The 56,301-nt window shown below is 43.8% G+C and overlaps 8 protein-coding genes and 1 long non-coding RNA gene across 10 annotated transcripts; 6 read left to right on the top strand and 3 right to left on the bottom strand.

Moving 5' to 3' along the window:
* LOC8061437 lies at positions 6,792 to 7,809 on the top strand. Its single transcript, XM_002465883.2, has 2 exons — positions 6,792 to 7,439; positions 7,594 to 7,809. Exons 1-2 carry the CDS (start codon positions 6,792 to 6,794, stop codon positions 7,807 to 7,809), a joined length of 864 nt encoding a protein of 287 aa, XP_002465928.1.
* LOC8085687 (NADH dehydrogenase [ubiquinone] 1 beta subcomplex subunit 7) lies at positions 11,753 to 15,822 on the top strand. Its single transcript, XM_002465884.2, has 2 exons — positions 11,753 to 12,285; positions 15,446 to 15,822. Exon 1 carries the CDS (start codon positions 11,929 to 11,931, stop codon positions 12,253 to 12,255), a length of 327 nt encoding a protein of 108 aa, XP_002465929.1. The 5' UTR covers positions 11,753 to 11,928; the 3' UTR covers positions 12,256 to 12,285; positions 15,446 to 15,822.
* LOC8085688 (formin-like protein 8) lies at positions 22,875 to 28,122 on the top strand. The gene is made up of 6 exons (XM_002465885.2): positions 22,875 to 23,245; positions 23,426 to 23,502; positions 23,609 to 23,645; positions 24,316 to 24,514; positions 25,622 to 26,087; positions 27,580 to 28,122. Exons 1-6 carry the CDS (start codon positions 23,095 to 23,097, stop codon positions 27,868 to 27,870), a joined length of 1,221 nt encoding a protein of 406 aa, XP_002465930.2. The 5' UTR covers positions 22,875 to 23,094; the 3' UTR covers positions 27,871 to 28,122.
* On the bottom strand, positions 29,961 to 31,435 carry LOC8085689. The gene is made up of 2 exons (XM_002468538.2): positions 30,629 to 31,435; positions 29,961 to 30,493 (listed from the first exon to the last, which is right to left on the bottom strand). Exons 1-2 carry the CDS (start codon positions 30,906 to 30,908, stop codon positions 30,255 to 30,257), a joined length of 519 nt encoding a protein of 172 aa, XP_002468583.1. The 5' UTR covers positions 30,909 to 31,435; the 3' UTR covers positions 29,961 to 30,254.
* Positions 31,985 to 36,527, top strand: LOC8061438 (plasma membrane ATPase). The gene is made up of 11 exons (XM_002465886.2): positions 31,985 to 32,078; positions 32,247 to 32,366; positions 32,935 to 34,059; positions 34,195 to 34,299; positions 34,393 to 34,537; positions 34,639 to 35,042; positions 35,130 to 35,162; positions 35,260 to 35,341; positions 35,456 to 35,616; positions 35,739 to 35,912; positions 36,016 to 36,527. Exons 1-11 carry the CDS (start codon positions 32,022 to 32,024, stop codon positions 36,487 to 36,489), a joined length of 2,880 nt encoding a protein of 959 aa, XP_002465931.1. The 5' UTR covers positions 31,985 to 32,021; the 3' UTR covers positions 36,490 to 36,527.
* LOC110431777 (3beta-hydroxysteroid-dehydrogenase/decarboxylase-like) lies at positions 39,110 to 44,199 on the bottom strand. 2 transcript variants are annotated; one of them, XM_021451340.1, is made up of 9 exons: positions 43,885 to 44,199; positions 43,727 to 43,816; positions 43,211 to 43,344; positions 41,838 to 41,996; positions 41,350 to 41,472; positions 41,194 to 41,273; positions 40,196 to 40,403; positions 40,018 to 40,088; positions 39,110 to 39,420 (listed from the first exon to the last, which is right to left on the bottom strand). In XM_021451340.1, exons 1-8 carry the CDS (start codon positions 44,156 to 44,158, stop codon positions 40,023 to 40,025), a joined length of 1,134 nt encoding a protein of 377 aa, XP_021307015.1. In that variant the 5' UTR covers positions 44,159 to 44,199; the 3' UTR covers positions 39,110 to 39,420; positions 40,018 to 40,022. The 2 variants fall into 2 exon arrangements, with proteins under 2 accessions (XP_021307015.1, XP_021307018.1); XM_021451343.1 differs by lacking the exon at positions 40,018 to 40,088.
* LOC110432799 lies at positions 46,994 to 50,802 on the top strand. Its single transcript, XM_021453633.1, has 4 exons — positions 46,994 to 47,012; positions 47,751 to 47,899; positions 49,969 to 50,198; positions 50,341 to 50,802. The coding sequence occupies exons 1-4, from the start codon at positions 46,994 to 46,996 to the stop codon at positions 50,435 to 50,437; spliced, it is 495 nt and encodes a 164-aa protein (XP_021309308.1). The 3' UTR covers positions 50,438 to 50,802.
* Positions 52,676 to 55,268, top strand: LOC8085690 (uncharacterized protein At4g15970). The gene is made up of 4 exons (XM_002465887.2): positions 52,676 to 53,412; positions 54,061 to 54,426; positions 54,538 to 55,013; positions 55,141 to 55,268. The coding sequence occupies exons 1-4, from the start codon at positions 53,140 to 53,142 to the stop codon at positions 55,166 to 55,168; spliced, it is 1,143 nt and encodes a 380-aa protein (XP_002465932.1). The 5' UTR covers positions 52,676 to 53,139; the 3' UTR covers positions 55,169 to 55,268.
* LOC110434656 lies at positions 55,292 to 56,030 on the bottom strand. Its single transcript, XR_002452274.1, has 2 exons — positions 55,766 to 56,030; positions 55,292 to 55,669 (listed from the first exon to the last, which is right to left on the bottom strand). It is a non-coding gene; the product is annotated as an uncharacterized LOC110434656 (long non-coding RNA).

The raw sequence follows: 56,301 nt of genomic DNA on the forward strand, positions 1-56,301 counted from the left end.
AGCAAACTAAATACAATAGTTGTTGGACTCCCTTTTCTCTCCCAAAATAGTCAAATATAGAATATATAGGTCTTTTCTTGAAGTTGCTCTAAGTAAAGCCATTTATCTAGATGACTCCTTGGAGTTATTTTTATCCAACTTATCCTCTGACTGTTTGATTTTATCCAATTTGCCCCATAATTAGATTTGTCATTTCTGTTCCTATGACAGTTGAGTTTGAACTTAAAATCATGAGGTGATAGGAGACATCATAAATCATGTTAAGAAATAAATTATGATTTGTGGACCAATTCATTTTAAATTGTATTAAATAATTTTTACATGAAAATAAATTTATGTGAGTTGATATTTTAGATAAACTTTATACAGCACTTTGACTAACACACATGACGACATATCTATAGTGTTACCCGATGAGGGTGCTGGTCTGATCTGATCTAGTAGGTCGACAAGCATGGCCAAATAAAGCACCCTAGCTATGGTTTCCTCCTGTCCAACAAACACGCTCTTTATTCGTGCAATGGAAGCTGCACGTAAGTATCTTGATGCTAGTGTTTCTCTTAAAAGGGCTGGGGTATCTATCTTACAAGTGCTAAAAGAGGCGAAGCAGGCGACCGGGTCAACTCTGGAACTTGGCAACCAATTTCACCCAACTCTGTCTGCACTTGCATGTATAGAAAGGCAGGCACCTTCGTTCTCCTGGGCTCCTCTGGCTGACGACCGGACTTGCAACTGCAACGCACTAGAACTAGATATTGACAAATCCGAGCCAAGACTGCCTGCAAGCAAGCTGATGAAAATGTAGAGTAAACAGCGAGGTACCAATACCATTCGCCTGACCATCAGCTATCACCACTGTAATGACGCGTAGTGATCGAACTGAAGATCCCCTGAACATCACCATGGATCTGTCATCTCTGCAACTTGACACGGATAGTACAGACTGAATCTTATTTTTTGCGAAGAGTCAGACTGAATCCAACAACTGACCTGCATGGTGTCAGTCTGTCATGACGCGTACTCTCCCTTTGTCAAGATAACAATTGGTAAATAAACAATCAAGCTCCAAATTGCCCGATTATTTCCTTGCAGCAGCGGGTGCTCGATCGTTGGCGCCGTTCTGAGCTGAAACCTCAAGCCTGCCATGAATTGCACGGAGCTTTCGGACCCTCCAGAGTCCAGACCAGACAACTGTGGTCGCGAGCCGAAGCCAGCGCCGAGTCCACGCCGCAACGACCAACGACCCTAGCACTAGCAGGCAAGCTAGCACACACCCGTGCCCCTGCTCCGGTGAGCCCTGCCTGCCTCTCGTGCCTCCCCGGTCACCAGTTAGTCAGTCCCCGCGGTCCGAGCAATTTACACGGGGGCTGAAGAAGCTGAACTGAATGTCTGAATGGCTGACGCGACCCTCCCTCACTGCCACTGGCGTGGATCGGCCAGGAGTCCAAGTCTGCTGTGTTGGGTCGGTCAGGGTCAGGGTCAGGGTCAGGGTCAGGGTCGTCAACCAACCGATGGAATGAAAACGATCATGGCTTCGGGACAGAGCCACCGAGGGGAGGGACGAGGCGACTGGGGCGGGCGCTAGCTAGTGGTCGCTGCAATATTGAGCTGGAAGACCTGAACTGGCTTTGGAGGCCGTTTGGTCTTTGCTGAACGATCGATCAGCTTGGGCATGACTACTGACTAGTGGCATCGTGAGAATGAGATGAGATCGACGGCCTGGTTTCGTAGAGGGTGATTACGAGTGCGTGTGCAGCGTTTGGAATTCTCTGGCGACCTTCAACCGGTGCACTTTGCATGGAAATGTCCGTCCGGTCACCTATGAGTTGTCTTTACGGTTTTCTCGGCATGATGAGTAGTACGTATTTTCGTCGCCACATTCCTTGCAATTTCTCGCGCATTGCGATCTTGGTTGAAAACTACCTTATGCTAACTCTTTGGATTGTGAAATGTTTTGACTGAATATTGTAGTCATTCCATCTCTCTTGGAAAAAGTCTAGACATTTCAAGTTTAGCTAAATTTATATAATAAAATTATACGATACTCACTGAGTATTGTTGATCCTTCCTTAATTGTATTTTTATGATATTACCTATTTGATGTTATAAATTTTTGTATCTCTCTCTATAATTTTGATCAAACTTAAGATGTTTTAATACTTTAAAAAAGGTTGAAATGACTTATAATTTGGAAGGAAGATAGTAGTTCATGTCTTCGTTATTTGAACAATTACTGGATTGCTTTAGTGATGTCTTGACCACTAGTGTTTTTGGCTTTTGCTGATCACTTATGACCTGTGGTTTACTTTGAACATGAGCAGACAAAAAGACTAGGCACAAGTGCCTTCAACATGTTTAGCCTCGTCTTTCTCTCTCTCATAGTGCCATGTCTCAACCATAGGGGCTTAAGCCCCATTCCAAAATCCATATTGCTTGTTTGTTCATAGGTCTATGCTAATGCTGATTTCCTACCCTCGACATCGTTTGAATGGAAAATGTTAATCTAGTCACGTATTATTTTTACAATAATTCTTTAGTAGTACCTAGATTTATGATTATCGTGGTCTTGCCTTTGTCATCATTGTGATAAAGTGTGGGCTGTAATATTCATCTGTTGGTGCCATTGAGAAGAAGACACAACCGTCTATCTAGATGAGGCAGCTCGCGTTGGCCTTCCGGTGCTTGGGGCTGTCACTTGGCTAGAGCGGGTCTGGGCCAACTCTGCAAACGAACTGGACACGATACAGAAGAAGACACACGGGTCAGTGGGGGCGATGTCTAGATGAGGCAATTTATATATACTTCATTTGTTGTCATTTTATTTGTTGTCATTTCAACTTTTGTCATTTTTTACAATTAATATATTTTTTACGTATTGTTGGTGGTAGAGGGCTTGTGCCCCCCTACCACTCCACTGATGTTTGTGGATTATTGTTATGTTTGCTCATGATATAAGATTAATATTACCTATTAGGATTCTTGTTTTATCAAAACTTTAGATTTTAATCAACGATATCTAAACATAATGTATAGTTTTATAAAAATATTATATGACCATCATGGTGCTTGTGCTTCATTTGTAAGCTCGTTGACTTTCTAGTGCGTGATGTTTGTGCTTTGTTTAGAAGTTGAGTGACCTGACAAATGGGAATTAAAATGTCTCAATAAATTTCGACTATGGTATTTCATTTGTAAACATCTTGCAATTTCCCAAGCATTTCATTACTGCTTGAGTGCTACGTTATCCTACGGTATACGTTCAGAATTAATTTGACCTAATTTTAGTAAGTAGGTGGAGGTCTTCTTTACTTGAATAGTTGTTGAACTGCTTTCTCTGTGTGCCCTTCGAAACACGGGAAGTTTATTATTGAAATTCATGGTGAACTTCACATGAAATTCGTAGTAGTGGTCTGATTAGTGACTCGGTGATGCCTTGTTCATTATTGGTTAAAGCGATATCAGTGGTGACCCATAAATTATGGGTGATGCCGCTTCTCCTTTGTTGATAGCAAAATAAAGTTGATTTGATATCCATAGCTGTGGATGGTCCTACTAGCTTTTATCCGTTGCAAAATAAAGTACTTTATAAGTTTACTATTCGATGACTCTTGTCAAAAATATTATAATTTGATTACCAATATATATCTAAAACCATGACGTCCGACAAGATGATGTTTCTATCACCTTTCTAAGAAAATAACATACCGGCCCTGAATAACATAACTTTTGCACATATATTTTAATTAAAATTTATTTGGAATCTAGAGAACATGTGAATATTTGAATTTGAATGGATTCACATTTGTGGTACGACCGTACGAGGAAGTACTCACCAACGATCGATCGATCATAGAGCTAGCTATGATTATATTTATCAACGAGGGAAACATTGCTCCCTCCTGCTCCTTCAAAAAAAAAAAAAAGCTCCTGCCTTTGCGATTCAGTTGCAACATTATATCGTAAGAATATAGCCTTGTTTACTTTCACCCAAATCACAAAAAATTCAAGAATTATCGTTACATCGAATCTTGCGGCACATGTAAGGAGCATTAAATATAAATAAAACAATAATTATTAATTACACAGTTTACATATAATTTATGAGACGAATTTTTTGAGCCTAGAAGTCCATATTTAGACAATAATTAATCAAATACAAACAAAAATACTATAATATTCAAAAACTTTTCATCCATTCAACTAAAGAAAGCCTATATTCTGCAAACAAAAAGATGGAGTTATCATTGTACGGCTCCTAGCTCACCGATAGTGCTCGGAAGTAGTACGGCTTCAATGAGCATGCATGTCGATATTTGGAAGGCAGGCCGGGCATGGCTGCGCGCGATGGTGCGCGAATGAGCTGAGCTCTCGTGTAAATCTCTGAAGCAGCGCCCGGTCAGCTCATGCAGCTAGCACACCTGCAGGCTGCAGCTACAGGAGGGTGCATGGATGCGTACGTGACGATTGGCATTGCCACTTTGCCAGCTCGCATCTCACGCGTGCCCTCGTGCACCGGCTGTTCCGGGCGGGGAACATGCATGCCATTGCCGATGCTGACGACTCCGCCTGGAAATATGAGCTCGGCTCGCCAAGACCCCGAGAGCGTGGCAGATCGAGCACAGGCATGTGGATCGTCGTCCGTTCATGCACAGTAGTTCACACGCTGCCCGGGACATACATAATATGCTTAAAAGTTATTATTAATAACCCTGACGCGATGTCTCGTGTGTCATGTGCGCTCACGTCTGCATGCGCCGGCCGATTAATCTAGTACTCCTATCCATTCATTCATTAGCAACTGCTAACTACTACGGAGTATCCGACTAGTCGTCGACGCACCCATCTGTGCCGCGTGCGCGTCCTTGTTTACAACAGTCTAACCGCTGCGCCGCTATCATATCCGCTGTGCCTAACCAGCATATAAATGGTTTCATCATTATCCAAACAAACCATATGCTTCACGCACAACAAGTCAAGAACCTACATGAGCTCACAACGCAACAGAAAAAAAAAAAAACCCGTGTAATATCACCCCTCTGTGTACTTACTAAGCTCTCGTATGCACAGCACAGAGATGACACCATGACAGCGCCACTTACCGCTCTGCTCTCGCCAACCGGTGACGAGCTCAAGTACCACCGGTCGACGGAGAAGTACAACCGGGTAATGCTGCGGCTGCGCGGGCTTTTGTTGCGACGCACGGGCCGGAGATTCCGCTGGCAGCCGGAGGAATCATGGCCAGCAGCAACTGCCAAAGGGCAGCGCTCGTTAATTGGTTCGCGTCGATCGATAGGGTCCCGGATGTTATTGTTAATTAGTGAGAGCAAATGGCCAAAGATTAGCTAAGCCTCGTCCTTTCGACCACGCATATGGCCTTGCACATTCATACTGGCCGTGGCCCCCATGTGTGCGTAACTGTGGACGCTCGGGCAGTGTAAACGCACGGTGACGGCGGGAGTGGTCCATGGTGTTCAGACCGTGACCAGACCAGGGGTGGTGTTCAGTGACGTTCAGACGGATAGGATACTTGTGTGTTGTTTTTGTTCCGCAGCATCAGCATCAGCATCAGCATCGGGGACATGGGACAGCGGGCTAGCGCATCGGTTTCTCTAGCCAGCTGCCAGCCACAGTACTTGACCCGATCAATCTGGAAGGCAAACCGGTCAGCCGTCAGCAACTTGCCCCGGCCCGCTGTAGTAGTAGTCTCTGGACCGGCGGCAGTCTCTGGTCCGGTGGTCTCCGCCCATGTTTCCATGCATCATTCGCCGCACGAACAAGCGAGCATGGCGGCTGGTCCGCCCGTGGCCCGGCGGCGTGCGCGCGCACGGGCTCTCGCAGTCTCACATCGCACGTCGCCGTCGGGTCTGTGCGCTGTGGCCCCCCGCCAACTCAGGAGAGGTTGTTGCCGTGACACGCACGAGCGAGGAACGCGACGCGGGCAGATATTTTTGGCTCTTTTGTGGAAGGAACGAGGAGGAGCCCAGGCAGGTACAGAGGAAGTGGGCCGGGCCGTTTCCTCCGGACGGGCTGTGTTGCTGGGCTGCTTGTATCCGACTGAAGGGGCCATTCTATCCTATCCAAAAGGCCGAAAACTGTGTGGGCTTCGTTCGTTTTCATTCACGGGCACTGCACACGCATTCCACATTGGAATTCCACTGGAGCCCAGCCCAACTACGATGGATCGATCGGGCTCTTTCGGACATCCGGTCCAGCAGGTCCAACCAACCTCAATTTCCAATACAACGGGAGCAAGACACGCTCATCGACGCTTTTACGGACACCCACACGTGACACGTCGTCCCATTGGCACGAGAGTTTTACTGCTCTGGACAGTGTACCGTGGAGAGCGTGGTGTAGTGTACTCCAGGTTGTTCAGCAAGGAAGCAATGAACACCAGCAAAGGCTGCGCAGCCGAGCATGCACGCACGCACGCGCGGCGTCCGGGTGAGACAAGGGAGGAGGAGGCGACACGTGGTGGCGGGTACACGAGTTGAGGACGAGGTGGGGTCCGTGGGAGCTACGAAAGGGGAAGAGGCTTAACCGCCCCGGAGAATCCAAGACAACCGGGGGGGGGGGGGGGGGGGGATTAAACTTGCGGTCTTGCGCCTGTGTTTCCACTCCAGCCCGCCGCCGCCGCCGCCTCCTCTTCCTCCTCCCCTTGACTCTCGCTCGGTCTTTGCATTGCCAGGGCGGTTGAGCTTCGGAGCCATTCATTCGCGCAGCAGCGAGACACAAGCAAGCACGCAGGCAGCGAGAGCAAAGCAACCACCCTCGCCCGCCCGCCACGACCCATGGCGCTCAGCTTCCACCCGACAACCGCCTCGCTGTTCGGCCACCACCGGCTCCCCGCCCCGAACGCCGCGGCGGACATGAGCTTCCTCCAGGACGACGACGACGACGTCCACTCCGAGGTCACCGACGCGCTGCTCGGCTTCGTGTACGACCCGCTCGACGCCTCCAACGCCGCGCTCGACGACCTCCTCAGCCTGCCCCCGCCCAGCGACGCCACCGCCGCCGCCTTCCTCGCTCCGCGCGACGGCGCCACCGGGGCCGATCAGAACTCCGGCAAGAGGCAGCGCATTGGCGGTGGCAACCAGCAGGTGCCTCTGATGAACGACGAGTACGTCCTGCATCTGCCACTGCCGCCCCCGCCCGTGGTCCCGGTCCTGACGACGCAGGTTCCCGAGCCCCTCGTGTTCGTGCGCGGCGCGGACTCCAACAAGAACGCCGGCGGCGGCGCGTGCCAGTCCGTTCAGAAGTCGGCGGCGAGGCAGCGCCGGAAGCGGATCAGCGAGAAGACGGCCGAGCTGGCGCGGCTCATCCCCGGGGCGCACAAGCTCAACACCGCTGAGATGCTGGAGGAGGCCGCTCGCCACGTGAAGCTCCTGCAGGCACAGGTCGGCGTGCTCGCCCTCATGCGCGCCGCCGGCTCAAGCGAGGTGCGTAAAAGCTGGTTGGCAACTGCCGCGGACGCATTTCATTGCAAATTCTCAATGTCGATCGGTGTCCCCATGTTTTTTTTTTCTGGATCATGATGTCCCCATGTTTTCAAGGCACCTTTGTGTTTCGTGTAACTGAATCTCATGCATGCAGATGAAGGAGGAGAAGATGCCGTCGGCCATGGCGCAGGAGCGAATGCACGCGCTGCTGGCGTGCGGCGGCGTGCAGGAGCTGCTGACCGCTGAGGGCAAGTGCCTGGTGCCGACGAGTCTGGTGGACGCCGTGGCCAAGGACGCCGACGTCAAGGCCAACCCGGTGGTGCGCAGGGACCTCGGCCGGTTCGTGGCGTCGCTGCAGGCGGGCCAGTGAGACGACGGCGGCGTCGAGTCGACCGGTCTCGGCAAGGCCGCCGCCTGCATCCGCGCGCGCGATCGATGGCCGGCTGTCCCTTTTTGACAACGCCGGCCGTGCCAGCGCTGCTGCTGCTGTTGTGTGTGTTCCTGACCCCTGACCCTGACCTGACGACGACGACGACGACGTCTGTCTATAGCTGATCCGTAAGTAGTAGATCGAGTAGTACGTGCTGGCATCATGTTTAATTTTGGTGCATTTGATTGTCTTGTTATTATGTTAACGAACGCCGGTATTTATGTTTATGAAGGCGCATTACCCCCATTGATTAGTTAGTTAATTTTGGCTGCAAATTTGCATTATTGCAGGCCCATCTTATATAGGGATAGAACATCATCACCGTAGTTGTAGACTGGTAGTTGTTGTTCTTAGCATTATATATTTTCAGTTCTCAGTAGGACATTTCGGTGACTTCTCGTTGCAGATTGTTCTTTGAATGAATTCATCAATGATAAAAATAAAGTTTTGCATGGTATATATCGTCTCATTCTCGATGTGGATTGAAATGTTAGCTTGTTCTCTTGGCTGAAAGCTATGTCCGAAAGTATTGTCCATTGGTTTGTTGTAATTCTATTGATTTTGTTGTAAGAGCTGCTGAATGATTGATAAATTTTAGTAGATAATCTCAACCGAATATGCTGATGTGTTTGAAATGATGAAAAATGAACGTACCATGTCCACGGACCACGGTCCAGCAATTCGTTCCTCTCGTGATTAGAGTTGCAGTTAAACATGGCATTGTCCCATAATCGCTTGGCTTAGCCGACGCCACGGCCACGCCACGATGCCATGCAATGCAACCGCTTCACACGACAAGAACACGATCCTCGGCCATGCACGGACGTGACCTGGTCTCACGCTGGCTGACTTCGCTGGGAAACCGTCGCCACCGTGCATTGGGCCGAAATCTTGGGAGGCCAGATTGGGCTGTGGGCTAAGAGCAACTCCAAGAGTTCACCAAAAAATTGCCCTCCCAAAACAATATGTTGGGGCTCTGCAAAATATTTCTTTTCTCAAAATCAACTCCTCCTACAGCAGTTCCCCAATATTTTCCAGTTCTACCACATCGCAATTAGTAGGATGGAGTCAGAATAGTTGGATCGGTGGCACCTACATTTCCTTGGTTGACAACAAACTATATCATCAAGTTAGCTAGGTTTGGCCTTTGTTTTTTTTCATGCAAATATTTAAGCCACACATACGGCTTGTTTAGTTTCGAAAAGTGAAAAGTTTTCGATACTGTAGCACTTTCGTTTGTTTGTGACAAATATTATCCAATCATAGATTAACTAGGATCAAAAGATTCGTCTCGTGATTTACAGCTAAACTATGTAATTAGTTTTTATTTTTGTTTATATTTAATGTCTCATGCATGTGCCACAAGATTCGATGTGACGGAAAATCTTGAAAACTTTTTGGTTTTCAGGGTGAACTAAACAAGGCCATAGCAATAAAATATTGGCAGCTGGTGATATTTCCTTGTTTTTTTATTTGCATCGTCGTTGCCGGCAGCAATCACTGGCCGAGGAGTGCCACGTATCGCTGTCCTCACAAGAGACCCACACAGAGTAGCCTGCCAGTAAATTTGCATGCACGGGAGAGGATTGGGGAGCTTCAGCGTGTTGCAGATATGAGGGCCGCGGGGGAGAAATTTGGGGGAGCGGTAATTTTGGGAGAAACAAAGGGGAGCTGTTGGAGACAAAATTTACACCTCAGATTCTAAAATTTTGTTTTGGAGCTGTGGTTGGGCATCTCTTGGAGTTGCTCTAAGAAACCACTCGAAAACGACACCGCCGCCACCGCGTGCACCCCAATTTTTTCTTGCCTAAACTTGAAGAACTTGAATATATAACCATATCTCTATATACACCTATAAATATATAATACTTAAATATATACTTGGTTCTTCCACCTCTCATATTTTACTTCTTATATAGCACCCTTTCATACCTCTCTATACCTCTATGCAGTGGTGGAGTCAGGATTTTTGTTTGGGGTATGCCGAACAAAAAAATTTCATATATGAACTGGCAAAATTTATTTAGCAATTTGATAGAATTTCATAAAAAATGTCTAACAATTCGGTACACAACTATTAAGGCCTTGTTTAGTTGCAAAAAAATGCTAAATGGATACTGTAGTGTTTTCGTTTGTATTTGATAAATATTGTTCAATTATAGACTAACTAGGGTCAAAAGATTCGTCTCTCAGATTACAGGTAAACTGTGTAATTAGTTATTTTTTATCTATATTTAATGCTCCATGCATGTGCCGCAAGATTCGATGTGATGGACAATTTTAAAAAAAATTGTAAATTTTTTGGAAGTAAACAAAGCCTAAATGGTATAAGTCGTGCGTCCATCGTGCATTTGGAAGGAGCGGCCGAGAGCGGGTTCGAGACGAAAGGGAGTGGAGTTTTTTTTGTCGAGGCCTTGTTTAGTTCTGAAAAGATTTTAAATTTAGCTACCGTAGTATTTTCATTTTATTGGATAATTAGTATCCAATTATGAATTAATTAGGCTTAAAATATTTATCTCACGATTTACAACCAAACTATACAATTAGTTTTTGTTTTCGTCTGCATGTGTCTAAAGATTCGATGTAATAGGTGAAAAATTGTTAGGTGAAATTTTACATATATATTTTTTAGGCTGGATCTAGGGTATGCCATGCCATATCCGTGCCACCCACCGGATCCGCCCATGTTTCTATGTTCCATACTTATAAGATGTGTTCATATATATTAGAACAATATATATGTCTATCCATGACATGATGTTTGATTTCAAGATACATATTGGAACGTATGTTGCGATTATTGCATAAATCTCGAAGACACAAGTTATTCAAATTAACACACAACAAGATATATGTTCTTTCGCAATACTCGGACATGTTTGTCTGTGTTTTCTCATGTAGGTTACACGAGAGCTTCCAACATACTGATCTGTTTTCTATTTTTTTTTCACATGAAACTCACTAATTTATTGTCTTGACTTGATTTCTTATTGTCACATCTTATCTAATTGCACAGTTTATCTTGTTTAGTTCGCAAATTTTTGCGAACTAAACAAGGTTATGACCACTGCCATATGACAGAACCACAAGACAAGTACAGTACGTGTCTAAAAAATACAATGTCCTGAAGACCTCAACTTCAGGGTAAATAAAAAAGGGTGGCTTCGGTTTTAGTTGATTTTTCTATTAAATCTAAAAGTTCTAAAGGATGTTAGAGTAAATGGTACTTATTGTTCGAAGTTGTTAGTTATTTTTGCTTTATTGTAGTTTTTTTTCTCGTGACTTAGTTTATAAGAAAACATATATCAATATATATATCTACAACATGAAATAAGATTCATTAGATATTTACTAGATATTATATATTTTAATATAAACTCGATCAAAGGTAGTCACTTAGATATGTTTGATTTAGAATAAAGTCAAAATGACTTGTATAATTAAAAATAGGAGTATTCTTAGCATGCAATAATGCTAATTAGAAGGTAGCTTGGCTATTAAATTACTCCAATGAAAAGCTAGCCTTGTGAGTCATGATTTTTTTTCTCCTATACAAACTGTCCTAATAATAATAATAATAATAATAATAATAATAATAATAATAATAATAATAATAATAATAATAATAATAATAATAATAATAATAATAACAACAACAACAACAACAACAACAACAACAACAACAACAACAACAACAACAACAACAACAACAACAATAGTAGTAGTAGTAATAATAATAATAATAATGATAATAATAATAATAATAATAATAATAATAATAATAATAATAATAAATAAAAATAAATAAATGAAAACGGAAAAAATGTCCGTCCGGCACTTTTTGTTGTTGTTGCAGAAACCCGTTTGCCGCGTCTCCGCCGTTCCAGTCTTCCAGGACACAATCAAGGGCCAAAAGCCACCACAGGCCCCAACACAGCCCATACCCAAGCCCCCCCAGATCCAGTCACCACTGCCCGTCCACAAGCCACACCAACCCGCCTCACCCCATTCATCGACGGGACGACCTCGCCGGCGAGAGAGAGAGAGAGAGAGTGACAGATGGAGGCGGCGGCAGCGGCGGCCGGCGTGGAGCTCGGCTCCTCGAAGCCCCAGATCGCGACGCAGGCGGAGATGGCGGAGGCCCGGGTGCCCCTCGCCTACCGCGACCAGTGCGCGCACCTCCTCATCCCGCTCAACAAGTGCCGCGTCGCCGAGTTCTACCTCCCCTGGAAGTGCGAACCCGAGCGCCACGCCTACGAGAAGTGCCAGTACGAGCTCGTCATGGAGCGGATGCTCCAGATGCAGAAGATCCGCGAGGCGCAGGAGACCAAGGTCAAGGGCGGCGCCTCCATTGGCCTCATCCCGGCCACCGCCAAGCTCTCCTGATCCGGCCCCGGCCCGATCCGCTTGATTTAGGTGAGCTCCGACTCCGCCGCGCCGTTTCGAATTTCTTTTCTTCGGGATTTAGCTCGGCTGCTGTGACTGAGTTTGTGATTTGGATGTGAAGGCCACATACTGTCTCGGGTCCTTAGGGATTCCGATTGCGTGAGTGGCGATTCGTGCGCCCTTTTGTGGGAAGCGACATTGGGCGGGTGATCCGTCAGCTATGGCGTGGACATTAGGTTAATTTGTAGACATTCCAGACTAAGCTCCTGACTGAATGGTTAGGGTTTTCAGGAGCTGTTGTAGTCGAGTAACACATGCAGAGCTAATATAGGTAGGGTGAAGTGGTGAACACAGAAATGTGACTCTTGATTCCTGGGAGCATGATGCTAGCTTGTTGCGAATATTAAGAATTTGTGACATGAAAATCAAGCCACTGATATACATGGACATCTCAGATCAGTCCAGATGTTTTTGCTGCCCAGTGCTAGCTGCAGTTCCAACCATTATGCTCTCGTGTATTCCATAGGTTCATATATTTTGAGTTGTGATGTTCATGTATCATGAGTACACAACATGACAACAGTGCTAAAATGTTCAGATATCAGTCTGCTTGTAGGAAGCTCAATGGAACCTCATGATATCTGCCCTGCGACCTGAAATTTTAGGGCTTCCAAACCACCTCAAATTGGTTACAGATTTTAGATTACTGTTTGGTGATATTAGAACCAGAACACTATTCTGGCTCGTAGCTCCTCAAGTTACTGGAATAAACAGTGGTTTAGGCGTTTAGCAAGGCCTAGATTTATGTTTATTGAAACAATTTTGAAATCGGAAGCTTTGTGCAATTAAAGCAGACAATGTACAGAGTTAGCAATTTAGTTTAGCTACGCAGGCATGTCACTCCAAAGTCCAAACACATCATTGCAGTCAAGCATCAAATTTAATCAAACCCTGTACCGTAAACATGTCATAGCTTACCTATGCCAATAAGCAGAATATTTTTCAACTGTATCTATAGGTTGCTGCTAGCAATGTTGAATTCGGAGGAACTTGCCAAGTTTCATTTTATAACACATGGAGGTGTCATATTGGTTAAATGAAATGGAGTTGCCGTTTCATAATCACAGATATTTTTTATGGTAGCACCACTTAGCACTATTGCAGTACATTCCAAAATGTTAGGTCTTTTTGTGGGTGGGGGTAATATACTTGTCTTCAGGGGGATGCCACATGAAGAAACAAATGCGCTCCTTTTAGCTTCATCGTTAGAGATTTTCCAGCCCCTTTGAGTTGAACTCTTCGACACTCTGCTTGTACGTTATAGCATTTGATCTTAAATACTCCATGACAAAACCCTGTTCTTTCAATTTAATCTGGTTCTTGTGAGTTCATTTTATAGCAGGAAATTGCAATACCAAACTGATCATTGAATGCAATATACCGTCATGGGTGGACCCAGCCTTAGGACACATAGGCCTAGGCCTACCCTAAAATTTAGACCCTATTAGTACTAGGTAGATTTGAAGGTCCAAACTAAAAAGCTACGTAGGCCTAGGCCTACCCTAAAATTTAGACCAAATTATTAGTACCAGGTAGATTTTAGAGGTCCAAACTAAAGAGGTTCAACTTCCGTCTTCAGACCATCCCTCCGCTCGCCTGATCCTTGCTTGGGGTCAGCTTCTGCTGGGTTCAAATTATATATACCATATTAAATATGAGATATTTTTGCTAGGCATACTCTGTGTCCGCTACCGCATCCACTGTTCCTATGTTAGTAACTTAAATTTATTAGCCTAGGGGTTAGCCTGCTACAGGTGGGTCTGTTCATCTGTTTCCCATTGGGCTTGCCTTGATTATCTTGCAATTGTTCCTCTAGTAGTATAGATGGGGAACCACTTAATGAAGTGAAGACGGTAACCATGTAGTGGAAATTGAGATTTTACTTTTAAGCTTTTGGGCATTGTATTCGATCACAGATATTTCCACTGAAAAGGATAACAGCTGGTTGAACTTTACAATGGGGTTTGCAGTTACAAGCATAATATGGCCTGCTAGGTGGACAAGTGTCGGTAAATTTTATTTCCATCTGTGACACCTAATTATTAGTTCTATTTATTTACTATATTAGCTTTCCTTGTGTTGCTTATGGCTGGATACAAACTCAGCGTGATGTTAGTAACTGATCTTGTTAACACCAGCAATCGTTGTGGAAACCAGGAGACGGGGAATAGGAACTGTGTTTTTGTGAACAATAGGTGCTGTCAGCCTGCAGTTTTACTGTGTGCATGTAATGCATGATGGTTTGAAACACATCGGATGTGATATTTAAGGAATCTTTTGTATCTGATCTGGATCGTATGGTCACAACCTTCCCACTGTAAACCATGTCTTGTTAGCTTTTCTGCAGTCTTGTCTGATAATTCCATTTGCAGCCTGTGACAACCGACAACATGAAACAAACGACATAATAATAATGACAGTAGTATCCTACACCTAGTCTCTTTTGGCTGGTCAATGTCCATTTGTTTTTGTTTTGTTACTACTGCCTTCCCTTTTATGAAATTCATCTTCAGAGTTATATTATGAGTTTATGACCCCCCACCCCCAAACCGAACCCCACCTCGGTGAAACTTGGCAGGTAATATATATATGTTTTCGTAGCTGCCACTGTATGATGAAGCCGTCACATGGCTTTAGGCTGTTCACGCAACCTAGTCTGGGTTAGGAGTAATGGTGTTGATGTGCATCGTAGCTGAAGGTCAATCTGTTGGTTTTGAGCTGCAATTTGAGTCGGCATAGATGCTTTTCTTGTTATTATTTTGGAACTGAAACCATAGTCGTCATAGCTTTGATGGTATGGACCCTTTGGTTTGCTTGTCTCCCATGTGAATGCATCACTCGCCTAGCCCATAGGGCCATGTCAGATGATTCTGGGAATAAAAATCTTCTCATCATCCTATTAGGTGGCCGGCTTGGTTATTCTATGCATTATTTGTTTTGGCCTGAAGCAGCGTCGGAACATAACACTGTTTTACCATGTTAGCTGTGGGACAGTTTTGCTATGTCTTTGTTTCCCCCATGGCAGTAGCGCCTGTCTAGAAACTCATGTCGATTTTGCCTTTCTTTTCCCCTGTAGCTCATGTTTATTGTTCAGCCCTATTAACCAGCTGGCTTCGTTTTGGATGCGCAGGTCTGCCGGCTATCGTGCAGAGGCATTGTGCTGTGCAAGGATCCTGAATGTTTGTTGTGTGAACAAACATGTGTTTGAATTTGGCATAAAGTTAACTGTTGTCTTCTTCCCTTCCCCCTCTCTCCCTGATGGGCATCTTCAAGTTTCAATTTGATGATGGAATAAGGAAACATTCTTGTCCTATAACCGAAGACTGAATAGCGCCTTCAAGTTTTGAATACAATCCTTGGTGTAGACTGACTCACCTCTGTTTGGTTGTTTGGTTGGGTTACTGCGTAGTAAAACCAACTACTGTGGCATGGTAATTGCAGCAGTTTGTGCCTGGCATGCCGTCGTTGTGCGGTACTGTTGTGTTAGTGCATCGATATGCATGCGTCTGGACCTGAGTCCCCTTGTTAATTATGGTCGCGTTTTACCAATCGATCGTTTGGGTGTGTTTATATTTTATTGTACCCCTTGATCTGACTGCATTTGCACGACCAGTGGCCAGGGTTACTCTGTGACCAGTGGCCGCTATGGTGTGTAGCATGTTTGACCTATAGCTCTGCAAGCCTGCAATGCAAGGGGACCGTGCTTGAGAGCATCTCTGACTTTGTAGCTTGGCTCTGTAGCAGGGTTACCCAGCGCCGGGCCACCGGCACCCGGCAGGAACCCGATTCCATGCTCCTCAAACGGTACATTCAGTTCAGTGCAACCCACAGTTACGTACTAGATGTGTCGAATCTGGGTGCCGAAATTGACATCGGATCCCTTTGGTAGTTTTGTCGTCCGTCCTGTAGTCCTGTTCATTCATCCCAGCTGATGTTGTTGTGCACATTGGTCGCACCCCTGTTGTATCCTGCAGGGAGCGCGCTGGGCCGATGGCTGGTGGACTGGCCGAACAGCGACGAGAGCCCCGAACGGGACGGTGGGTGAGCCGGCTGCGCAGCAGCGCAATGAGGACGGCGCGCTGCCCGTGCCGATGAGGCAGGCCGGTGCAGGAGGTGGACTACGGGCAGGGGGTCCGTGCGCCGCGCGTGGCTGGCATGCATGCGCGCGGCTGCTTTTTCCTTGTTACAGGTGGCCAGTTACGCTAGGATGCAGGGCAGCAATGCATGTGCAACGTTCGTGGCCCGCCCTAGAGTAGCCGTGTGTAGTAGCGGCACCGTGGGCTTTGCTGCATGCACTGGGCGAGTGGGAATAGGTGCTACGGCGGCCGTGCGGGGGGGGGGGGGGGGGGGGGGGGGCGCAGGGGAAGAATGATGATGGGCACGGAGAAAACATGCATGGGTCCTCCTTACCTGCTGAGCCCCTGGAGTACTACTATTACATTCCGTCCAGTGGCTCCATCAGGCCAGGCAGGCAGCTGTCGTACTCGCCTAAACGGCTAAACCCTAGCCAGACAGGTCCACCGTGCGACGAAACTTGGGGGAGACAGAATCATGGTCGTGGGGCGCGGACCACGGCATGGCTTGGCAGCCCAGACTGCGTTGCGTTGGTATCCATTCCTCTCGCCGGCTGCTGCGCTGCGCTCAGGGCCGGCCTCCGCGCGCGCGCCGCCCGCCCGTGCCATCATGCTCCTGCCCGGTGTCCGCTCAGCTGGGGGAAAAAAATAGAGACGTGCCCACAAGACACTGCGAGAACTATCTACCGTGGATTCAGGACACGTGTCCGCGTGCGTACGGTACTGGTACCGTGTTGCGCAGCGTCTTCTCCTTTCAAGCGCCATTGCATGTTCCCCGTTAGTCAAAATATAATGCTCTCTTAAATCTTAATTCGATCTCGCTTTACTGCAACTTTACATGAACGAACATGCACGATTATTTGTTATGTTATTGCGGCTTTTGGGTCCAACGAACTTTGACCCTCGATCGAATAATCCTTGCATTGGTCTCTCCTAACGACGACAGCGACGGTACAACGGCCATGCCGCCAGAAAGGGCTGGCAGTCAACGTTATGATTATACTGGGGTCGTCTGGGGGCAGAGACAAGGAAAACATTCGTCCACTTTGACGAATCATCACTGTTCTTCCTTTTTATCCTCATGCAAGAAAACTCATACGGAGCTAGGAAGGTAGATTGAGAGAATTAAGTGGAACAACTGTTATTGCCTCCTTGCAAGTCTTCCATTTGGTAACTGCTATACGCACGTACCTTATGTGAAAACAAGGTACCTAGTAGTAATTATAAGTTGATTACGAGACCATTTAGATCTCATACAGCTGACAATTAGCTGTTATTTTTTTTTAAAAAAAATTATGTTTGATCCATAGCTAAAATAAACCAGCTAATATCTAATCTATCATCCACATTAGTACCCGCCTTTGCATTGTGACGACCAGGGGCTGATCTAGAGGGTTCATCGGTCCGTCGACCTGACTAAATTTGTGATTCCTATAGTAAATTGCTGACCATGCTCAAGAAAACTTATATCATGTAATAATTGTTTTTGAAGGACCAGGAGGGGCAAGGAGACCCTACTGGAATATAGTAAGAGCAAATAATAATAAAAGTATAATACAAATAAACGAAGTAAGCAAAGAATAAGGAACTAAGTTAAGGGACTATATATAAGAAAGGGGGAAAAAAGAAAAGGAACAGGGGAAGCCAAGCAACAAGGGCCTCCAACTTAGGCCCTGTTTGGTTCCACCAACTAAATTTTAGCTAGCTAAACTTTAGTCACTTTAGTAGCTAAAGTTCCAAACACATTGACTAAAAGGAGCTAAAATAGTTTAGTTTCATTAGTCACCTAAGAGTAGCTAAAATAATTTTAGCTAGCTAAAATTTAGCAAGGGGAACCAAACAGGCCCGGCTTATCTATTCTTGAATTTTGGGGAAACATTTCTCTTTCGCTCTGCATAGCATCACCTCTAGCTCATTTTTGAAAATGGCCTTGAAAACCTTGCACTGGAGGAGGGATTTGCCTGAAGATGAGGTTATTCCTGCTTATCCAAATGGCCCAACAAAGGAGACGATAATCCCCAATTCCCCATGAAGAACTTCTGATTTATTTGAGCTCTTTTAAGCCATTCCAGATTTCGGAGAGGAGGAAATCATGTAATGAACTTGATCGAGTTCGATGGCTGCAATGATGTTTTCTCCTTTTCGTTCGGCTAGGTTCGCCACGCGGAGTGATGCTACTGCCTAGTGCCTACTGCACAAGCAACGGCGCCCGTTAATCGGCATGCATGCCGATCGATCTGCTGGTGTCCAGTGTCCAGTGTCCAGTGCAGGCAGGCCAGCATGAGCACAGCGCGCGAGAGGTGAAGCCCGGCAGCGGCAGCGGCAGCGGCACGGACGCTGGATCAGCATCCTCATGTGTTCCTTCCAAACGCGCATACACACGCACACAGGAGGAACGTACGTACAGGAAGCAGACTGGGAAGGGCGGGCCGGAGCGGAGCAGCACTGCACAAGGCATGGCAATGGCATGCAGCGACTAGTATAGCTCAAGTGCCCAGGAGACCGGCAGAGACATCATTGCATACAAGGCGAAAACAAGCGGATCATACGGCTCATCATGCCCTCCCAGCCTTGTTGGCAGCCCCCGGCCCCCCAGCGCCCCTGCGTGCATGATCCTTTACGCATGCCCTGAATTTGCATGTCCGTGTGCGGCGTGCGTGCGTGCATCCACGTCTTGTCAACGCTTTCGGCACTGTACGTACGTGTCTTTTGGCAGGGTGATGGATGTAAAAATATTGCCTTGCAAAGTGGAACATCCCTGCTGTGCCAATCAAAAGATCAAGAACAAGGTCTAGGGATTCATGATCTAAACATCACCCTTTTCAGTAAATGGCTCTTCAAGTTTCTCGCGGAGGATGATTTTTTTTTTTTTGGGTCCAGTCTTACGAAGCTGGAGCAGGAGTTTATTCGCTTTAAATCCTTCATTATTAAAGATAGATCCGAGATGAGCTTCTGGAAGGATAAACAGTTGAGTAATGCTACACTGAAAGATCAAAACTCTTTCCGTTACAACATAGCAAGACCTAAATTCATCACCATTTTAAATGTCCTCGGCTCCTTCCCTCCAAACCTTCCATGGCACCCAAGGAAGTGACCTAAATTCATCACCATTTTAAATGTCCCTCTCTTGGACTGAATTTTAATGAAAACTCACCTAGCTCCTCGATCTCATTTTTTATGACTAAGAGATCTCATTGGTCAGAAGTTAGTAGCCTAGAATAATTTATTACCACATTGCAGAAGAGCATGATGTGTTTCATTGAAATCTACACCCAAATAGTCAATTCTCAGTGAATCACATTATCATGCCACGACCCAATCTTATGCACCCAATTTAAGCATACATTTGTGGGAACTAAAAGCCATACTAAAACTTAAGGTTTTTCTATAGTACCTATGTAGCGGAGTTGTTTTGACCAAAGATAATTTAGTTAAGCGCAACTAGCAAGGAACTAGGCATCCTCCTTATGTCACAAAGATGAGACAATTCCGAGTTGCATGAGCAGTTTGGAACAACTCATTTCGCTTTTAGATTAACACAACCTTGTTGCGTAACACATACTGTATATGTTCAGTAGCTGGTTAACATGGTTAGCCAAAGATGTGAAATCAGTGTATTGCCAGGGACTGCAGCTACTTGTTGATCCATTTGAATATCTTTGCATTTTTCATTGGCTCTATACGTACTTGGTCCATCCTCGAGAAGCCGATTTTGTAGGTTTATAGGTTTTAGTTGTGAAGCTAAGGCCTTGTTTAGTTTGCAAAAAATTTTGTTTTTGGCTACTGTAGCATTTCATTTTAATTTGACAAACATTATCTAATCACGGAGTAACTAGGATCAAAAGATTCATCTCACAAATTACAAGTAAACTATACAGTTAATTTTTATTTTCGTCTATATTTAATGCTCCATGCATACGACCAAACATTCGATGTGACCGGGAATCTTGAAATTTTTTGCGAACTAAACAAGACCTAATTAAGGCCCCACGACAATTGGTGCAGACGGTCACGGACTAGGCACATGGGTGGTGTAATCTATTTTGTTTTATGGCTTTATGCTTCTTGTTAGACAGAGACTGAAAATGCGCTCGAAACTATATATGTATCAACTCGATCTATTGTCCTTAGTTTTTAATAGTCTTCCATCCTATAAAAAATAGGAAGATGTGCATGATTCAGTTTTTATCTCAACCAACTTAGGATCAGATTGAGTTGATACGTAGTTTTTATTATAATAATCCTATAGATCATTTGAATAAGCATTCCAGGAATTTAAATGTGCAAATAAATTGAACATTCAAAGTTTGATAAACATATTAGCCGAGACTGAAGAATGCTGGTCGGGGGACGACAGAAGAAAAGGAAGAGAGAGGATCTATCGGTGGGGGGTGTAACTTGAACGTACGGTGGGGCTGCGTGATAGCTGCCGCCACTGTGGTGTGGCAAATGCGGCTGGGATTTGACCGGCGCATGCCATGGATGAGCAGCTAGCGCAGCAAAAAGATAGCTCGGTATCTATCTTGCCTGTCGGCCGGATCGACGGGCCGCCCGCATGTCGTACGTGCATCCAGCATACAAACGCGGGCATGTAGGGGACCTCCTGAGCATCTTCAGCTTAAAGGGTTCATTTGAGAGGTTTAATATTTTCTGCTTTTTAATCCTCTGATTGTTCCTGTGTCATTAATCCTTTGACTTAGTCCAAATCTATGATGGCAATCCTTTTAGGAATGAGGGAGTATATATATTCTACTTCTCAATGATTCCTCCTGCCAACGTGATCAGAAAAATAAATTCCATCTGAAAACTTACGGGTTCGATGGATCGGACCCTTCTCCTTGGATCTGCATGGATGCATAATGATCTGCATGCCTTCTGCCATTCTGATCTTGGGGGGTTAATATACGTGTTCCCTAATAAACTTTAAGTACCCTGGAATCCTGGATTCGGTCAGAGAATCGAGCCACCAGAAAGAGAGATCGATTCATCTATGGATGGATGATGTAAAATTATTCAGTCCGTCTGTACGTCTGTACGTGCAGTGCAATCCTCAGGGGTTAAGGTGATATTAGTTACTACTACTTACTAGTAGTAGCTCCTAATCGAGCGCCATCATCGTCATCATGCTGTTCTTGATACTTGATACTACTACCATCCATCATGTGACAATTTTGCTTCAAGAAAACATCTTTAATTATGCATGGTTCATAGCCTTTTGGTACTCCCGAGGCAAAAGGAGATATCTGCGATTAGCTTTTATTTGCATGATAGAGGCTGATTCTCCCTTTTGGATCTAAATTCAAAGGCCAAATCCTTGAAGCCACGAACTAAACAGGCGCCTACAACCACCTTTAGTTTATTCTTCAGTGAGAGCATACTGTATGCAGAGGGGGGCTAGCGAGCTAGCTAGCTAGATGCAGTAGGAATTTTCACAGGTACTCCTATATATGTGCAACTCTTATTAATCTCGTACACATGTGCATGCATGCATGACTGCATGAGACGGGCGGCCAGTGTGCATGACAAGATTGAGCTTTTCTTGGCTGTTTTGATTGGACACATGCTTTGTTTCGTGTTGATACTCCACTCCTGTATTTGCGCATTACAAAGCTTGCTAGCTCACTACCACTGATTGATTTCCTTCATCAGTTGTAAGCTGTAAGCCGTCTGCCTGCATGCATGTTGCAGTCAGGTGTCATCATGCATGGTTTATCACTTTCAGTTGCTGGAGCTGAACGGTTAGCAATAATGCTAAGCAAGCTTGACGATTGCTGAAGCTGATGGGAGAAGCAAGCAAGAACAGTGCACACTGAGGTCTGGAGGTGAATGAATGAATTCAAGTTGTTGGTGTGTCTGTCTACAGGTAGCAACGCATGCAGATGCAGTGCAAGCTGAGGCCTGAGGAGGCATGGGGGAGGAGGAGGAGGACAAGCCAGGTGCATGTCAGAGGGCCATCCTGGCGGGAAGCTTGGCATGCTCTGCTGCTGTCTGTCTTCATCTCCACTCGGGTCAACAGCTCTGCCCCAATCTCATAATTATCCCCTCCTACAGCAGGCATATGCTCTGACCGCATCTGAAACACCCCATTTGTCTCCGACCTTTTGTCTCTTGCATTGGCCCTTGCCCTTGCCCGCCGCTGCACTCCCCCCTCCCGTGCAGTCTGGCCTACGAGGAGAGAGTACACAGCAAAATTTAACACTTCTCAGGCTTTGTTTAGTTCACTCAAAAAAAATTTAAGATTCTCGTCACATTAAATCTTACGACACATACATAAAGCATTAATTATAGACGAAAACAAAAATTAATTGTACAATTTGCCTGTAAATCATAAGATGAATTTTTTGAACTTAGTTAGTCGATGATTGAAGAATATTTATCAAATAAAAAGAAAAATACTACCATACCCAAAACAAAAAAATTTGGGAATTAAACAAGGCCTCACTGCCCACCACTCTCATTCCTTCTCTCTCTACTCTGTCCCCTCCTCTTTGTCAGCAGTCATGTATCTGCTTACACTCTTTCTAGTGGCAAAAGTGTTTAGAGAGGCAGGTGTTGCACTGGTTGCTAGCTAGCCTGGCTGATGGATGGTCACTCATGTGCATAAACGTGCATGTGAAGTGGCTGGGCATCCAACCAAATATATAGCTGCCGGCTGCCGCTGCTGGCAGGTTCTTCGTGTTGTAGCTTGGAGTTGAGAGACTGGGAGATGACCATGGTGAGGACGACGACGGTGGTCGGCAGGGAGAGGAGCGGGGGCGTGAGGCAGTACAACAGGTCCAAGGTGCCTCGCCTGAGATGGACGCCCGATCTGCACCACTGCTTCGTCCACGCCATCCACAAGCTCGGAGGCCAGGACAGTATGTGCTTGCTTGCATGCTCCTCGATGATCTCCTGCTTGCCTGATGATCGTCTTCTATCTTGCTCCTATAGCTTCTTCTCTCTCTCTCTCTCTCTCTCTCTCTCTCTCTCTCTCTCTCTCCGGTTTGGATTGGATGAGTTTCTCATGATCTGAACCTGCATGCTGTGGTGAATCGCAGAGGCTACGCCGAAGCGAGTTCTGCAGCTGATGGGAGTGGGAGGACTCACCATATCTCATGTCAAAAGCCACCTGCAGGTTCACTATCTGGAGTTCTCTCAGGATCTTGGATTCTGTTCTTCATTTCCTTCTCCTATCTACTACTGACTGATTAAGTTTTTTTTTCTTCTGAATGTCGAAGCAGATGTACAGGAACATGAGAAATGATCTTGGAATGCAAGGTACATACCCTAAGTAGTTCAGGCACAGCTCTTCTTTGTTCCCAGAAACGTTAGGAAAACTGAAAAGAAAGCATGTTCTCTCCTTTCTTTTCCATCCTGTAGCTTGTTGTTGGGTCCTCCAGTACTCTACAGACACACTGAAAATAGCTAACGAGTTCAGCATTTCTCGCCAAACAATTCAAGCAGTTTTTTTTAAAAAATATAAATCCATGAAGTGAGTGAATGTACATTAATTAGTTAAAGACAGGCTAATTAACCAGACTCAGAAGTGATTAAAACCAAGATATTATTTCTTGATTAATAGTCATGAAACAAAGGCTATACTAGCTAGCTAGACTGCTGTCTCTTTGTTTCGAAAGGAATTGTTTTTTCAGGGGATTGTAGTCATGAGAGAGAGAAAACTGATCTTTCCCAGCAACTCATGCATGCATGTGTGCATGGATGGCACGATTCTCGACAGCCATCTTCTTTTGTGTGTGTGTGTGTGTGTTTGCTTTGGCAATATCCAATGTGTAGCTGATAGGAGTACTCAGAGAAATGAGTAGTGATATGCTCTAGTCCTCCATATGCTTGCATAAACATACAGCTGCTGTACTCATCAGTTCAGACTTGAGAGCCAAATAAAGCTAACCGGCCATTCTTCGTATTTTTTTGCCGAACTTGTGATCAGGGACGATGCAGGTGCACCGGATGCAGGATCAGGAGCACGTATACGGAGGCGGCATGCATATGGAACTCTGCACCAATATACTCGTACAGCAGCAGCCGCAGCAGCAGTGCGATCATGAGTGCGATGCTCCCTGCTGCATCTGCTGCCACTCGCCAAAGCCTGGAAAGGAGGCGACGCTGTTCCAACGCCAACTGAAAAGGTCACTGCCTTTTATTTTTTACTCATTTCCTCTGTATATTCTGCTTGCTTGTGCTCATCAGTCACGTCAGGATGGAGCCAGCCACCCATTCGCGTCGTCAAATAATGACAAAACGATTCTATAGACGACCTGCCTTTGGCTTTGCCCATTCTTTTTTTTTTCTTTCAGTTTTTGCCTGAGGTAACGTTGCACAGTAGCCAGTGGGAATGGAATATTATTCCCCTGCATGCCAGTGGAATAATGACAGTATCTTTAAATAATTTGTTTTTGACAAGAGAGACATGGAGAGTCTAAGAGACATGATGTTTGCATTGCCTCTTATAGTTAGTACTACTACTTTTTTTATGTATACCAAGGAAGATCTTGTGGAATGTTTGTCTACAAATGCTAGCTTGGTTAGTTGGTCCAATTTTGTATATTGTATAATTTTGTACTTGTAGTCAACATGTACACTGTAGGTTCATGCATTGTAGATCTTATTTTTTGTAACTACAAATACCCTAGGCTTTGACCAAGAAGTGATCATGCTTATAAAACTTTGGTCATCTATAGCTTAAAATATTTTAGTGTGGGGAGAAGTCATATGTGCGTAGATTTGCCTTAAAAAATACTTTTATTATGCATTATATAAATATGTATTATTAATATAAAACAGTGACCAAAGTCGTAGGTACACTATGCTGTAAAAAGCCAAGAGCCGGTTCCATTTCCCAGACGATCTTGTTTTACAGAGTGTTCATCAAGTTTTTTTTTTCTTTAAGAAATGCACTGTGTAGGGACAGCTTATGTTGACTGATTAGGTTACACCCACCTTCACAAACCTTGACAATGTACATAAAGATGGATGAGTAAGTAAGCTTCTATATATGTGTGGTCTAAAAAATCATACACTGACATGAAACAATGGTAAAAACTTGGCTTCAAACTAGGAGTATATTGTGGGTATTGGTGATGGAAACTTGGCTTCAAAATAATAATTAATGTGCAGGGATTGGAGCGTGCCAACTTCTTTCTTGTTTAACAGTAACTTTTCTTTCCCACGTACGACTAACCATGCGTGTCTGTTGCGTGTATGCATGCATATGCAACCACAAATGCAAACAACAGGGCGGAGACGAGGCGTGAGCGAGAGGAGATCGATGGGAGCGCGAGCCCCAAGAGGGTGGTGCTGCTGCGAGGAGGCCCAGGCCCAGGAATATGTGAGAGCGACGGGTCACCGTGCTGCGCGCTCGCAGCAGCAGGTGGCTACAACTACATGCGCATGATGCAAGCGGCCATGGGCGTGGCTGCCGCTGCCGGCGCTCCTCCTCCTCCTCCTCCACCTCGTCATGCGGAGACGATGGTGGAGCCCGGCGGCCGGGGGCCAGGAATAAAGCAGACGCAGCTGCAGTTGGCGCGGCCCGGCGCAGACGGAGACGGCGGCGACGAACACGCTCCTCCTCCTCCTCCTCCTCCCAGCAACAGCAAGCAGCGCTTCACATTCTTGGGCTTCGTGGTGGCGCCGGGGCCGCCTCCTCCTCCTCCTCCTCCTCCTCCCTGCTGCAGCAGCCGTGACCGTGACCACCCTTTCGAGGTACGCACTGCACTGCACCCCTGCACAGCATGCCATGCATGCACTGTTTGTGTGTCTCGTTGCTCCGTCGGCGAGCCGAGAAATGATCGAGAAAGCGAGTGTTCAGAGGGCACGGCAGGGGGGGACAAAGCGCATGGATGGATGGATCGACCCAGCGCACTAGCGCATGCATCTCTGTTCCGCCTCTGCGCCGAGCGAGCAGTGCCAAAGTGCATAGGCGTCGCCGCCGAGAGTCTGTGTGGGCGCGACGGATCGGCATCGCATCGCATTCTCCTCTCTCTCTTTTTCTGCAGTGCTCGCTGGTTCTTGTCCTCGCGTAGCATGCTGTCTCTGCACTAGGGCAGTGCATGCTCTCTATTCCTTTCTCTCGCACAGTCTCGCGCTCGCGCTCTCTCTCTCCCCTCGTGCGTGCGTTCGTGTGGGCTAGGGGGGGTGTTGCACTGTCTCCTCAACAGATTCCAATCGCACAAAAAGGCAAAAAGTACCGAGGTGACCGGACTGGAACTCAGGCCGATTGCCTTTTCCTTTTGTGCACAACATAATACTACAGTAGACTTTGTTTGGATCCCAATGGATTTTAAGAAATTGGTTAATGAATCTGATCGATAGTTAGACCCCAGAATCCCACCCAAACAAAGGCAAGGGATAATGCCCTCACTCTCCCACCCATTGGATTCGCTTTGAGAAGTGTGCAAACACAATGAGTGGGAGAGTGAGGGCATATGCCCTCAAGGGCAAAGAAAACTTTACCGGATAACACAGCCCTGCCTAGGGTACTGTCTTTAACAAAAAGACCTTCTCACACAGGTCGAGAAAACCTTCCAAACCTCTGCCTGACCAATAAAGAGCGACACCATAACTCCCGTGAGACTAGGTTGCTTTTTGGCGTATTTTCAACACACAAATAAATTATGCCTTCTCCGGCCAACAAATCCGCCCCCTAGGGGATTCGAACTCTGGGCAGCAGGGTGCAAAACATAGAGCCAGACCGAATGGTCCATACAGAGTGGCACTGTAACTTCCGTGAGACTGGGCTGGTCTTAAACCTGTGTTTTTAACGTGGGATAGATGAGGAGATTTTTTTCCTAATGGCACACATAAACTACGTCTCCTCCAGCCAAAAAATCCACCTCTAAGGCCTTGTTTGGATGTTGTCGTATTTACTTTAATCCACGTGTGTTGGTGTGGATTGGAGTGGAATTTAGTTCAAGTTCCACTCCAATCTACCTCAACACATGTGGATTGATGTGAATACGATTACATTCAAACAAGGCCTAAGGCATTTCAAACTCAGAAGCGCTCGCTTGCCATGCTCCCGCCTTTCGGTTTGCACATGTACTGGTGTTTTGGACAGCAGGGTCTCTGAATCATACTAACTCGAACCACTATTTTGTAGTATTAGTAGTACATTTCATATTATTTAATTTAATTTATCGCATCAACAAAAATAGTTACCTTATCCAATTCTAACGAAGTGATGGTTTGCACGCAGATGGTCGGCACGGCTCTCACCCATCATCGCAGCTCCGCGGAGGCAGCACGCCGCCTCCCACGCGGCCTCGAGACACCGCCGAGCAAGGCCGCCGTGGCCCAACAAGTCGGCGATCCCTGTTCGTCGTCGGCGGGTTCCGAAGAGGACGACGACGGCTGCTCCCTCTCGCTGTCCCTAGCGCTGGACACGAGAAGCAGCCGCGACGGCGACGAGGGCGGCCGGCTCTCGCCGACGGCGACGGCGTCATCGAGGAGCCGGATCAGCCTCGACCTGTCCTTGTCCACGCTATAGACCCGTCAAGTTAACTGTATGCGTGTGCGTGCGTGCGTGCGTACACGACCCATGCATGTTGGTATGATGCGAGTTGGTGAGTGGAATAGCTTATCATTGGGCCTTGCGGGCTGGGCTACCTTCTTGGTGTAGCGTTTCCTACAATTTTCGCCTCGTGTTGTTGTTGCAGCTCTTGGGCCATTTAGCCCATGTGTAATATCAGTCATTTTTCCACTAGGAAGAGCCAGATGGTCTATCTTGATTTGCAACAAAAAAAAAGGTGGCCTATCTCTTTTTTTTTTGTCATTATGATTGGGGACAATGTTGTTGAGCTCTATCCAAGTTTGGTAAACATGGGGCTCAATTCAGACACATCCTACCCTAGTCGCCTTCAGCTCTAGGGTTTTCTCAAACTTGCTTTGCCACCCATGCAAGTATCCACTCCCTCTTCCCCACATCCAGGTTATCCCATAGATCTCGATATTACTCTACTTGCTAGTCACTTAATAAACCATGTTGACATGTAAGATAGAATTAAGTTGTTGAAATGATACTACATCGAATTGGTTCGCGAAAAAAGACATGGAAGAGAGATAGCTTCGTAACAGGAGATACTAATCTCGGTGAGCAACAACATAAGGCCTTATTTGGATGTAGTTGGTTTCACATCCATCTATATGTATTAAAGTGAAACTTGAACTAATTTCCACACAAACCCACTTAACACATTTGGATTGAGATGAATCCGACAACATCCGAGCAAGACCTAACATGGATCTAGCATGCCAACACAACAGAGGATGATCATACTTATGTATTGAGTGATAAGATGACAAAATAGATTAGTGAAAGTACAACCCTCCTATAAGAGAAAGGCATAAGGTAATCAACATAGGCATAGTATTAGAAACTGCATGTACGGATAGCTGGGGATTAAATAGATGCAATGCACACTGGTTTATTACTTTGCTGTGGATCTGTGGTGTAATTCATCTCGAATCTTTTCTTTTTATAAGAATGCTATTTTTGGTAATATGATTTTAGTACAGAATTATATATTGTCACCTTCAGTAAGTGTTTATTCCTAATTATTACAGTATCCTTGCAACACCTCTGATTTCTGCATGGAACTCATTTAAAACACACAGATTCTTTCTTATAACATGCTTACATAATTTAGGTGCAGGAGCAAAGTTTTTTCACATGGACATCATATAGCAAAACTACTTTTATAGCATATCTGCATTATAGATAGCAGGGATGGTACTCACATGATGGGTTTAGACTATTTACAAGTGTTACCTAAGAAACAATAAGAAAATCGTTGACCTGAAGCAGAGTAGGAAAATTCAAGGAGTGATCAATGGTTTCCATGCTTTGGCGACTGATCTACTGCGCAAGTTTGCTGTTCTGCAGAGAGCTGTGCGCATAGTTAGAAGATTCAGAACCAATGATCAAGCTGGGATGTGCTTTCGCCTTTGGTGACTCTGCAATCAATTCTCCCCCTTCTGAAGGTTGCTGTAAATTGTAATAGTCGGAGTGTTTAGCTTGGGTTTGTTTTTGAGGCAAGTGTTTTGGATTTTTATTATTTATTTTGAACAAAGAACGGCTCTCTTCAGATTTGTATATGAAGGTAGATCTTTATTATTTACTTAGAACAAAGAACGGCTCTCTTCAGATTTGTATATGACGGCTCTCTCGGCAGTCGGCATGCCCACTTCAGATTTGTACCCCATCGTGGTGCTGCAATGCATTAGTCACATCGTGGTGCTGAAACTGCAATGCATCTAGCCGTCTTCGTATTTTATGTTTTCTATAAGCAGGATGTTTTGAGCTGCTTCTGACATTGCAGCTATTATATGCCTATATGGAGAAGTATGAATACAAGAATACAAGCCCTTTGAGCTGAGCGATCCAAGAAGCCCTTTGAGCTGAGCGATCCCTCCTTTGTTGCGGGCACCCTCATCAGGTTCGAATAGCAGCGCATTCATTCAGCACTTAAGTTGTGATTCACGAACAATCTAGTATTGAGATTCATGCTAAGCAAAAATGTATAACGACTGAAGCAAATTGCTCATGATGTAGACAGTTGAGACAATTCATCCACGATGTAACTGGACAGCACGTGTGCATTTGGACACTTCAGACAACTGGTCCACGATGTAACTTAAGACAATTCATCCACGATGTAACTGGCCAGCACGAACAAATTGATTATTGATGCAACTCAAATGAACACCTGATAACTTGGAAACAGAGCAGCTGAATAACAAAGCAACCGACTCGAATCGACTCAAACTCACGACGAATTACACTTTGCCAATCGAAGAATTAACCAATGCAATTTTATTGTGGTGCGGTGCGGAACCCCAAGAACACCCCTCCTGCTTTCGTTGATGCATGGATCACACCTTGATGCTGAAGCTGAGGAGGAACTTGTTCAGGCCAGCCTTCCAGCCGCCGCTGCCTTTCCTGCCAGGGCTTGGAGTAGCCTTGAAGCCACTGCTGCCCTTCCTGCCTGGGCTTGGAGTAGCCGTCAGAGCGTCGTGCCCGGCGCCCTTGGCGGCACCCTGGACCGCAGTCTTCTGCCAGAGCAGGAAGCTCCGGCACCCGTTGAAGGTGATCTTCTCGTCTTCTTTGAGGGCTGCACGGGCGAGGCATGGCACAAGAGATCACTCAAACAGATGAGATGGAATCAATCACGCGACAGGCAGAAGGCAAGAAGCAGAGCAGATCCAAATTCCAACAAAAAAGATGGGTAACACATGCCGTTACGTACCGCCGGATCCGCCGTTGGCGGTGGAGAGGACGAAGCCAGCGGGGTCGGTGCCGAGCAGCGGCATGCGGCCCTCGCGCGCGTAGCAGCGGAGCGCCGCGCGGATGAGCGCGGCGACCGTGTCGCCCTCGAGCACGATGAAGCGCAGCGGGCCGGCGCTCCCGAGGACGGTGACCGTCACCAGGACGCGCACGGGCTCGTCGGGCCCCGCGGCGGCGGACTTGCCGCGGGGCTCCGTCCTCCAGAGCTTCATCGGCAGCGACGAAGGCACCGCGACGGCCATCAGCAGCAGCGGCGGAGCTCAGCGAGCGATCGGCTTTGTTTCCTCGGAGAAGGGAAGGGAAGGAATCTCGCGCGCTGGCGTGCTCTCGAGGAACAGATCCAGGACGGGAGGGGAACCGATCGAATCGAATCAAGTCAAATCAAATCAGAGAAGCGGCGGCCGGAGCGGGGAAGCAAGCAGAGGGAGGGAGCGAGGGGTTCAGGGGTCGAGGCCGATGCAGCGGTGGTACCAGCCCTGCATGCAGCAACCGAAGCCGCGGAAGGAGGCCTTCTCCGGCTGCGGCTGCGAGGCGGGGGACGTCGCGCGGGCTCCCACCATTCACGAGGGGTTCGTCGTCTTCACGTGTGCGCGCGGCGGGGGCCGGGTGGGGGATCCGCGGGAGCGCTCGCTTGTTTGCCCTCAGGCGGCGGCGGCGAGGAGGAGGAGGAGGAGGAGGAGACGAATTCGATTTGGTTGTTGGTGGCTTGACGAGCGAGGAATAGAAGGCAGGGAAGCGTGTAGGAAAAGGACGACGAGAGGCTGGCGGAATATATGGCGCGAGAGGTCAGGTTAGGTCTGCTTCGGCGGCCGGCCGGCCGCGTGGTGGGTTGGGAACTTGCCGGAGGCGACCCGATCTCGTCCGGTGATCCCAGGAGAGGATCGGGGCCGTTGATCGCGGACGCGGACGGCGGGCGGCGCACGCGGGTTCTAGGTGGTGGGTGGGTCGTCCGGATGTGGCGGCAGGGTTTCGTTTCGTTCCTCGGAGCGCTCAGCTTTGCTTGCCCCGTGCGTTTTTGCCGAGTAGGGTTCGGGCTGGTGGTGGGCCTCGGTGGGCTGGAGCTATGTGTGCGGTCCGGATATCTTGTTTGGGCCTTGTCCCGAGTTTCGATCTGATTTCCTCTCGAAAAAAAAAAGTTTCAATCTGATTATGATGATGATGATGATAATGATTACCCGTAACAAGCGCGGAGTCGCGGCGTGCGAACTCTTATATAAACACAAAACCGGATCTCGTTTCTTCCTCTGGATACTAGTCGACACCACCGTATCTGAGAGGCTGTAGGCGAGACGACGGCAAGGGTTTATTAGACGACGAGCGAGAAGGGGGGAGGAGGGTTTAGTCCACGTCCATCCATGGAGGCCATCATGAAGGAAAATCTTGAGCAGATCAAGACAGAGGCAGTGGATCTGGTTAGATTAAGATCTCACACTCTTATGATGTATTGATTTGATTGATTGATCTGTTTTGTGTGCTTTTTATTTTTCAAATTAGTCTGGCCCACCTTCGATCGTTGTGTGTTGAGTAAGCATGCATGTGTTCTTTGTTTTAAATCATCTATCTATCTATTACTTTCGCAGGAGAACATTCCTATGGACGAAGTATTTACCTTCCTCAAATGCAGTAAGGAAGGCCTCAGCTCCAATGAAGCCCAGGCACGCGCCGCCATGTTCGGTCCCAATAAACTAGAAGAAAGAAAGGTCATTATCGATCCTATATATTACTTTCTCATGTTTTACCTTTTATTTTTTATTGTCTCTCAATCTAAAAATCAATAAAAAAATACTAATATATGTCAAAAAAGAAGAAGTAGTAAAAGACATTATTAGACGTTAAACTGAAAGCACTAATAGTATTGCGGATTATTTGCAACACCACGATCCAATGGTGTCCACTAGTGTTGTTGTTAGAGGACTAGTCTCGCGGTTAGATGTTTAAGTCAAAAACTTGAAGGGTCTAGGGAAAAAAAGCCAAAATAACCTATCTGAGTTTTCAATTTTCATTAGCTGTCTAGCTTATGGCAATAATATCTCAAATGTATATATTGGAGGACGCCTGACTTACTTCGTTTTTACATGCCATGCATTTTGCCATAAACAGATCAGTACTTGTTCTTTTAGTGTATTGATCGATTGACACATATATAATATGATTAATTTATGTGTTCCAAAAATATTATTCAGTCTGCAATATACGTGTATTTTGATAGCAAATAAGATAACAGTGTCTTACGTCCGTCATTGTCTTACGTCCGTCATTGTTTTTTAGGAGAACAAGGTGCTGAAGTTCCTGATGTTTATGAACAACCCGTTGTCGTGGGTGATGGAGCTAGCCGCTGTGATGGCCATTGCGCTTGCCAACGGCGGCAACAGGCCGCCGGACTGGCAAGATTTTGTCGGCATCGTGGTGCTCCTTATCCTCAACTCCACCATCTCATTTATTGAGGAGAACAATGCCGGGAGCGCTGCAGAGGCTCTCATGGCCAACCTTGCGCCTAAGACCAAGGTGTTGCGTGACGGCCGATGGAGCGAGGAGGACGCGGCGGTCCTCGTCCCGGGTGACATTATCAGCATCAAGCTCGGCGACATCATCCCAGCTGACGCTCGCTTGCTCGACGGCGACGCGCTCAAGATTGACCAGTCGGCACTCACTGGCGAGTGTCTTCCGGTCACCAAGAACCCCGGCAGCAGCGTCTACTCGGGCTCCACGTGCAAGCAGGGCGAGATCGAGGCCATTGTCATCGCCACCGGCGTGCACACCTTCTTTGGCAGGGCGGCGCACCTTGTCGACAGCACCAACCAGGTCGGCCACTTCCAGAAGGTGCTCCAGGCCATTGGCAACTTCTGCATAGGATCCATCGCCATTGGCTTATTCGTCGAGATCATCGTCATGTACGCGGTCCAGCACCGCCAGTACCGTGAAGGCATCGACAACCTCCTCGTGCTTCTGATCGGCGGCATCCCAATTGCCATGCCTACGGTGCTCTCCGTCACCATGGCAATCGGCTCCCACAGGCTGTCGTTGCAGGGCGCTATCACCAAGCGCATGACTGCCATCGAGGAGATGGCCGGCATGGATGTGCTCTGCAGTGACAAGACCGGCACGCTCACCCTCAACAAGCTCAGTGTCGACCGCAGCCTTGTTGAGATCTTTGCCGCGGGCGTTGAAAAGGACGATGTTATCTTGTTCGCTGCCAGGGCATCTAGGGTGGAGAACCAGGACGCCATCGACGCCGCCATGGTTGGCATGCTAAGTGATCCAAAGGAGGCCAGGGATGGCATTCAGGAGGTGCACTTCTTCCCCTTCAACCCCGTCGACAAGCGGACAGCCCTCACCTATATTGATCTCGCTGATGGCAGCTGGCACCGTGTCAGCAAGGGTGCACCCGAACAGGTATGTATTTATTTAATTTACTAATTTCAAAAATCATTCTCTCTTGGAGTAAGTAACTAAGTACCGTAGCAATGCTCATTGTTTATCCTCTAAAATCTGATTGCATTGTGTTCATGTTACTCCTATTGCATGCAGATATTGGCTCTCTGCAACTGTGGAGATAATGTCCAGAACTTGGTTCACACTGTGATTGACAAGTATGCCGAGCATGGTCTTCGATCTCTTGCAGTTGCAAGACAGGTATGATTTTACTTTCAGAATGTGTAATCGATTATTCTACATCTGTGTTTTTTTATTGTGTCTAATCTAATATTTAATCTTGCTTTTCTACAGCAAGTTCCGGAGAAGTGCAAAGAAAGCCTCGGAGAGCCATGGGAATTTGTGGGTCTGCTTCCTCTCCTGGACCCACCGAGGTCAGACAGTTCTGATACAATCATGAAAGCGCTCAACCTAGGTGTCAATGTGAAGATGATCACTGGTACATTCTGCATCTGGTTGTCTAATTCTACTCTTTAGACCTCTTTTAGGCTAAAGGCTTGAGAGGTTTAGGCTGACATGCTCTGATAATGTCATCTGCAGGTGATCAGCTCGCCATTGCTAAGGAGACCGGGAGAAGGCTAGGGATGGGCTCAAACATGTATCCATCATCGGCTCTGCTTGGGCAGAGCAAAGATGAAGCCACTGCTTCTATTCCTGTGGATGACTTGATTGAGAAGGCCGACGGTTTTGCTGGCGTCTTCCCAGAGCACAAGTATGAGATTGTCAAGAAGCTGCAGGAGATGAAGCACATTTGCGGAATGACCGGAGATGGTGTGAACGATGCGCCTGCTTTGAAGAAAGCCGATATCGGAATTGCCGTAGCTGGAGCTACTGATGCAGCACGGAGCGCCTCTGACATTGTGCTTACTCAAGAAGGACTCAGTGTCATCATTAGCGCTGTGCTCACTAGCAGGGCCATCTTCCAGAGGATGAAGAACTACACCGTAAGTATTTCATTTCCTTTCACAACAAAATTCACTAATTCCTTACACTTCTGACCCTAATAATTCCTTCTCTTGTTTTTTTGTTAGATATATGCGGTTTCAATCACTATTCGTATTGTGGTAAGTTATTTTTACTTAGGCCTCGCAAGAATCTAGAGAACATGGTTTTATACGTGTTTAAATATTCTTATTTTCTGTGAACTCTGAATGTGTGCAGCTTGGATTTTTACTGATTGCACTGATATGGAAATTCGATTTCTCACCGTTCATGATTCTGGTCATTGCCATTCTGAATGATGGTAAGTTTGCAGTTCAACTTCAGAGGCATATATACAGTAATGGTGGCATATTTTTCACTAATTTCTGTGCATTCAATCCTTATTATTCTGAAGAAATATGTTGTATGAATTCAGGCACTATCATGACTATTGCAAAGGACAGAGTAAAACCGTCGCCACACCCTGATAGCTGGAAGCTGAACGAGATCTTTGCCACAGGCGTCGTGTATGGAGCTTACATGGCAGTAATGACTGTCGTATTCTTCTGGGCCATGAGAAGCACCGACTTCTTTTCTGTAAGCATATATTTTCTTCTGTCTTGATCAGGAACAACTAATCATCCAAATTAAGCATGAAAAGAGAACAAGATACTAACTGCCGGACATAATATTTCTCCTGTGTGTGTGTGGCAATGCAGAACACTTTCCACGTGAGATCTCTGCGCGGCAGCACCGAGGAGATGATGTCTGCCCTGTACCTGCAAGTGAGCATCATCAGCCAGGCCCTCATCTTCGTGACGCGGTCGCGCAGCTGGTGCTTCACCGAACGCCCCGGCTTCTGGCTGTGCGCAGCGTTCGTCATCGCGCAGATCGTAAGCCATTATCTCCTTTCACTTGTGAATTCTGCTCGATCATGCCTATACCATAATGTAAAGTTCTTGCTGATCGATCATGCTGCTTTTTGTGGTTGCACAGGTTGCCACTCTGATTGCAGTGTTGGCCAACTTTGGATTTGCCCACATCAGAGGAATCGGATGGGGATGGGCGGGCGTCATCTGGCTCTACAGCCTCGTCACCTTCGTGCCCCTGGACCTGTTCAAGTTCGCCATCCGCTACGTGCTGAGCGGCAGGGCCTGGAACAACCTCCTGCAGAACAAGACGGCCTTCACGACCAAGAAGAACTACGGCGGGGAGGAGCGCAAGGCGCAGTGGGCGACGACGCAGCGCAGCCTGCACGGCCTCCCTACGACCACCGAGGCCGAGGCCGCCGGCGCCGGCGGCGGCGGCAACCACGCGGCGGAGCTGTCGGAGATCGCCGAGCAGGCCAAGCGGCGAGCCGAGTTCGCGAGGCTGTGCCAGAGGAACACGCTGAGGGGCCAACTGGAGTCGTCGGCGAGGCGCAGGGGGATCGACATCAACGCGGTCAGGACGCCCTACTACAGCGTGTAAAACGTACGAACGTGAGCGACTGGGCGTCGTCGTCGCTTCCGTACTCGTTGCGCATTTTTTAGGAGCGGTACACCAAACAAGTGCACGCCGTCGTCAGTAAATGTTTGCGGTCGTCGATGCTACGCATCGTCGTCGTCTCGCGGTGCGGTAGGATAGGTCCAAGGTTGGGGTTAGTTGCTTAGTCAAATTATTACTCGGTTTGTTTTTGGTTTGTTACATTACACCTTTGTTACATTACTTTCTTTATCCTTGAAACTTGTTTAACTTTTTTAAGTTTGACTCACTTTATAAAAAAAGAGCATCAATATTTATGACATAAAATAAGTATCTTATGAAAATATATTCTATAATAAATCTAATAGTATTAATTTAGTAATATAAATTTTAATATTTTTTTCTAAAAATTCAATCAAAATTTAAATTTTTTGACTTACGATAAGTTTACGCTTCGACGAACAAGTACACCGAAAGTGGAGACTAGCACACATCGGTTCGCGATCCATTTGTCACCTCAAATATCTGAATCCGATTAGGTGCACGCCCGTGAGCTGAACCCCTGAACCGAGCCGGGCGTGGAGAGGGCTGCTTGATTGACGTGCACGTGCTCAGAGCCCAGCAAGAGCATCACTTCCTAACTTACTCCCTCCGTCCTTTTTAATTATCGCTTACGCTTCTCGAAAAATAACTACCAACAATTATATATTAAAAAATATTAATATTTGTAATATATATAATTAATATCATTAGAAAGATATTTGAATCTAGTTTTTTAACAAATTTATTTGGAGATACAAATATTGCATGTATTTTTTACAAATCGAGTCAAACTTGTGGCATGCACACCAACAACGACAATTAAAAGGGACAGAGGGAGTAGGTCTTGTTTAGTTTATCCCAAAAACCAAAAACTTTTCAAAATTTCTCATCATATAGAACTTTGCGGCACATGCATAAAATATTAAATATAGATAAAAACAAAAAGTAATGGTACTGGTTGCCTATAAATCGCGAAATGAATCTTTTAAGCCTAGTTACGATTGGACAATATTTATCAAATAAAAATGAAAATGCTACGGTATCAAAATCCAAAAACTTTTTGGATCTAAGCAAGGTCTTAGGTCTAGTTTAGATCAAAAAGTTTTTGTATTTTAATACTGTAGCAATTTTGTTTGCATTTGGTAACTATTGTCCAACTATGTACTAACTAGACTCAAAAAATTCATCTCGTAAGTTACAGAAAAACTGTACAATTAATTATTTTTTATTTATATTTAATTTTTCATGGGTGTACCATAAAATTTAATATGATAGAAAATTTTTAAAAGTTTTTAAATTTTAGGATGAAACGAGCGTAGCCCCGGTCCATGCCAATAAGTCGCAAAGGATACCGCATGCCATGATGCTCGGCCGTCTCCATATATGCATGCATCTTTGGGGGTGGGGAATTATGCACGTGTTTTTTCTTTTGCGCAAGTACGCACGTGTATTGTAGATGAGCCACATAAAGGGTATTTTCTAAGGTACTATAGCCCTCTCTAATCTAGACATTGAGAGGTAGCAGTCCAACAACAATTGTGGACAGTTAACCACACAATGAACAATTTGATTTAGGCAATTTGGTTCATTGTCTCAGAGATGAAGCCAGAATAAAAATAGCACCATTGTCGGTCCAAACATGCAGTACTAATAAATTGTAACTTATGATAATATACCATGGATAATGTTACTAACCAATATTGTGATATAGTGCTATAGATAATATTATATAAGCTACCACAGTATCAATATAAACAATATAAAGATTACGTTCATGACCAAGATCCTTTAATTGTGTTAAATTGAAATCAATAGAATTGCTTATCCTAGATGTGAATTCTTTGTAAGTTGATTCTCGACGTGTCGATATTGTGTGCACTCCCATAACTTGGTCCCGCGATTTTGTGCTAGTCTATCACAAATGGTGACTCTAGGGGCTCCTGTGGTTAGTGGGCTTAAATTGTGTTAGTCAAGAAAACGACAAACAATTTATGTTGGCTAAGTGAGGAGAGGTCCTTGTAGATATGGTGCGCCGTTGCCTAGATGTCCTGCACAACCAATTCCATTTGGCGCCACAACACACCAGCTCTAGCGCACCCCATTGAGATCACATGTGTGCTTTCTACTCCTTAAACCGTTGAGCAAATGAGTGGAGATGTGTGCAATATGTTATACTCGTGATGAGGACAACTGTTTTGGCAAGAGTTTGAGGTAACTGTCATCCAATTGTCACTTTTCCTCATGGTTTATGGGAACGCCTTCACAAATATACATTTTTATCATAATTATAGTACCACCTTCATGAAATAAAATATTGTCATTATGTTTTGCATTACTTTCAGAGAATATGTCATTTTTATGAAATCTTTGTTCTCTGGTAATGATATGCATCCAAAATAAATATTTAATTTATTTGTGAGGGTATCTAAGGTAAATAATTGAACAAATAATATAACTTTATTTGTAGGGTAAATAAATAATAATAAAATAAATCTGAATGGGTGAAGGCAAGTCAAAATGAAAAAAATGTAAGATAATATTTGAAAACCTATAAATTCATAAGTTTTAACATATTCATAGGAACTAGCAATACAAAAATTTTTGGGTTACTTACTATCAAATCAAGGTATCAACACTAGTTATGATGGCATCAACTTCACATTTCACATGATAAGAGGACCATAAAGCAAATACAATATCATCTAGATTTCAACATAAATACATGCCTGCCATTAGAGCATTGCAATTGATCCTTAATCAAAACTAATTTATAGTCTATTATATAGCTTTTCTTAATATAATGAAGAATACAAACTTGAAATTTTTATTTGTGGAGACATCATCACCTCTGGCTTTGGCTTATGATATTCCGTGTAGAGTTGTCTTACATCACAACTGTGAAGAATATGAAATGTCACAACGGATACATGACACTATATCTCAGATAGAGCGAGAATCAATACAACCATAACTATAATAGTCTAATATTGCACACAAAGTTATGATAAGTTATGTGCAGAATCAGTATATACAACCTACATACAAGATGTGTTGCTTACAACGTAGCCCTCATTTTCCTGAATACATAGTTCTTTTTCTAAAATAATATCTTTGTGCTTGGTCGAGTAGTCAAGTTGAAGTGTCTTCATAGGTTTTATAATATATGGGTAGAATTCTTTTAAGATCATGCATATCAAACTTGAACCATAGATATCTTGGTCACTACTATAATAAAGAGTTAAAAAATATTATTTATCACACAACTTTCCAGTAATAATAGTGTAATACTTTTTTTAAAAGCTACCTAATTTATTGTAATTTGGTACTTAACTCTCATATAAGCATGTACTGGTATTCATTAATTTGTGCCTCATATAATTGTACTGTCATCTAACATTGTTGGAAAAAATTGACAGCGTATATATTATACATTGCAAATTCAAAGATGATATATAATGAGAGTACAAGGGAAATTGATGTCAAAATTCATACCTTTACTATCTCTTAGATAAATCTTTATTACTTAATTGAATATACAATTTCACTGCTTTCCTTAAACCGTCCTAAACCACGAGCCAAAAATTAAAAGTTATGAACATTTCAAATAAAAATAAGTTACACCAGTAGAGAAAACTATGGAGACAATAGAAAAGGAGTTTAATTTTAGAACCTGTAGTGTCACAATAGGTTTGTAGCCAAGTTCTTCAAAAGCTTTATTACAACTAAATGTTCTATTGAGTGTCACATATCTAACCCTTGCCGGTGTTAGAATTTGAGGCTCGCAAGTTCCGAAATGAGAGAAAACAACCCTATATATCCACTCTATCAAATAGCTTGCGGGCTTGATAAAAACTATAGGTATCTTTATCTTGGATATTCTGAAACAAACATTCAACATATATATTAGCAATGTGATTGATTTTGTATTATTTTTACTGAGTATGAAAATATATAGTCAAATGAAACAAAATAAAATATTTATCATGACCAAAATAAGATATTATATGTATGATAATAATTGAAAAACTAAAAAACAAATCAATTATGGAGAAAGTAGTTCCGAATTGAACCTCTTCTCTCTTATATTTATAATACACGATTCACAAAAATCAACGATTTTAATGAAGAATTGATGAAAATGAAGTAAATACTACAAAGATATATAAATGAATACAATTATTGTACCATAAATACACAAACAAGATCCATGGATAATATTTTAGATAATTAAGTGTATATCATCATCGGGAACCTTAAAGATATATGTATGGATCTCCATATTTTTTGGTGGGGATGTAACCAATATTAGTTATAACAATCATTCAAATAAGAAATCCATTAAATTTAAATGCCTTGTAAATCAAGGCTTGCAATAAGTAATTTGGTTATATGTTGCTTCAATTTTTCATATGTGCAAAATAGTACCATTATAAGTAATGTTCTATGTCCTCTGCCGTGTCAAAGTTACTACAATTAAACTGCAATATCCCAAGAGGATTATAGCTTGACTTAGGCATCCAATGCAATATATAGGAAATTATTGTAACATGGGACAAAATAAAGAGAGATGAATGAATTTAGGTGCACATTGAATAGATACTTTGTAAATTGTACTGTGAAATAATAGTGCTCTATTGAGGCATAAGCAAATGTCCATAGAATGAACACCTTTTGTATCCAAGTTCTTCTTGAACAAGATATGTAAAGTCCCACATATTCATTGGCTCCATATTAGTTATAAAGTATGCCTAAAAGGTTGAAATATGTTATAATATAATAACTTATAGATGAAGTATGTGTTTCCATTCAATAGTAAAAATATACTTTTCCTCCGCTAGTTCTTGCGCCCTCAATAGTAGAAAGAGTCTTCTCAGCACAAAGATGACCATGTACAACATTTTCAACATACACAAAATCATCATAATTCTTCCCATCACCAATTGTAACCTGTAGCATATTATACCAGTTAGATTGTTTATAGCAATATTGGCTGATCCTAAACATTTTTATTAATTCTTTCATTGGATCTCGACTAGATAAACATACTTAATGGTGGCATTGATAGTTGTGTAATTTGTATTATTTTTGCTTGATTAGGTATTATTATTGGCACTATTTTGAAAGTATCACTAAATAAAAATGGTGATACAAACATTTTGCATGAAAGTTGTTGTTATACTTATTTAGTATCATAAATTTTACTGTTTTCTTATATAAATTTGGTCAAATTTGAGATACTTTTACTTTAAAAGTTTAGAGTGGCTTATAATTTAGGATGGACATAATATTAACCATAGCATAGAGTCTCTTACATTTGTCCAACCATAACGATCCAAAGTTGTTATAAACTTGTCTCCTGCGCCAAATATGCTACCCGGACGTAAGCAACAAGTTAGAAGGTCATTAATGTTATTGGCCTTGATGACTAACTTCTCTGCTTCTGCCTTCGTTTGTGCATATGCATCAGGAAACTACAAGTAAAAACATCAGAAAAAATCATTGAGTGATTAAAATGTATATGCACCTATACATTATACTTTATTAATTTGTGTGGCTAGAAAATATCTCTAGTACATAAATAATTTTAGAACAAGATTCTCATTTTTAATAGAGACGGACGATATAAGAAAACACATGTAAGTATGGCGAGGAGCACTGTAACATACAAGCTAGGTTGTTTTATTAAGTAAATTATCATTGAAAATATACCTAATTTTAAAGGTGATCAGCTTAAAAGATTTTTAAGGACCATTGAAAGTGGATAATTTCTAAGGGATGGTATGGTTAAGTCCACCGTCCCCATAAATTGATTTTATGGTTGACTAAGTCAATCATTCATAAAAATAGCTAGGACACAAATAAATTCGTATCTTTTTCAAATTAAGTCAAATGGAGACAAAGTTTATATCAAAATTGTAGAGCTTGATGAGATCTAAAACTTTGTAGTTGATAAATTTTTTTTCTTGAGATCGTTTAGGGTTTGATATATGTAAATTAATTCTCAGATTTTGAACTTTAAATTTTTGAATTTTTTAAATGGCCTTGTATAGAGATATGTCCCTGCAACTGCACTTGTGCGAAATGAGGCAAAATTAAATCTTGTGATAGTATGGTGAGTCCTTTAGGCCATTCCACATATTTTTTCTTATTCTTTTACAACTACCGAATGTTCTTTTAAAAAGTTTGAAAATTTATTTTTAGGCTTTGTTTAGTTTTTTTACAACTTCTAAATGTCTTTTTTTATTTGAAAATTGTTTTTGAAATTATTTTTAGTGATGCTGGATTTAACAAAATTGATCCTAAAATTATTTTAATGGCGGTTGTCTTAAGAGAACTGCATCTGAAAATTGATTTCTAGGAACGGTTTTAATACCACCTTGAAAAGTCGCTTTTCTTTATAACCGATGACACAGTAACAGTTTTTAGAACTAGACCTAGAGATCGTTGACCATGAGCAAAAATCTTTTATGTATATTCTAAGCAAAATAGTACTGTCAACATGTCAAAATTAAACCTCTTCATCAAATAATGGTAACTTTCTCATCTTGTGAATCATAGCTACTAGCCGAAGTGAAAAGATGCAGCATAGGTAGTCTAAAACATTGAGTGTCTGATTAATTATCAATATCTAAGATATCATAATATATGTATATAATGCTTTTTTCAGTAAATCTTATGGTATAACCTTATCTGGATATGGCAATGACTCATTTACGTCAAAAAGTCCATGAACACCGTCAAACACAACAGCACTAGTACTGGTGTGTATAAGCCTTTTCACCTTGCATATCTTGCAAGCTTCAATTACATTCTTCGTTCCTGTGTTGGTACAACATATCAATAAATAGATAATTAATAACTTTGATTAGCTCTCCTTTATGCTACTTGTGTGAATGATAATATATTTATTCTTGTGGATTGGTTGGTTGTATCTGTTTCTGTTCTAGCTAGACTTCGCATGCTGGTGCAGGAATTTCTTAATAATAATGAGGAATGGATTTAAACTAACCAAACATACAAGGATTATTATAATTTTTTTGAAAAAAGGATTATTATAATGTGGTAGGGTTACGCAGTATGCACTAATTTGTTATTAGTGTGAAGGCATGCATGCATATATATGGTATCCTACTTACTGTTCCTTGGTAGGATTATTCTTGTGTAGTCACAGAAAAAAAGATTATTCTTGTGCAATACTCACCCACTACGTTAACCTTGTAGTGAAGTTGCAAGTTGTTCTTACTAGGATCCGCAGCAGCTGTGTGGAAAACAACATCCACCCCTTCAAATGCTGAATACACAAAGAAAACAATATTAAATATTGAGCTTATGACATCAAAGTATTTATTATCATATCACCTTTGGTAAGTTGATCTAGGTTGCAGACATCGACCGAGGTATAGGTGGCACGGCCATTACAGAGAGCATCACTGAGAATTTCCTCCGTCTCTCCGGGGCCGAAAACAAGAGTAGGAGCGAGGTCAGTGACCCGGACACGCCACTCACCGGAGCGGAGCAAGGCCGCCACCAGGTACCTCGCCATGAACCCCCGGCCTCCGGTCACCGCGCACCACCTCGCCTCCGGTCGGCGACGGCGACCACCATTGTCATCGTCGTGCTGCTGCGAGCCCATCTATATAGTATAGTACAGTAGGAGTATCTAGATCGAGATATGTGTTCACGCATGAGTATGCATGTATTTATAGCCACGCGACGAATTTGAGAGGCGGCCATGCGCGCAAGGGCAGCACGGATGCATGCATCCAACGCTCCTGAAATGGACAGATAGCAAATGGCCTTTATACGATCGTGTACGCGTCATTGTCTGAGAGCCTGTTGCACCGACGAGTTAATGTCTCAACCATGTGCGCAACGTTGCGTTGCGGCTACATCCATAGCGTCACCCCAATAATGCACAATTAATAAGGGGACGAACGGGAAGATCTTCAAATTAAAAGCTTCGATAAGGACACTCTCAATGCAAGACTCTATCATAGAGTCCAAGACAATTAATTACATATTATTTATGATATTTTGCTAATGTGGCACCATATTTATTGAAGAAAAAGGTAGAAAAAATAAGACTCCAAGTCTTATTTAGACTCCAAATCCATATTGTTCGAGGTAATAAATAACTTTAGACTCCATAATAGAGTCTGCATTGTGAGTGCCCTAACAGACTCCTTTCGATAACAGAGTCCATAGAGCCCCGTTTGATTTCTACAGCTAAAGTTTAGTCTTACTCCCTCTGTTCCAAATTATAAGTCATTCCAAAAATCTTAAAAAGTCAAAACATTTTCAAATTTAACAAAAAATATAGAGAAAAATATAACGATTTATATCATAAAATAGGTACTCTATGAAAATATAATTAACAAAGAATCTAATGATACTTGGTTGGTACCAAAAATATTATTATTATGCTATATAAATTTGATCAAACTTGAAAAACTTTGACTCTTCATGATTATTAGAATGACTTATAATTTAGAACGGAGGGAGTATTAAATATAAACTAATTACAAAACTAAATAAATAGATTAAACAAATTTGTGAAATGGTTTTTTAAACTCAATTAGTCCATAATTACTGATATATTAATCCATGCATGTTCGCTATCTTAAACATGTGCTAATGATAGATTAAGTAGTCTTAATAAATTTATCTCATGGATTAGTGATAGAATCAATAATTTTTCTATTAGTATGCGAACATTCTACACGACACCCCATGTGACACATCTTAAACTTTAGTCCCTACATTGGTTGTTTGGTGTAGGACTTTTTAAGAGGTGTGGCATATCGGATGTCATATGAGGTATTGTGTTCACATACTAATAAAAAAAGAGTAAAGTCCATCAGCGGTCTCTAAACTTGTTCGGATGTGTCATCCCGGTTCTTAAACTCGCAAAACGATCATTTAGGTACCTAAACTTGTCTGGTTGTGTCATCTTGGTCCCTAAACTTAAAAATCTCCCATATAGGTCCTCAAACTTGTTTAGTTGTGTCATCCCGGTCCTTAAACTTGTTTTCAAGTCTCATCTGGGTCAAAACAGGACAAAACTAAAAACTCTATATTGAAAATAACTCAACTTTTTCATATGAACTCAAATGAAGATAAATTTTATATCAAAATTATAGGCAGCAACGCGATATGCAACTTTGCCATTGAAAAGTTTTCAAACTAAAATCGTTTAGGGTCCCAAAATTTTTTTTATAAGTTTATAGATTTTGAAATTTAAATTTAAAATTTAAAATTTATAACACTAAACGACTTCAAATAAAAATGTTTCAACTACAAAGTTGTATAAGTTTTGTATAAAGTTTGTCTTCATTCGAGTTCATATGAAAAAGTTATGAATTATTTTTTGATATAGAGTTTTTAGATCACTTTATTTTGACCCAGAAGAGATTCAAAACCAAGTTTGGGGACCAGGATGACACAGCTGAACAAATTTGAGGACCTAAACGGGTGATTTCTAAGTTTAGGGACCGACGTGACACAACTGAATAAGTTTAGGGACCGAGATGACACAGACGAACAAGTTTGAGGACCTAAACGATCGATTTGAGTTTAGGGACCAGAATGACACGACAGTATAAGTTTAGGGAGCGTTGGTGGACTTTACTCATAAAAAATTACAAATTCCGTCAGTAATCCGCGAGATAAATTTATTAAGGCTAATTAATCTATCGTTAGCACATGTTTACTATAGCAATTATGGATTAATCCGTCGGTAATCATAGACTAATTAGACTTAAAAACTCATCTCACAAATTAGTCTTGATCTATGTATTTATTTTCATAATCAGTCTCATCCGATGTGACAACGACTAAACTTTAGTGGTGGAAACCAAGCATATGCATTCGATTACGCCATTCTAGCGCATGTTTGGATCCAACTTGCTAAAAATTAGCACTATGTTTAGATGCTACTTAGAAGAATTAGACATGAACTAGTTTTAAAACTAATTGCATAAGTGGTGATTAATTGATGAGACGAATACGTTAATTCTAATTAGTCTATGATTAACTCATATGGCACTAAATTAAACATAGGCTAATCCTAGACTAATTAAGATCAATAGATTTGTCTTCGCTTATGCAATTAGTTTTAAAATTAGTTTGCATTTGGTCCTTCTAATTAGCATTCAAACATGGTGCTAATTTTTAGTAGCCAAAACATAATTCAAACAGGTCTTGAGAGTTTTATTTTTAGTATAAACTAGAAGCGTATCTCGTGCGTTGCTACGGAATTTACGAATAGTTTAGAATGAAAGTAGACTATTTATATAATTACTTATATATATGAAGAAATAAACTATTATAAATTAATGTTAGCAGATTACGTTGACATGAATATTAAAAATGTTTATGTGTCATGCTAATGTAGACATCACATGTGCTAGTGGATACATCATGATATATTGAACAAGATGTTGACTTGGCATATGATGTGGCAGGTGACATGGCATATGATGTGCCAGGTAACATGGCATAAACCCTATGATGAAACAAGTAGTCATAAAAACAATTTTGGCCCATATGATATGGGTTGTTTTTCCACTGGATAATTGGGCTAAGCCTAGTTTGGCTTCATGTTGTGGGTTGTTTTTTAAGTGGCCTAACATTGTTTTAGCCCACTTTAATTTACCTCTCGTACGCTGTACGCACCTCTCCAATTTGGATCGATCATGCGTTCTTTAGTTGGAGTCTATAGAGTTCACCTGTGAGATATATTATCAACACAAGTTTTTTATATATCCTGGAAATTTAGCTGTCGAAGACACTGCTGGAACCACGGGGCCAGCAGGGGCCGTGCCCCCTTCCCCAGCATAGTAAAAATAATATTAAACAGCCTGTAAAAATTCATTTGAGGATCACAAAAGATATTATTTCATCTATTTTCAATAGTAATATTGTGTTTTTCCGCTATGAATACTAAGTACATGTGTAAAAACATTGGAAAATTATTAAGACATACACTTAACATATATATATATATGGTAAATTTTTTCTACTCTCTAGGAGTAGTTACTCCCTCCATCTAATCACGCATCCATACGCCCGTCAAACCTCTCCTCATGTTTGACCTTAGTGGTAGACTGCTTAGCGGGTTGAGAAAAGCTGCCCGGCCCGTTAATGGACTGTATATATCTTAAGAAAATTTGACCATCTGATTCTTTAAAAAAGAAAATTCGACTCTCTTTTGGCCGCAAGCACAGGTGCTGCCGGCAGCGGCGGCGGCTTCCCCATAGTGCTCATCGCGCTCACCCTCAATCCGTCGGCGGCATTGGGGCCGACACTATCGGTGGCAGCGGCCCCATGCCACACCGGCGGAGGCGGCCTTGCGGCACACCAGCAGCGGAATCCGGTCGAGAGGCCAGCCGCATCTGGAGACGGTGATTCCTCCCGACCTCGACTTCACTGATGGCGGCGCTCTCATCTCCATCCTCCCACTCCACCCGCGGTGGCCTATTGAAGGGTCTGTTGGTGGCACCTCCTCCATTTACCGGAGGATGCGGACAGGCGTCGATGGCAGATCGATCTGGTGGTGGTGCCCCCTCCTTGCAGGCCGACGGCTAAGGCCTTGTTTAGTTCCCAAAAAATTTTGCAAAATTTTTCAGATTCCCCGTCACATCGAATCTTTAGACGTATGTATGGAGTATTAAATATAGACAAAAATAAAAACTAATTGCACAGTTTGATCGGAATTGACAAGACGAATCTTTTAAGCCTAGTTAATCTATGATTGGACAATATTTATCAAATACAAACGAAAATGGTACAGTACCCATTTTGCAAAATTTTTTGCAACTAAACAAGGCCTAACCTCCAGGCAGGGTGCTGTCTCTCTCTGTCTCTCATCATTGGTGGCGATGCCGTGCGACGGATGGCCACCAGTTTCAATTCGGATCAGAGATGGTGCGCCATTTACTCGATGAACGGGAGTTTTAAGTGTACTGTAACACTACTAATTTGCTGATTTTGAACCACTTGATTTCTCTTACTGCTTTCAAGTGTTACTGCTCCAAGAATTAATCGTCGGCATTCGCAGGATGATTGTGCATGATGCAGTCTCGATACATTTAGACTAGAGTATCACTAGATACATGTTCCGTGCAGTATACTTCAAATATTATGTTCCAGGTTAATAGTATAGACATACTCCCTTGCATGTTTCTACTCATACTACCCATCTACGCATTTCAGCAGTCCTGTACGGACATGTATGTATATGTAGTAATGCTCCTTTTTTGAATGATATGTACATATACTTGATCCTGCCATGTATGCACTTGTACTATCTAAATCTTGGCGTATGTATACATACTCTATTTCAAAAGTATCTATACATACTATATTCTAAAAAGTTTGTATAAATAGTATGTATGCATAGTCTATTTCAAAAAGTTTGCATACTTTTCTTTTCAAATTATTGTATCGTCGGATACTGAAGTATCACTTCATACTAACAGTAATATTTTCCCCTGAGTATATGGATATACTCTTCAAATACAAAGTATGCACACATACTCACTTTTATAAAAAGTATGTACTCATACTTTATGCACTCAAATAGTACATGCTTCATGTTAATGCGTACGTACTAATACTCTGCTAAAAAATTATACTGTATAAAATAAACAATAAAAATAATCCCCTGATTATTTAGATATACTTCCACGTACAAGTATACAAATATATACTCATTTTTCTTATTTAAAGTATACATCCATACTTTATTCAATGTGTTGTGAAGGGCCCATACTAAAAGACAAACTACCAATTCTGAATGAATAAGAAACCTATATAGTAACGTATCCCTTGAATACATGCATATACGTAATAACTCCTATACTAGAGTATGTATAGATACGCTTTTCGTGCACATATGACAATCAGATCCGCTTTCCATGCTACTTATCCGGCTCGCTTCTGGTCAATTATATATGCAGTCTAAAAAAACTCACGGCAACTAAAATCAGGTTGTATTTCTCAACCCGCTAACTGGATAGAATTTGAATCATGTGCATACTATCTAGTGGGAGTAACTACTCCCGAGAGTATAGTAATTGTTACCTTGTAGCTAGCTCCGAGTCCGACGTCACCAATGCACCGTCCAATCCAACCAGGCTCATTCGTTCACCTCCATAACTCACGGTAGCTCGATCTGGTCCCTCCATAACGACACATGCATGCACTGATTCAATGCCGTAATTTTTGTCTTTCCTTTCAACCATCCACAAAAACACCGAACATGGATTGCCTCTTTCATATTTTTCTCTCATCGTATACATCTGCTCATAGTGCGGCGTCCCTTCCGCCAACGGTGGCCCGGCTCACCAGCGACCGGCGGCGGCCCTACCACCCCGCAACGCGACCAGAAGCAGCCCCACTCCCCCGCGACGCGACCGGCAGTGGCACTGCTCCCCCTCCTAGCGGCGGCCTGCTCCCCCTCGCTGCGACTGGCGGCGGCCCTGCTCCCCCAGGAAGGCGACGTACGCGAGCTCGGAAGGCCCCTTCCTTGCTTCTCTCGTCATCTCCGGCCGACGCCGCGCTCTCCTGGTTGGCCTGTGCGCGTCCTCCTCCTCCCCAGTGGACAACGGCGTTCTGCAGCTGCAGTATGACCAAGCGATCTACATGCAAGCCCGCCGAAGTTCGTTCCCGAGGTGAGCAGCTAATATTGTCATCATTCAACTTATAGGACCCAATTCCATCTAGAGTGTTAGAATTGCTTCATTGTACATCTATTTTTGTAGCGCTGTTTTGTTTGCTTTACTGATGAAGCACTGTACATCTGTTCGAAAGCAGGAAGATATCCTCATGCATCCTGATGGCTATATCCATGCATGATTCAAAATATGATACAAATGTCGCTGTGGGTGTCCATCCTTCAATCACAGCATGATGCACTAGTGTGCGTATAAGCATATATAGGCACTCCTGAGGATCTGCTTCTAGAGTTTCCACCGAAGATGATCAAGATTCAAGAAGTTTTCACTAGCCTCTGTCTTTGGCCCTTTTGGTTTAAAATAAAGAGGGCTAGGTTTTCATTTGTTGTACCTTTGATTTATTTCAGACAAACGTATGAATCCTTACTTTGTTTTACGTCAACCTCTTGTTTCCATCGGTGCAACCCATTGTGTAAAAGCTTAAGTATATATCTGAAGGCTTTATTGTAATTCTGGTATAATCAACTTTAGTAAAATTGTAAGTAGTTTCTAGTAACTTGATCGTTCTATTTTTCGTAAATGTTTTATGTAAAATCGATGAAACAAATTGTGGCAAATCAATTATGCCATTGTGGTTAATCGCTATTTTCAGTTGACGCGTGTGGTTAATGCACACACCTCTAAATCTTATTAATTTTCATATTCAATCATATTTGAAAAATCTCGTAAACACATCCATTCTCGTAAATATTAGTGTAAGTTGATTAGGTTGAAGGAAAATTCATAATATAGAATTCTCATAAATATTATTAGTGAAAATTCTAGTAAATATTTTTAGTATTATCGTAACTACATATTATGTAACTTATATTGATATTATGGTAATTTTAGTCATTCTCTTAAGAACTTTTATCGTCAACCAAAATTATCATAAATCCTTATATTCATAGTACCATTTTCTCATAAATATCAATGTAAGTTATGCCAGAGGAAAATTCATAATATAGAATTATCGTGTATATATATACGATAATTCTATGTGTGTGTGTGTCATATTTATGAAGTGTCGTTATATTGTCCGGCCCCATTAATTAAAAGTTTTTAATTAAAAGTTTTGGTTTCGCCATTGGTTGAAGATAACACTAAAAAATGTCTCTATGGTTCTTAAAGAGAGGCTTTTATGCCTGTTTTAGATCTCAAATCTTTTTGGATTTGGCTACTGTAGTACTTTCGTTTATATTTGATATTTAGCATTCAATCATAGACTAACTAGGCTTAAAAGATTCATCTCATAATTTACAGACAAACTGTATAGTTATTTATTTTTATCTATATTTAATGCTTAATGCATGTACCAAAAGATTCTATCTAAGGCCTTGTTTAGTTCCGAAAAGTTTTCGGATTTCGACACTGTAGCATTTTTGTTTTTATTTGACAAATATTATCCAATTATGGACGATCAAAAGATTCATCTCGTGATTTACAGACAAACTGTGCAATTAGTTTTTGTTTTCGTCTATATCTAATGCTTCATGCATGTGCTCCAAGATTCGATGTGATGGAGAATCTTGAAAAGATTTTGGTTTTTGGGATGAACTAAACAAGACCTAATGGGGAATCTTGAAAAGTTTTTGTATTTTAGGTGTAACTAAACAAGGCCTTGGTAGGAAAAAAAATGGAACAGAAACAATTTATGTGCCTTCTCTTGTATGAACGAACCCTTTCAACACCTCTTTTTTTATTGCATCTGTACATGCTAAGGCCTTGTTTAGTTCCAAATTTTTTTGGCAAAATAAACATTGTAGCATTTTCGTTTGTATTTGACAAATATTATCTAATCATGGACTAATTAGACTCAAAAGATTCGTCTCGCAAATTACAGACAAATTATATAATTAATTATTGTTTTTATTTATATTTAATGTTTCATGCATGTGCCGCACGATTCGATGGGACGGAGAATCTGAAAATTTTTGTAAATTTTTTTCGAAACTAAACAAGGCCTAAATTTCTTTGGAGAGCTGTTGTTGGCTTTGTTTTAGTCGGAAACCTCCTAGAGATGTTAACAACCTTTTCAATGGTTGGTACAAATAGGGTGAAAATCCGAATAAGTTCTTCATGTTTATAGGACGGGCAGCCATTTATTAGACAATATGGCTTACAAGAAATGGAGTCTTTTTTTTTTTACAAACGCCGACCTATTTTATCTGCAAGTACTGTTTAGAGAAATATGTTGGTTATGCCAATGGCAATGGGCACAGTTGCAGCAATGTGACAACAACAAGGAACGCAATCTTGCAAGTTTATCGACCACTAGAGGTAGCCGCAATGAATTTCTTTGCCTCATTTGGATGGCCAAGCAATTTTAGAATTATGTTATAAGTTGAAACTTAGACACTTGTGGCTTTTTATTTTTAGTTTGTAATAATTGGTCAGATTCTCTTGATCTCAAGATATGAAGTCGGACTCATCTCCTTTATCTAATTTCCTTTATCTTAATCTATTAAAATCTAAAAATATATGGCATGCAATTCTGTAGCCTGCCTGACGGTTTTGCCTGCAAAAATGGGTATCCTTGGGCTACTACCTTGATCAAAACTTGAATTTTCTTTACCTGTCGTCCGCAATAGCATCTTCTCCCTTCCAATCTTTTAATTGTTTGCCATATCCTCTCATTGAGGTAAATTAATACCTTCGGTTTCGACTTCCTTCACCGTGTTCTCCCTTCCTATTTGTGTGCATACGCGTCCATGTGCATCGCCGAGATCTCCACGCACGCAAACCTCGTACTCCCTTCGTATAACCTCGCGGCGGCGCCGACGACTGACGGGCACTCGTGTCACCGGAACCATCATCAACCTCCCGATCAACCCGCGCGCTCGCCGGCGCCCGGATCCTAGCCGGGCTGACTTTCTCACGCGCGCGCGCACGCGCGCACATGGCCGCGCCGCCGCAGCCGCTGCCCGTGACACGCGCCGCCGCCAATGTCGGCGGCGGCGGCGCCGCTCATGACCACCAGCAGCAGGGTCACGGCGGCGCGGGTGCGGAGGTTCGGAGGGCGGCCAAGGCGCTGCTGTTCCTGGTGGCCCTCGCGCTCCCGTGCCTCGTGCTGTACCACCGCGCCGTCGTGACGCCGGGGGACCTGCTCGGCGCCGCTGCCATGCCGTGGCGGCGCGCCGCACTACGTGACGCCGACGCCGCGGAGGACCTGGTGAGTACGTGACCTCGCTCCGCGATGCAAGACGCCCTACGTGCCGCTTTTTTTTTTTTTTTTTTTTTTTGCAAGACGAAGTCTTGTGATCCGTGTTTCACTTCGGAATGTCGTTTTGTTCTTCGTCGTCCTATTCCTAAAGGCCATGCGATGCGTTTCAATCAGATTCATATCTGGCTCATTAATTATGTCCCGGAAAGAAGAAAATAAATTGCAGCAACGCTAATTATTTCAGTTTCATCAGAAGCATGGGTGAACTGATGAAATACTTTGTTGAAAAAATAACTGACGAAATACTGTTCGCAATTTCCTGTAGCAGAAACCACTAGCACTAGTGGAGTATAAACCACTGGACTAGACAACCTCACCTCTTTCTGTAAACCTTAGTGCTGAGTATCTTCAAAAATCGAAGCAAGCAAGAATTCTGCTTCTGTTTGTAGCAGTCGCCAATCGCCATGCCATGTGATTCAATGTCGATCATGGTGTGTATGCGGCCACTTGGATTATATATGCCGAGTGAGACGAGACAGCCAGAATCTTCAGTCTTCACCTTGTGCAGTGCAGCAATGGCGAGTGAACAGGCTAATCGTGTCCTGCAGATCAAACTGACCTGCAGTTGCTGGCTGCTGCATGCGTGCGTACGTGCAGGACAGCGAGGACGCGAGGCTGGAGCGAGTCCTGACGGCGGCCGCGATGCCCAACGACACGGTGATCCTGACGACGCTGAACTCGGCGTGGTCGGAGCCGGGCTCCGTGCTGGACGTGTTCCTGGAGAGCTTCCGGTCCGGCGAGAGCACCAGGGAGCTGCTGGACCACCTCGTCATCGTGTCGCTGGACACGACGGCGCACGCGCGCTGCAGGCAGGTGCACCGCCACTGCTTCGCGCTCGTCACGGACGGCGTCGACTTCTCCGGGCAGAAGAACTTCATGACCGACGGCTACCTCAAGATGATGTGGAGGAGGATCGATTTCCTCAGGAAAGTTCTTGAGAAAGGCTTCAGCTTCGTGTTCACGGTAACAATTCTTCAACTCGACCTGCTGATGCAGCAAAGCTGTTCATGAACACGCATTATTCTCGATCAGCAAGCACCGGCTCTATCTGAACGAACGTACAACACGTTTCAGGACACGGACATCGTGTGGTTCAGGAACCCGCTGCCGCACTTCTACCCGGACGGGGACTTGCAGATCGCGTGCGACCACTTCACCGGCGACCCGAGCGACCTGAGCAACGCGCCCAACGGCGGCTTCGTGTACGTGCGGTCCAACACGGAGACGACCGAGTTCTACAGGTTCTGGTACGCGGCGAGGGAGCGCCACCCGGGGCTGCACGACCAGGACGTGCTCAACGCCATCAAGCGCGACCCCTACGTGGCCGAGCTCGGCGTCCAGATCAGGTTCCTCAGCACCGAGCTCTTCGGCGGCCTCTGCGAGCCGAGCCGGAACATGAGCAGGGTCTGCACCATGCACGCCAACTGCTGCATCGGGCTGCGACGCAAGATCAGCGACCTCAACGCCATGCTCCAGGACTGGAGGAGGTTCAGGGAGCTGCCGCGCGACGACAACCACTCGGTTTCCTGGACCGTGCCGCGCAACTGCAGGTAGTAGCCCACCCAGCCAAGACATGCATATGCATGCTCGACTATATGCACGCACACACTGACACACATTATGTGATTCTGATCGTTTTGTTACTACCTGTTGGGATTGTCGTCTCTTTGTATGCAGTCTTCAGAAACTGGAGGGGGGTAGTTGAAGAGGAAGCTGTTTTTCAGCTTGTCAAATGTTCAGACTTCGTTCTTCAGAACATGGATGGATGGATGGATGGATGATGTAGTAAGCAAAAGATGTATGGGAAGTTTATATGAGTTCATATACGTTGTTTTGTACTGTAGGTAGCTGGTATTAATCAAGTGAAACTACGAGTATACATACTGCCCGGCCCTAGTGAATTCTTCGCACATTCTGACTGATTCCCTGTATTCTGAAGCAACTGATGAGCGGGGCCAAATGATGCAATCATCAAGTGTAACTTGAGGAAATATACAAAGCTGCTAGTCGATGGTTCCATTTCACACTTGCATTTCATTTTTAACAAAAGTGAAGGAATTTTCGTTTGCAGGGTTTGGGAATGCAGCCCCACGATCTGTTCACATGCAGGTACTTGGACATTGTTGCCCGCCAGATCCGTGTCGACCGCATCCGTGGTCTATCTTCAGACTTCAGAAGTCCTGGAGCTCTCCATGTGATTCACCTGCTAATATAACACAAATTGAGGTTCAGAAATGACTGAGAAACTTACAATGCAGAGGTGGAATGTGGAGAGGCCAATGCCGTTGCGGTGTTGCCTCACATGGCAATTGCAGATGCTTGCATTTCTGGGCTCTGACTGTTGCAATCATAGCGTAGCAGAAGGAATGGAAGAGGCAGGCACAGGAGAGCCAGCGAGGCGTAGGTCGGCTTCCAGCCAAGCCTCGTGCTCCTCTGCATGCCCCTTCCACTGCTGCTGCTGCTGCTACAGCCAGGAGAGGAAACTGACCCTGATTCCTATCCCTACTACTAGAACTTAGAGGAGATGCTCGATCTGCCATGGCTGATGGCTTTGCAGGTCACTGGTGGCCATATTTGTAGGCAGGCAAGCAGCCTGCAGCAATGGGTAGTACTGATAGCAATGGTGTAGTAGTACTGATTCAGTAGTAGTGCTCACTCCAGTAGTACTAGCTGGTAGCTGCTGCAGTACACATGCATGGGAAGAGCACGGCGCTTGTGTACTTCATGCTCGCGAGGTTTCCGAGTGTACTAGCCGACGTGTACTAGCAGTGGTCTTCAGCTGTACTGCAGCGCTAAGCAGCCCGTGGGAGAGGGAGACTGGCGGCTGCTGAGTGCTGA

The sequence above is a fragment of the Sorghum bicolor genome, chromosome 1 (genome assembly GCF_000003195.3).
Source record: "Sorghum bicolor cultivar BTx623 chromosome 1, Sorghum_bicolor_NCBIv3, whole genome shotgun sequence".
NCBI lineage: Eukaryota > Viridiplantae > Streptophyta > Magnoliopsida > Poales > Poaceae > Sorghum > Sorghum bicolor.

What these genes read in the sequence shown, in the direction of transcription:
- LOC8085687 (XM_002465884.2), top strand. Translation starts at nt 11,929, where the DNA reads ATGGAGGCGGCGGCAGCGGCGGCCGGCGTGGAGCTCGGCTCCTCGAAG.
- LOC8085690 (XM_002465887.2), top strand. Translation starts at nt 53,140, where the DNA reads ATGGCCGCGCCGCCGCAGCCGCTGCCCGTGACACGCGCCGCCGCCAAT. An exon ending in CCGACGCCGCGGAGGACCTG is followed by an intron (nt 53,413 to 54,060) that starts GTGAGTACGTGA and finishes GCGTACGTGCAG; the next exon opens with GACAGCGAGGACGCGAGGCT. An exon ending in GCTTCAGCTTCGTGTTCACG is followed by an intron (nt 54,427 to 54,537) that starts GTAACAATTCTT and finishes AACACGTTTCAG; the next exon opens with GACACGGACATCGTGTGGTT.
- LOC110432799 (XM_021453633.1), top strand. An exon ending in CACACCAGCAGCGGAATCCG is followed by an intron (nt 47,900 to 49,968) that starts GTCGAGAGGCCA and finishes TCCCCCTCCTAG; the next exon opens with CGGCGGCCTGCTCCCCCTCG. An exon ending in CGCCGAAGTTCGTTCCCGAG is followed by an intron (nt 50,199 to 50,340) that starts GTGAGCAGCTAA and finishes GTTCGAAAGCAG; the next exon opens with GAAGATATCCTCATGCATCC.
- LOC8061437 (XM_002465883.2), top strand. Translation starts at nt 6,792, where the DNA reads ATGGCGCTCAGCTTCCACCCGACAACCGCCTCGCTGTTCGGCCACCAC. An exon ending in GCGCCGCCGGCTCAAGCGAG is followed by an intron (nt 7,440 to 7,593) that starts GTGCGTAAAAGC and finishes TCATGCATGCAG; the next exon opens with ATGAAGGAGGAGAAGATGCC.
- LOC8085688 (XM_002465885.2), top strand. Translation starts at nt 23,095, where the DNA reads ATGACCATGGTGAGGACGACGACGGTGGTCGGCAGGGAGAGGAGCGGG. An exon ending in ATGTCAAAAGCCACCTGCAG is followed by an intron (nt 23,503 to 23,608) that starts GTTCACTATCTG and finishes ATGTCGAAGCAG; the next exon opens with ATGTACAGGAACATGAGAAA. An exon ending in TTCCAACGCCAACTGAAAAG is followed by an intron (nt 24,515 to 25,621) that starts GTCACTGCCTTT and finishes TGCAAACAACAG; the next exon opens with GGCGGAGACGAGGCGTGAGC.
- LOC8085689 (XM_002468538.2), bottom strand. Translation starts at nt 30,908, where the DNA reads ATGGCCGTCGCGGTGCCTTCGTCGCTGCCGATGAAGCTCTGGAGGACG. An exon ending in CGCCAACGGCGGATCCGGCG is followed by an intron (nt 30,494 to 30,628) that starts GTACGTAACGGC and finishes TCGCCCGTGCAG; the next exon opens with CCCTCAAAGAAGACGAGAAG.
- LOC8061438 (XM_002465886.2), top strand. Translation starts at nt 32,022, where the DNA reads ATGGAGGCCATCATGAAGGAAAATCTTGAGCAGATCAAGACAGAGGCA. An exon ending in GCAAGGGTGCACCCGAACAG is followed by an intron (nt 34,060 to 34,194) that starts GTATGTATTTAT and finishes TATTGCATGCAG; the next exon opens with ATATTGGCTCTCTGCAACTG. An exon ending in CAATCACTATTCGTATTGTG is followed by an intron (nt 35,163 to 35,259) that starts GTAAGTTATTTT and finishes GAATGTGTGCAG; the next exon opens with CTTGGATTTTTACTGATTGC.
- LOC110431777 (XM_021451340.1), bottom strand. Translation starts at nt 44,158, where the DNA reads ATGGGCTCGCAGCAGCACGACGATGACAATGGTGGTCGCCGTCGCCGA. An exon ending in CTACAAGGTTAACGTAGTGG is followed by an intron (nt 43,345 to 43,726) that starts GTGAGTATTGCA and finishes GTACCAACACAG; the next exon opens with GAACGAAGAATGTAATTGAA. An exon ending in CATTGCCATATCCAGATAAG is followed by an intron (nt 41,997 to 43,210) that starts GTTATACCATAA and finishes TTTTACTTGTAG; the next exon opens with TTTCCTGATGCATATGCACA.